The following is a 72089-nucleotide window of genomic DNA, read 5'->3' as shown; positions in this document are numbered from 1 at the left end:
TTTTCTTCTGTTAACCACAATACAATCTCTGCACATCTAAAAGGAAACTAGGAGATTTTAAACATTGAGAATGGCTGCAATGAAAACACAGGCATGCAAAGGAACCAGGTGGCAAGTAATATTTTATTTTCTTTGTTATTCAGTTTCTGGCCAGCTTCATTATACCATTGATGAAGAAATAAGAAAAGACTCTACATAGTAACATAGTTCATAAGGTTGAAAAAAGACCAAAGTCCATCAAGTTCAACCTATATACATATTGTGTCCCTACTGTGTTGATCCAGCGGAAGGCAAAAAACCCTTATGAAGCAGATGCCAATTGCCCCATACCAGGGGGAAAATTCCTTCCCGACTCCAAATATGGCAATCAGAATAAATCCCTGGATCAACGTTCTGTCCCTATTAATCTAATATCCATAACTTGTAATATTATTGCTTTCAAGAAACACGTCCAGGCTCCTTTTGAACTCTTTTATTGAGTTTACCATCACCACTTCCTCTGGCAGAGAGTTCCATAATCTCACCGCTCTTACTGTAAAGAACCCCCGTCTGTGCTGGTGTAGAAACCTTCTTTCCTCCAGCCGTAGAGGATGTCCCCTTGTTATAGATACAGTCCTGGGTATAAATAGATCCTGGGAGTGATCTCTGTACTGCCCCCTTATATATTTATACATAGTTATTAAGTCCCCCCTAAGCCGTCTTTTTTCCAAACTAAATAACCCCAATTCTGATAATCTTTCTGGGTACTGTAATCCTCCCATTCCCCTTATTACTCTGGTTGCCCGTCTTTGAACCCTCTCCAGCTCCACTATATCTTTCTTGTACACTGGTGCCCAGTACTGTACACAGTATTCCATGTGTGGTCTGACTAGTGACTTGTACAGTGGTAGAATTATTTCCTTGTCGTGGGCATCTATGCCCCTTTTGATGCACCCCATGATTTTATTTGCCTTAGCAGCAGCTGCCTGACACTGGTCGCTACAGGTAAATTTACTGTTAACTAAAACTCCTAAGTCCTTTTCCATGTCAGTCGTCCCCAGTGTTTTCCCGTTTAATACATATTCCCAGCCTGGATTTTTCTTCCCCATGTGCATAACCTTACATTTATCTGTGTTGAACCTCATCTGCCACATCCCAGCCCAAGCCTCCAACCTATGCAGATCCATTTGTAATCGTGCGCTGTCCTCTATTGTGTTAACCACGTTACAGAGCTTAGTATCGTCTGCAAAGATTGATACTTTACTATGCAATCCCTCTACAAGGTCATTAATAAATATATTAAAAAGAATAGGACCCAAAACTGACCCCTGTGGTACCCCACTAGCAACAGTCACCCACTCAGAGTATGTACCATTAATAACCACCCTCTGTTTCCTATCACTGAGCCAGTTACTTACCCACATACACACATTCTCCCCCAGCCCAAGCATTCTCATTTTATGTACCAGCCTTTTATGTGGCACCGTATCAAATGCTTTGGAAAAATCAAGATATACGACATCCAGCGATTCACCCCGATCCAGTCTTGAGCTCACCTCCTCATAAAAGCTGATCAGGTTAGTTTGACAGGACCGATCCCTTGTAAACCCATGCTGATATGGAGTCATACACTTATTTTCATTGAGATACTCCAAAATAGCATCTCTTAGGAAACCCTCAAACAGTTTACACACAACAGAAGTTAAACTAACAGGCCTATAATTCCCCGGGTCACTTTTTGTCCCCTTTTTGAATATTGGCACAACATTTGCTATGCGCCAGTCCTGGGGAACAGACCCTGTCACTATAGAGTCCTTGAATATTAGAAATAGGGGTCTGTCTATTACATTACTTAACTCCCTTAGAACACGGGGGTGAATGCCATCTGGACCTGGTGATTTGTCTATTTTGATTTTTTTTAGGCGGCACTGCACTTCTTCCTGCGTTAGACAGGCGACATGTACTGAGGCATTTATCTCATCCTGCTGTATATTACCTGGCATTTCATTTTCCTCTGTGAATACAGCAGAGAAGAATATATTTAATAGATTAGCTTTTTCCTGATCCCCATCTATAACTTCTCCCTCATTACTTTTTAAGGGGCCAACGCTTTCATTTTTAACCTTTTTACTATTTATATAGTTAAAGAACATTTTGGGGTTTGTTTTACTCTCTTTGGCAATGAGTCTTTCTGTCTCCAATTTTGCTGCTTTTATCTGATTTTTACATATTTTATTTTTTTCCCGATAGCTTTTTAGTGCTTCCTCACTGCCTTCCTGTTTTAGTAGCTTAAATGCCTTTTTTTTGCCATTTATTGCCCCCTTTACATTTTTATTTATCCACATTGGTTTTCTCTTGTTCCTGACTCTTTTATTCCCATACGGTATGTACCTTTCACAGTGAGAATTTAAGATATTCTTAAAAATCTCCCATTGAGTGTCTGTACTCTTGTTTTTGAGGACATTTTCCCAATTTACAGTGTTAAGGGCTTCTCTTAGTTGATCAAACTTTGCCCTCCTAAAGTTCATAGTTCTTGTGGCTCCTCTAAGAGTTCCCTTATTGAAGGACAAGTTATAATGTATCATATTGTGATCACTATTTCCTAGATGCCCCCTGACCTGCACATTAGTTACTCTGTCAGGTCTGTTGGTTAATATTAAGTCCAGTAGGGCGCCCCCTCTGGTCGGGTCCTGCACCATTTGGGACAGATAATTATCCTTACTTATAGTCAGAAACCGGTTTCCTTTATGAGATTCACAGGTCTCGCTTTCCCAGTTTATGTCGGGATAGTTAAAGTCCCCCATAATAACCACCTCATTGTGATTAGCTGCCTTGTTTATTTGCTTTAATAATTGATCTTCTGCTGCTTCCATTATATTTGGTGGCTTATAGCAAACCCCGATCAGTATTTTATTATTTTTCTTTCCATATATTTCTACCCATAATGACTCCACATTATCATTTCCCTCACATATATTCTCCCGCATTGTGGCCTTTAGGCTGGACTTTACATAAAGGCAAACTCCTCCCCCTTTTCGTTTTTTCCGATCCTTCCTGAATAGACTATACCCCTGTATGTTAACCGCCCAGTCATAGCTATCATCCAACCATGTCTCTGTTATACCCACTATGTCATAATTTTCTTCAGACATTATTAACTCCAGTTCGTCAGTTTTATTGGTCAGACTTCTGGCATTAGTGAGCATACTGTTGTAGCAAATATTGCAGAAGACCTTGGACTAGATATTAATCAGCTTGCAGATAGGAAATTTCACATTGTTTCACGTATATCAGAGAAATATTTATCTATAAATTTAAAAGATGGAAATTTGAATATTAAAGACAGAATAGATAGGGATACAATGTGTGGAAGATCAGCTACCTGTTTTCTAACCTTTGATTTAGTGGTTGCTAATCCTGTAAATATTTTCAGGGTCAGCATTGAAATACAAGATATTAATGATAATTCTCCCAGATTTTTTCATGACAGCATCAATCTAGAAATTATTGAATTTAGTTTACCAGGAACACGATTTGTTTTATCAAATGCAGAAGATACAGATATTGGCGTTAATTCTGTGCAAACATACAAGCTTAATGATAATCAGTATTTTTCACTGAGTGAAAAGACCACATCTGATGGTAGTAAATATCCAGAACTTGTTTTAGAGAAACCTTTAGACCGTGAGACACAACAGTACCATGATTTAGTTTTAACAGCCCTGGATGGGGGAAATCCTATTAGATCAGGTACTGCTTCAATTAGGATCACAATTATTGATGGAAATGATAATTTTCCTATATTTGGTCAAGAGGTATATAAAGTGACTCTAAGTGAAAATACACCAACCAATCAGACTGTGCTTCATTTAAGTGCAACTGACAAAGATGAAGGAACCAATGCAGAAATCATATATTCATTTAGCAAAACTTCAGGGGATATGCTTGATATAGGTGTGTTTAGTATCAATTCTACAACAGGGGAAATCAAGACTACAAGACAATTAGATTTTGAGATGACAAATAGTTATGAAATGACTGTACAAGCAAAGGATGGTGGTGGCCTAGTTGCCCATTCGAAGATATTAATTGAACTATTAGATGAAAATGACAACGTTCCTGAAATATCAATTACCTTGTTATCATCACCCATCTCTGAAGATTCTCTGCCAGGCACAGTGATAGCACTGATTGAAGTTCATGACCAGGACTCTGGAGAAAATGGGGACGTTGAGTGTCAAATCCAGGAAGAAGTACCCTTTGATCTATTATTATCTTCAGACAATTTTTACAGAATTGTGACAAAAAGTGCATTGGACAGGGAGAAAATATCTAATTATAATATTATAGTTCTAGCAACTGACAGAGGATCTCCTTCACTTTCCAGTAAGAAAGTTATTAGATTGGAAATATCAGATATCAATGATAATCCTCCAGTATTTATGAAATCTTCATATTTTGCATATTTGCCAGAAAATAATTTACCAGGCGCATCAATATTCAGTATTCAAGCTTCAGACCTAGATACTGGAGACAACGCAAAAGTTTTATATTTTATTTCCAATTCAAATACAGAAAATTTCCCGATATCCTCTTATTTTGCCATTAATATTGAGACTGGTGTTCTCTACGCTCAACGATCATTTGATTTTGAGCAACACAAAGAATTTGTTATTGAAGTTACAGCTACAGATAATGGGTCTCCAAATCTAAGTAACAATGTAACATTAATAATTCATATAGTGGATCAGAATGATAATGCACCAAAAATATTATACCCTTCTCCTGAAAGCAGTGGAGCAGCTTTGTTTGAAATGGTTTCTTTGGCCTCAGATCAAGGTTCTTTGATAACTAAGATTGTTGCAGTGGATGCTGACTCTGGACACAATTCTTGGCTTTCTTATCATTTCATAAGGGTATCAGAGTTATGCCCCTTTAGCATTAGTCAGCAGACAGGGGAGATCAGGACATCACGTGCCTTTCAAGAAAAAGATGTTTTGAATCATGGAGTAGTGGTTATGGTAAAAGACAATGGAGATCCCTGTCTTTCAGCAACCGTGACTTTAAGCTTCATTGTCACAGATAATTTTCAACAGGTTCTTCCAAATCTCAACAATCAATTCAACAGTGAAGAAACAAAAACTAATTTGCAAATGTATTTAGTAATAGCTTTGGTGATCATTTCACTATTTTTCGTATTAACTATTATGTTGGCAGTTTTATCGAAATGCAAAGAACTAAAACCTCCTTCATCATTTGGATCCCTCAGCACAAATTTATATTCTCAAGTTGATCCCAGGATGATTTCTCAATATACCAATGGAACTTTGCCTTTACCATATTCATACAATGTTTGTGTTGCTTTGGAATCAAGTGAAAGTGACTTTACATTCATTAAACCAACTCAAAATGTTCCCGTAACCAATCTTATAGATGCGGATAATACAGGAACTGAATGTCTTGAAGAACACTTAGCTACTAACGACCTTGTTCAGGTAAGTTACTCTAAACTAGAAAAAACTTGGTATCTCCTTAATCTATACTAACTTGCTAATGTATAATATTTAGTTCTAAATTATTTAGAATGTATATCCCAGGATTAAAAGGAAGTGGATTTGAGATTTGTATTTATCCATCCACAAAGGGATTTGCAGAGTTTGTGTCAAGATGGTAGCTTGCAGAGAGAGAAAGGAGAGAAAGATGACTTTTAAAATAAAAGATGAGATGCGTTATGGCTGTAGGAGTCCAGAGGGCAGGGTACTATGAAGGTAAGATTGTTCATTTAAAAGTTTGACAACAATGGGCGCAAAAGAAAAGAAAGACATATATATCTATATATGTATTGCAGGAGTTTCAGCCAATATAGTGGATTGCAGAAATATTCAATTGTTTAGGAAAGCTTTAGGCAAGATGGTGGCTTGCAGTGTTCTCTAGTTGTTGCTGGAAAGCTTTTTATATTGCGAGCTGTTGTAGAGATCTTGAGTTGTTACAGAAAAACATTTTATCCTGCAATACTTTGTGGCAAAAGAGTTTCTTGTAGAGATCTCAAGTTGTTACAGGAAAGCTTTAAATCTTGGATGATCTTGAGACAAGATGGTCCCTTGCAGTTATCTTGATTGTTTAACAATATAAGAGATTTATTATATGTTGTATTATTTGCATTAAATCACACATTTATTAGTAGCCTATTAGTAGCTATTACTATTATCAGATATCAACACAATTTGGAAAATATATTGTATTTTATTCTTACAATTTTGTAGCTGTTTTAGACTTATGTTTGAATGAATATATCTGAAATCCTCTGAAAGTCCATGACCTTAGCAGCCTCAGACATAGAAAGCTTCAGCAGCTTCAGACACATAGACAGTATTAGTCATTTGTTGTTAGTAGGCTTTTGTCTCCCTCTTTTTATTCTTCTCACCATCTAACATATATCTTGTTCTTGATTTCCTAAAACGATCAATCTCACCAATTTAGGTTAGTTACTTCCAAAATGTTGTGCCTTAGAGTTAGATTTACTCCAAATGCTTTCTAGAAATCGTCTATGTAACTAAGGTTGTTATTGGTAATTGAAAATGAGTTGCTATACTATAGCATAACAATTTATTTAAAAAAATGATCACACAACCTTTTAGTTCAAAAGGATTGTCACCGTAATAAAAAAATAATAGGATTATGTTATATATTATTAAAGATTAAACATTTTATCTTTCCATTTACAATAATCCACCAATAAACCAATCTGTTTCAAAAATAACTTGTTGGTTGCTACAATTGTACAAATCCCAATATAGTAGAGTTATAGTAAATGCAACACAATCATCATGGGATTAGTTAAAAGGGCCAGATTATCTGTCACATCAAACTGTAAAATGTAACTGTTATACATTTTTAGAGACATGTTGTGAAATACAACGCAAGCGAGTTCTAAAGAGTGGAGTTGCTTGCTTCAAATATTCAACTGTTGTGTTTTTAGATAAATGCAACCCTAAAGATGGAATGCATTGTTAATATCAGACCATTGTTGTCCTGTGGGGTTTAGCTGTGCGTGTGTATATGAGATAAATGTGTTTGCTGTGTTGTTACCTTATAGTAAATACCTTTGAATGTAGACGAACCTTTGTTATATTTGTATATTTGGTTTAACACCACATTTAGTATTTATGAAATCCACTTTTTTTGCATGCATGCCAGAAAATAATTTACCAGGAGCTTCAAAATCAGACTTGGGTGCTGGGAACAATGCTAAAGTTTCATATATACTTTCAAGTTCAAACACAGAAGATTTTCCTAGTGTCATCTTATCTTTCAAATAATATAGAGACTGGAGTGCTCTTTGCTCATCCATCTATGAACAGCAGTTATATATTAATTATTTACATCGTAGATCAGAATTATAATGTACCAAAAATTTTGCATCCATCAACAGAAACCTGTGGTTAAGGTTTATTTGATATTGTCGCTTTTGCTACAAAACAAGGTTTTCTACAAACTAAAGTGGTTGCAGTGGATGCTCACTCTGGGCACAGTGCCTGACTTTCCTATCATCTAATACAAGTTTATTAACAAACTAAATTTGTCATAAGTGAATACATATGTGAGATCAGGATATAGAGGGTCATTCAAGAAAAGGAAGTTATGAGGTATAAGGCTATGGTACTAGTGACAATGGAGACCCATCTCCACCGGTAGTGACTAAGTTTTGTTATTGAATAAGTTTTGTTATTGCAGATAATTTTCAACAGATGGTTCCAAAGCACAATATCCAGTCCATCAAAGAATCGAAATCCAACCTAAAAATATGCTTAGTAATTGCTAAATAATTGGCTATTACTTTTTTTTCATTTTCACCATTACACTAGTATTTATCTCATAATGTAAAGAACTGTACCTGTACAAATCTATATTCTCAAGTTGATCCCAGGATGCTTTCACAATAAAACAATGTAACTTTGCCTTTCTCATATTTATTCAATATTTATTTTTCTAAACTCTATTGAAAGTGACTCCACTTAAGTGAAAAGAAGTCAAACTATTTTATAAATCCTTCAAAGTATAACCACCTAGAGAAAATTGAAATTTTATTGAATTTATAGACTAAATTAAACAAAAGAAAAAGAAATATCCTTCACTATATGCGCTTGAAGGTTTTTAGTATCTCAATTCATTTTTAAAATATAAGTATACAACAGAAAACTCTGTTTTGTATATTTTATGCTATGAGAGAATTCCAGCCTTCACCGCTTGTAGGATAAAATACAAAAATAAATGAGAAAATGTACTCACAGATAAAACTTTACATTTAAAAAATTAAAGTTGGATATTCTATCCAAGTTATTTCCTATTAAGGGAAACAATGATGAAGGGACAGTGTATCACAGTCTATTATATTCAATAAGTAAAAAATGCAACTACTTCAAAAGAAGCAAAATTTGATCTGGATAGGAAATATAATTTTAATCAATTTATTAAAAGTTGTATTTTCTAGAGTATTTCCCATTTTTGAGTGCTCTATTGGAATCCTTTGTTGTCAGCTTTCAGCATATCTAAATTTGTTTACTAAAACTACCTATAGGTTCTGTTTACAAACAGTGTAATTATCAGGAAGATCCTTAATTTAAATAGGTATGATATCACTTTGACATCACTTTGATATTTGTTGCAAACATTACAAAAGTATAACCTAATTAATATCAGAAAGGTCTCACCTTTCTCCTAATATATTACTTATTTCATTGGAAACGCCATTACATAATTAACTGTTGTGAATTTCAAAAGAAAGGATTTGTGAAATGTGATAGGTCTGCTTTAAGTGTCATTAACATTACAAATTACATTACATTACAAAAGCTTTAAAGTGATTAATGTTATCATAGTATATATGTTAATTGGGGATTATCTTTTTTAGGAAACATACTACAGGTAATAACCACAAAATTGGATGCATAGCATATGACTTTAAGTCTGACTACACTAGGGTTGAAAATTGTTAAACTACGTATAACATACAATTACACAAAGCAAAGCAATGACATTACTTTTGTATATTTAATCCATAATAAATACTAAGATTGACTTTTATACATACATTTTAGAACTATTTTGTTAGGTTTGTATTTTGTTCCTGGGGTTTTCTAGTGTTAAGAGTTGTATATGATTCATGCTTTTATATTTTTTGTAAAATATATTTAAATGTAGAAAGTCTGAATAAAATATTCTCAGACGTGTAGTTCCACATATATGCCTCTGAGCGCCACTGTTCACCAATAAGGAGAAAAATATGGAGCTGGAGATCCACTGCTATTTCCATCTTCCATCAACACACTGCTGATCTGCAAGAAGAAGCACAGCCATTTTTGGATTTTCTGTCCATCTAAAGAAAAGGGATTTAGCACTGTATATTTTGATCTCACTTGGGTTATAATAAATCTACATCTAAAAGAAAATGTATTGCAAGAAATTGGATTGGATTACAATACAGGAATCACAGAAAAACAAAGGAATCAGATGGCAAGTAATATTTTCCTTCTTATTTCCATGGCTTTGTAGTTCAGTATCTGGGCAGCTTCATTATTCAATTGCTGAAGAAATGAGAAAAGACTCTGTTGTAGCAAATATTGCAAAAGACATTGATATAGATGTCAAGCAGCTCTCATTTAGAAGACTTCATATTGTTTCACGTGTTTCAGAGAAATATTTCTATGTCAATTCAGCAAATGGAAATTTGTGTGTTAGAGACAGGATTGATAGAGAGACTCTGTGTGGGGCAGCAGCTACTTGTTTCCTAACCTTTGATGCAGTGGTTGAAAACCCTTTAAATGTTTTCCGCGTAAACGTGGAAATTCAGGATATAAATGATAATTCTCCAAAATATTTCCATGACACCATCAATTTAGAAATGATTGAACTTAGCTTGCCAGGAACAAGATTTGTTTTACAAAATGCAGAAGATCCAGATATTGGCATTAATTCTGTACAAACCTACAAACTCAGTGAAAATCAGTATTTTGCATTGAGTGAAAAGATTAGCAGTGATGGCAGCAAATTTCCAGAACTTGTTTTAGAGAGACCTTTGGACCGTGAGAAACAACAGAGCCATGAATTAATTTTAATAGCCCTTGATGGTGGAACTCCCACTAGATCAGGAACAGCCTTAATTAGGGTCATAGTTACAGATGTTAATGACAATTTCCCTGTATTTTCCCAAGATGTTTATAAAGTGAGTGTAAGTGAAAACTCTCCAATAAATTCTACTTTACTTTTTATAAATGCAACTGATCAAGATGAAGGATCAAACGCACACATTATATATTCATTTAGCAAAACCTCAGGAAATAGGCTACATACAGACATGTTTGATATCCATCCTACAAATGGAGAAATTAAAATCAGTAGAAACTTGGATTTTGAAGTTACTAAAAGTTATGAAATATTTATACAAGCAAAGGATGGAGGAGGACTTGTGTCTCACTGTAAGTTATTAGTTGAAATATTAGATGAAAATGACAATGCCCCTGAAATAACAATTAAATCATTATCTACTCCTATCTCTGAGGACTCATCCCCTGGCACATTAATTGCACTTATTGAAGTGCATGATCAAGATTCGGGAACAAATGGAGATGTTGACTGTCAAATAATGGAGATACTACCCTTTGAATTATTATTATCATCTGATAATTTTTACAGGATAGTTACATCACGTGCAATAGACAGAGAGAAAATATCACATTATAACATCACAATATTAGCTACTGACCGAGGATCCCCACCACTCTTCAGCAGGAAAACCATCAGATTGGATATTTCAGATGTAAATGACAATCCACCAGTTTTTGTGAAATCTACATATATTGCATATGTGCCAGAAAACAATTTACCTGGAACCTCGCTTTGCAGTATACAAGCTTCAGATCCTGACACTGGGGATAACGCGAAAGTAATTTATTCAATATCAAGTGCAAAAAAAGAAAAGAATTCAGTGTCATCTTACCTTTCAATCAATATAGAGACTGGCGTTGTCTATGCTCAGCGGTCATTTGATTATGAGCAGCAAAAGGAGTTCAAAATCCATATAACAGCCAAAGACAGTGGATCCCCGTCTCTGAGCAGCAATGCAACATTAATCATACATGTAGTGGATCAGAATGATAATGCACCAAGAATATTGTACCCATCTCCAGGAAATGATGGTTTGGCATCCTTTGAAATGGTTCCTTTGGCTACAGAACAAGGATTACTAATAACAAAGGTAGTTGCTGTAGATGCAGATTCTGGACATAATTCCTGGCTCTCTTATCATTTATTACAAGTATCAGAACCATTTTACTTTAGTATTAGCCAGCACACCGGTGAGATAAGGACTTTACGTGTGTTTCAAGAGAAAGATGTTTTAAAACATAAAATAGTGGTTATGGTGAAGGACAATGGGGTCCCTTCTTTGTCTGCTACGGTTACATTAAGCTTTATTGTTGCAGACAATTTTCAACAGATGCTTCCCAAACTCAACGATCCATTTAACAAAGAAGAGCCGACATCTAATTTGCAGATGTATTTGGTTATTGCTCTGGTGCTTATTTCTTTATTTTTTATTCTAACTATTATGATAGCAGTTATCACAAAATGCAAAGAACTAAAAACTTCTCCCCCATTTGGGCCTAATCTGTATACTCCAGTAGATCCTAGGATTTTTTCCCAATGCAACAACGGGACTTTGGCTCTTCCATACTCATATGATGTTTGTGTTGCTTTGGATTCAAGTGAAAGTGAATTTACTTTTCTAAAAACAAATCAAAATGTACCCGTGGACAATCTAATTGATGCCGATGAATCAGGACTTGATAATGAAAGTCTGAAAGACAGTTTGGCAAAAAACAATCAGGTAGGTAGTTCTAAAAGATACAGTTTGGTAAGAAATAAAACTTATAGCTGAATGCACAATTTACATTTACTACATTGTACAAATGAAACCTTGCACACACACACTGATGTTAGAGTATACAACCATCCTAATGATAAAACCTTAATTTTATCTTGAACATTCTCGATGTGTATATGAACGCTAATGAATTGAATACAGTATGTATATAACTGCATGAATGTTGGATCTTTGTTACTGTTATATGTGATAAACTATGACTGGAAGTGTATGGTGTTTAATAATTAGAGTGATTTATTACTTGACACACCACACACACACAAATCTCAGGTATAATATGCACAATTAACCCCCTTTTCAAGGATTGAAATATGGTGCCATTGTTCCCATTATTAATCCTACCTTTGGGACTACTGGTGATCGCATCCAAGCTGCCATTGACAAGAACTAAATCGCTTGTTAACAGAAATAGCTAATCAGCCAATCACATGGCAGCAATCAATTTAGGCGTGTAGACATGGTCAAGACAACTTGCTGAAGTTCAAACCAAGCATCAGAATGGGGAAGAAAGGGGATTTAAGTGACTTTGAACTTGGCATGGTTGTTGGTGCCAGATAGGCTGGGATTTTTACGCACAACCATCTCTAGGGTTTACAGAGTATGGTCCGAAATAGAGAAAATATCCAGTGAGCGACGGAAATGCCTTGTTGATGACCAACAGTAACTCAATGTCATGGTATTTACACTAGGAATGCAATTAAATGTAATTTATCAGTGATTATAAAAAAAGAAACATTGGATATAAAACAAATATCATAAGCACCATAAGCTATAAACATGTATGGTTATATATGGTATATGTACCTATATGGTTTTTAGCCTTATATGTAAGTTTTGTTGTTTAACATAATTTATTAGCTGAAAAATAATTTGTGAAGATGTGCTGTGTAAATTAAGCAAACTTTGAGAAATATTTTTATTATAGTTTTTATTTAACTTACCAGGCCTCTATATCCTGAGGAACTAGGATTAGTTTTCTTTCTCAGTTGCACTGCTTGACCCTGGTTGGTTTCTATTATTTTATGTTATTACTGGGAGGTTTTCTTTGGCTTAGATAACTGTAAAATTAAGCATTAGTGGAACACTTAGGGTGAATACATATACAAAAATAGTAGATGATAAATTGTAAAGAAAGTAGAAAAACTAAAAGTACATACAGGCATAGACATGTGTTGATTTCATAGTAATCCATTTCTGTAAATGCTAAAGGAAAGCATGCCTTAAGTGCATTCAGATTTCAGATTTACATTTACAACCATTCATAATGCCATGTTAACTTAAAGTGTGTAAGAGATATTTGGACTAATACATTGATATTGCTATAATGTATTCTTTTTTTTTGTAAAGCACATTTTTATTTTCTTACTTCAGACAGAATGATTTAGTTTTAAAAGTACTTTTCACTAAGAATACAGTTTAATTATTCTAAATACTGGATACTCTAAAAAGATGTTCTGAATAGTGCAGTTCCACATTTTTACCTCTGGGTGCCGCTGTTTACCATAAGGAGAAAACATGGAGCTAGTGATCCACTGATATTTCAATTACTAACACACACTACCGACCTGTAAGAAAAAAATACAGCCATTTTTGCTTCATCCACAAACAGAGGACAATGTATTTCAACATTTTCATCTAAAAAAGTGATTTAACAGTCCACCACAAACTGCCCTGAACATTGTAAGATCATGAGAATGGCTGATATCAAGACAAGGGATTGTATGAAATACAAAGGATTACACTGGCAAGTAATATTTCTCTTGTTTTTTTATTGGTTTTGTCAATCAGTCTCTGGTCAGCTTCATTATTCTATTGCTGAAGAAATAAGAAAAGATACTGCTATATCAAATATTGCAAAAGACCTTGGATTAGATATTAAGCAGCTTGTTTTTCGAAGATTCCATATTGTTTCACGAGTATCAGAAAAATATTTTTATGTTAATGTAGAGAATGGAAACTTGTATATTAAGGACAGGATAGATAGAGAGATACTGTGTGCAACATCAGCTACCTGTTTTTTAAATTTTGATGCTGTGGTTGCAAATCCCTTAAATGTATTTAAGGTCAACATTGAAATTCAGGATATAAATGATAATTCTCCCAGATTTTTTCATGAAACCATTCAATTAGAAATGATTGAACTCAGTTTAACTGGAACAAAGTTTGCCTTAGAAAATGCAATGGATCTAGATATTGGCATTAATTCTGTACAGGCATACAAGCTGAGTGATAATCAGCATTTTATATTAAATGAAAAGACCAGAACTGATGGCATTAAATTTCCAGAGCTTGTCCTAGAGAAACCTTTAGATCGTGAGACACAAAGTAGTCATGAATTAATCTTAACAGCAATAGATGGAGGAAACCCTGCTAGATCTGGAACTGTTGTAATAAGAATTATTGTATCTGATGTCAATGATAATTTCCCTATATTTACACAAGAAGTCTATAAAGTAAGCATAATTGAAAATACTCCAAGAAATTCTACTGTGCTTTATGTGAATGCTACAGACCAAGATGAAGGCATCAACTCACAGATTACATATTCCTTTAGAATGAATTACGGAAAAAGCATTATAGATATGTTTACTATTGATCCAACAAAAGGGGAAATTAAAACTAATGTAGCTTTGGACTTTGAGACAACAAGGCATTATGAAATGTCTATACAAGCAAAGGATGGGGGTGGCCTTGTTGCCCATTGCCAGGTATTAATTGAAATATTAGATGAAAATGACAATGCGCCTGAGATTTCTATTACAATGCTATCTAGCCCAATTCCTGAGGATTCATCACTTGGCACAGTGATAGCATTGATTGAAGTTCATGACCATGACTCTGAAGCAAATGGAGAAGTTGACTGTCAGATTTTGGGAGAAGTACCCTTTAAACTTTTGTTATCATCAGAAAGCTATTACAGAATTGTTACCACAGGGAACATGGATAGAGAAAATGTATCAAGTTATAACATCACAATTTTAGCCACTGACCGAGGATCTCTACCACTCTCCAGTAAAAATACAATCAGATTGGATATATCAGATGTCAATGACAATCCTCCAGTATTTATAAAATCTACTTATTCAGCCTATGTGCCAGAAAATAATTTACCTGGAATCTCAATATACAGAATACAAGCTGTTGATCGGGACATTGGAGACAATGCTAAAGTAATTTATTCAATGTCCAGCAAAAATACAGAAGACTTATCAGTATCCTCCTATCTTTCCATTAACATAGAGACAGGTGTCCTCTACGCACAGCGATCATTTGATTATGAGCAGGACAAGAAGTTTGTAATACAAATAACTGCTAAGGATAGTGGATCCCCATGTCTAACAAACAATGCAACATTAATAATTCATATTGTGGATCTAAATGATAATCCACCTAAGATCTTGTACCCGTCACCAGACAGCGGTAGCTCATCTTTGTTTGAGATGGTTCCTTTGCATTCTGAACAAGATTCTTTAGTAACAAAGGTTGTTGCAGTAGATGCTGACTCCGGACACAATGCTTGGCTTTCTTATAATTTCATACAAGTATCAGAACCATCTCACTTCAGGATTAGTCAACACACAGGTGAAATTAGGATATCAAGTACCTTTCAGGAGGATGATATAATGAAGCATAAGGTAGTGGTTCTGGTGAAGGACAATGGATTTCCATCATTATCATCTACAGTTACTTTAACCTTCATCGTGGCAGATAATTTTCAACAGATGCTTCCAAAACTCAATGACCAATTAAGCAATATAGATTCTAAACCTGATTTGCAAATATACTTAATAATCGCTTTAGTATTGATTTCATTATTTTTTATTCTTACTATTATGTTAGCATTTATCTCAAAATGCAAAGAACTGAAGTCTTCTCAGAACTTTGGGACAAATTTATATACACAAGTCGATCCAAGTATGCTCTCTCAGTATAGTAATGGGACACTGTCAATGCCATACTCTTACAATGTTTGTGTGGCTTTAGACTCAAGTGAAAGTGAATTTACCTTCCTAAAGACAAATCAGAATATCCCTGTGGACAATCTTATTGATGCTGATAATTCAGGACTTGGAAATGAAAGTCTCAATGAAAATGAGGTTACTAGCAGCAAGGTGAGTAATTTTAATACTTGAGTTATTGTTATTGAGTTAGATATTATACCAATAGCTATACAACTGGTAACACATACTATTGAATACAGCCCTATTAAATGCAATATAAGTGCATTAAATACCAAACAAGTAATCAATAATTATAATAGAATTTATATAAAAGCTTTTGTCAGTGGGGAGTTGTTCAACAGCTTTCCACAAACAAAAACTAATGCAATCTCATTAGTGTGGCATTCTCGGACACACTAGAATAATTGAAATACACAGTAATTTATTTGTGGAAGCATATATTTGTCCATACCTGGGAACTCTCTGGCTTCAGTTACCCAGAGACCCCCTTGTGGGTTGTGAGCAGGAGGTCCCGTTGACGTCAGTGGGTGGTGACACGAAGGTGAGGCCTGGAAAAGGCACCTTTAGTCTCCAGGTGAAACCAGAGAGTTCCCAGATATGATATTGTCAAGTATATTAAACCAGCGCCTAAAATACTATTCTTATATATGAGGTTTTTGTGGTGATAGGGCTATGCATTTTGATATGCATAGCCCTATCATCAGTCAATTATGTATTTTCATTTTCTCTTGTTTGTATGGAGATATCTGAATGCAGCTAAGTAACCCCATTTTTCCCCACATTTAATTTGCATATAGGTATGGACGTACACTCAAACCCATCCAATCTCACTTAATTACAGTTTACCTTACCTTTCCTGAAGCCTGTCTTCTTTTCTGCAAGTTGTAGTGCTACCACTAAGGGGCCATATAACATTGTGTTGATATACATCACTGAGCTCTACCCCCCAGCCAAAGTGGGTAGAGCCAGTGTTAGGGGTCACATTGAGCGACGCTTGTTAAAATGCCGCTGTGATACGTGTGTTAAGGATCTTGCCATCATTCAAATATCAAGATTATCAACAAACTTAATTTTGTTTGTTATTTTATGATACAACCGGGGGGGGGGGGGGTGACATGTCATATACAGTATCTGATATTATCAAAATTTCACTGTTGTTTGCCTATATTCTATATTAATGCTCAGTGATTTGATTAGGTTTTTGTCTCGTTTGACATGAGCAGTACTAGAATGGAACTAACTAGATTCTTCTTGGACTTGGAGGTCCCAGAAAAAGTTAGACCCTAGGGAATAAAGTAATGCATGCATGTCACTCAATTTAGGTGGCAGATATGGAAATTTAAAGGTTGTGGACTAAAAATAATTATCACTTGAGTAAAAATGTCTTTAAAAGCAGTGGAATGTTTTGGAAGATACATCATACAAATATTAGTGCCAATTAAGAAAAATCAGATATGTAAAGTAATCATTTTCTAATAATTTTAGATACTTTAAACACAGATTACATTACAATTTGTCTTCATATTTAGTGCAACAAATCCATGCTTGGATTTAGGCTGGTTTGGGGCTTTCTTGTATTTATACAGAAAGATGTAAGTGTGATTCCGTTAAAAAAATAGGATTATAATTAAAATTATTATTAGGTTTATAGACCTTTAAATATGATTAATTTGATGAATTCATTTTTGATATTTTTAAAATGTTCATTGGATATTTGGTTTATTTACAGTAAATACTTGAAGTGGGTAAAAATCTTAATCAGTTCATGTAGTTCCACATTTACGCCTCTGAGCGCCGCTGTTCACCAACAAGGTGAAGAATGTAGAGCTTGAAATTCACTGGTATCACTAACACACACAAATTACAGATCTGGAAAAAGAAATGCGACCATCTTGGCTTCTCTATCAAAGAGAGCACAAGATATATATATCTGGGGGGGTTTTTTCCTTGCAAAAGTGCATTTAGAATTTCATATACTTTTCTCTGTTGGATTTGAAATACTTTAAAAGGAAGCAGTTCTGGGGAATCTGTTATATTGAGAATGACTGGGATAAGAAACATGGATTCAGGAAAATGCAAGGCAATCAGATGGCAAGTAGTATTTTTCTTCTTATATCATCTTTGTCATTCTGTCTATTGTCAGCTTCATTATTCCATAGCTGAAGAAATGAAGAAAGACTCTGTTATAGCAAATATTGCCAAAGATCTTGGGTTGGATATTAAGCAGCTCTCATTTAGAAGATTTCATATTACATCACGTGTTTCAGAAAAATATTTTTATGTCAATTTGGAAAATGGAAATTTGTATGTTAAGGATAGGATAGATAGAGAGATACTCTGTGGAACGGCAATTACCTGCTTCCTTACCTTTGATGCAGTGGTTGCAAATCCTTTGAATGTGTTTAAAATCAACATAGAGATCCAGGATATTAATGATAACTCTCCCAGATTTTTTCATGAAACCATTAAATTAGAAATAATTGAACTCAGTTTAACTGGAACAAAGTTTATTTTACAAAATGCAGAGGATCCAGATATTGGTATAAATTCTGTACAAACTTACAAGCTCGGTGATAATCAGCATTTTTCACTAAGTGAAACAATCAGATCTGATGGTAGTAAATTCCCAGAACTTATTTTAGAGAAACCCTTAGATCGCGAGACACAACATATTCATGAATTAATTTTAACCGCTCTAGATGGAGGAAACCCCATCCGATCTGGAACAGTTCTTATAAAAATTATTGTTTCTGATTCCAATGATAATTTTCCTATATTTTCTCAAGAAGTATACAGAGTGATTGTGAGTGAAAATACAATAGTCAACTCTACTGTGCTTTTTATAAATGCAACCGATGAAGATGAAGGTATCAATGCACAGATCACATATTCTTTTGGCAAAACATCTGGAAATGGTCTTCAGACACATGCATTTAATATGAATCCTACAACTGGGGAAATCAGAACTAATAGGAATTTAGACTTTGAGACATCAACACATTATGAATTATCTGTAGAAGCAAAGGATGGCGGTGGTCGTGTTGGCCATTCCAAGGTGTTAATTGAAGTACTAGATGAAAATGACAATGCACCTGAGATATCTATTGCCATGCTATCTACGCCTATTCCTGAGGATTCCGCACATGGCACTGTTGTAGCCCTAATTGAAGTCCATGATCATGACTCTGGAAAAAATGGAGAAGTTGACTGTCGAATTGTAGAAAGTGTACCATTTGAACTTTTGCTATCATCAGAAAGCTACTATAGTATTGTTATCTCGACTTCCTTGGATAGAGAGAAAATATCAAGTTACAACATCACAATGCTAGCCACTGATAGAGGATCACCTCCACTTACTAATAAGAAAATTATCAGACTGGATATATCAGATATTAATGACAACCCGCCAGTTTTTCTAAAAACAATTTATCATGCATATATCCTGGAAAACAACGTACCAGGAGCATCAATATATACTATACAGGCCCATGATCTGGATGCTGGAGACAATGCAAAACTAATTTATTCAATGTCCAATAACTATACTGAGGACTTTTCTGTATCCTCTTACCTTTCCATTAACATAGAGACTGGAGTTATCTATGCTCAGCGGTCATTTGATTATGAGCAGTACAAGGAGTTTCAAATCAAAATAAATGCTACAGACCGTGGCTTCCCACGTCTTAGTAGTAATGCAACATTAATAATTCATATTGTGGATCAGAATGATAACTCACCAAAAATTCTCTACCCATCACCAGAAAGTAGTGGGTCCACATTTTTTGAAGTTGTCCTTTTGGCCACAGAAGAAGGTTCTTTAATAACTAAGGTGGTTGCTATGGATGCTGACTCCGGACACAATGCTTGGCTCTCTTATCATTTCACACAAGTATCAGAACCATCCTTCTTTAGCATCAGTCAACACACTGGTGAAATCAGGACATCACGCTCTTTTCAGGAGAAAGATATGTTAAAACACAAACTAGTGGTTCTGGTGAAGGACAATGGAGTCCCCTCTCTCTCTGCAACAGCTACATTGAGCTTCATTGTTACAAATAATTTTCAGCAGATATCCCCTGCAATCAATAATCAACACAATAATGAGGATTCTAAGTCTTATTTGCATATGTTTCTGGTAATTGCTCTGGTGCTGATTTCCTTATTTTTTGTTTTAACTATCATGTTGACACTTATACCAAAATGCAAAGAGCTAAAACGTTCTCCTGAATTTGGGTCAAATATATATTCTCAAGTAGATCCCAGAGTACTTTCCCAATATAACAATGGAACTTTGCCTTTGCCATACACATACAATGTTTGTGTGGCTCTGGACTCAAGTGAAAGTGAATTTACTTTCCTAAAGCCAAATCAAAATGTCCCTGTAGAAAATCTTATTGATGCTGATGACTCTGGACTCGGAAATGAAAGTTTAAAAGAAAATTCAACTTTGAATAATCTTGAGCAGGTGAGCCATTCTAAACTATTTAAGTTTAATGTTTTATAATGCTAACATACAGTATACATATTATGCATATATACCGTATTGGTTCCAGATATAGGCCGCCCCCGTATATAGGCCGCACCCTAAAAGTTTGGTACTTTTTTAAAAAAGCACCCAAAAAACATGCTGCCACTCTGTCTCCCCCCCCGAGATATGCTGCCACTCTCCCCCCCGAGATATGCTGTCACTGTCCACCCCCCCGAGATATGCTGCCACTGTCTCCCCCCCCGAGATATGCTGCCACTGTCCTCCACCCCCCCGAGATATGCTGCCACTCTGCCCCCCCCGACTTACCAGAGCAGACTCCCGGGTGTCTTGCGGTGGCGGCGGGGGACATCTATGCAATACACGTATACAACTTCCGGTGCCGGCACATCCGCTGAGTGCCGGCACCGGAAGTTGTATACGCGTATTGCATAGATGTCCCCCGCCGCCCCCGCAAGACACCCGAGAGTCTGCTCTGGTAAGTCTTGGGGGCAGAGGTAAAAGGCATCGTGCGGACGGTCACCGGCTGTGGCTATGCGGGTAAACAACCTCCGCAGCCGGTGACCGTCCGCACGATGCGCTTAGACAACCTCCTGTGCCGGCACCCCCCCGTGGAAAGTGCTGGCAGGGGAGGCTGTCTGAGCGTATCGGAGAGTAGGATGCAGGTCCCCTGCACCGCTGTGGGGGATCTGTATCCTAACCCCGCTGCCTGCCCGGCGCCCGGGACTGCATGTCCCGGGCGTCGGGCGCTAGACCCCGAATATAGGCCGCTCCCCCACTTTAAAGACGTAAAGTGGGGGGAAAAAGTGCGGCCTATATTCAAGCCAATACGGTAATCCTTTCACATTGATTGTACTTTTAAAAACAAACATATAAGCTACAATGTAAATAGTACTACTACTACTAGTCATACTATGGATTTTTATGTAAGCCAGTTAATTCAGAACATTTTCCCTCGTCTGTGTTTTGAATGGTAGCCCAATACCAGTAGATTCCTCCATATAACACAACACAAAGGAACTTTTTATTATTATGTTTGATGTCAATGATGTGTGCACAATTGTTAGGCAAGTGAGTATTTTAACCATATCATTAATTATGCATGTTTTCCAACTCCAAGCTGTATAAACCTGCATTCTGGATTCAAGCATAAGGGAGGGAGTGGCCTAAGGAGATGAACACCCTAGGTCAAGGCATAATTATTAGGCAGCTTCATTTTCTCATGGGCAGAAAAAGAGATTTAGCTGACTCTGAAAAGTCAAAAATTGCTAAGATATTGTGGCGCGATCATAGAACCATCAAACGTTTTGTTGCAGATCAGGGTCGCAAGAAACGTGTTAAGAATAAAAGATGCAAATTAACTGCCAGAGAATTGAGATGACTCAAACATTTAGCTACCAGGAACCTATTATCCTCCATTGCTGTCATATTCCAGAACTGCAACCTTCGTGGAGCGTCCAGAAGTGTTGAGTGCTCAGGGACATGGCCACAGTATGGAAGGCGGAAACCTGAAAACCGCTGAACAAGACGCAAAAGTTGGAACATCAAGACTGGGCCAAGAAATATCTGATGACAGATTTTTCAAAGGTTTTATAGACTGGTGAGATGAGCCCGCAGCTGGGTCAGTAACGGGCACAGAGCTCCACTCCAGCAAGGTAGAGAAGGGGTAATGGTATGGGCTGGTATTATCAAAGATGAGCTAGTTGGACATTTTCAGGTTGAAGATGGACTCAAACTCAACTCCCAAACCTACTGCTAGTTATTAGAAGGCAGAGGTAGAAGAAAAAGTCTGCATCTTTCAAGAAGACCATTACTTTTGTGAACGACAATGCTCCATCTCATGCTTCGAAGTACTCCACTGCGTGGCTAGCCAGAAAGGGCCGTAAAGGTGAAAAAATAATGACATGGGCCCCCTTCCTTACCTGAGCTAAACCCTATTGAGAACTTGTGGGCCCCTGTCGGGGTATGTCGGGGTCGGAGCACAGCGCAGAGAGGCACCATGTACAATGCAGTAATAAAAGGGTTAATCAAAGTCCAGAAAGCCAGCCAAGGGTCAAAAGTCCATGTAATCCAAAATACCAATGTTCAGCAGTAAGGGTAGGGGATACGGCAAGGAACTTGAACAACCAAGTAATGAATGTACAGGGCTGCATGTTTAAATAGCCCGCAAAGCTGTAACTCCTCCCAAAACCCATCCTTCCCCCCTCCAGTACTAGTGATTGTCCGTCACCTCCTAACCCCGCCTCCCTGGCTGCCCACAGCAGTGTTGGACAACAGGACCCGGGGGGTCATCCCACTCGTCCCGGCGCTTGCGGCTGCAACAGAGGGATGTGGCCTGCAGGTCTGTGACATATGCAGCTGAAGATGCGGGTACCCGGTGGAGTCAGGTAGGATCCTGACAGCCCCTCTTAAATGATAGACACTGAAGAAAAACAGTACACCTCTCTGAATACTGTCTGGGAGACTGTGGTTGCTGCTGCACAAAATGTTGATCGTCAACAGATCAAGAACCTGACAGACTCTATGAATGGAAGGCTTATGACTGTATTGAAAATAAGAGTGGCTATATTGGTCACTGATTTATTTTTGGAAATTTCACAAATGTTAATTTGTAAATTTTGAGTTTGTTTAGTATTCTCACTTTTATAGATGAAAATAAACACGTTTTAAACAAGTTTTTTTGTTTAGTTGCATAATAATTCTGCATACTAATGTTTGCACAATAATTGTGCACACATATTTTCCTAATAAAGCCCAAGCCTCACTTTTACTTTCTTAAATATTCAGGTTTAAGGTTTCTTAACATTTTGGATTGATGGAGAGCACTGTAGTTTTTCAAAAATAAATCGAATCCTCAAAAATACAACTTGCCTAATATTTGTGCACGCAGTGTAAAGTAAGCATATGTGAAAGCAACTCTACAGTTGTTTGTGTAGATGCAACAGACCAAGATGATCGTATCAACTCTCAGATCATATATTCATATTGGGGCATTATCTTACAACAAAGGTAGTAACTGAAATATGAGATGGAAATGTTAATGCCTCATTACAATACTCTCTGCTCCTGTTCCCAAAGATTTAGCACCTGTGGTAGCACTGACCAAGGCTCTTACTCGTGTTTCAACAATATGGAGAAGTTGCTTATAGAATTTTGTTACCATTTATTATCATTAGAAAGCTATTACAGAATAATTACCAGAAATTACTTGCAGTGGCGACTCTAGAAACAATATATAGGGGGGGCACACAAGATACCACAGTCAAACTGGCGGGGCATTCATAATTTCCACCATTAAATCATACCACTGAAAAAACTATATATATATATATATATATATATATATATATATATATATATATATTGCCAAAAGTAATGTGCTATGGAATTATACTTTTGTTATTGGACTAAAATAATACTTGATCATTCATCATGGGAAGCCTGAATTGAGTGCGACTAATCCTTGAAATAAATATTATAGCGTAAATAACACAATACCTTAACTTTTCCACTAAATGATTTCAGGGCCTTGAACGTTCACTACAACTTCAGGAGGGCATTTTATCTCTGGATAAATATAAATTAAATAATTCCTACTGTAAGTTAAGTGCCAGGAAACAGATGACCAAACACACACACACCAACACAGGCTCTGTCACACCGACACCCAGACACACACCAGGACAGGCTCTGCCACACCGACACCCAAACACACACACACCAGGACAGGCTCTGCCACACAGACACCCACACACATCAGGACAGGCTCTGCCACAACCACATCCAAACACACACACACCAGGACAGGCTCTGACACACTGACACCCAAACACACACCCTAGGACAGGCTCTGCCACACTGACAACCGAACAAAGACACCAGGACAGGCTCTGCCACACCCACACCTATACACACATACCCCAGGACAGGCTCTGCTACACTGATAACCAAAAACACAGAAACAGCAGGACACAATTTACGTCTACATCAGGATGGATTTTTCACACTGCATTGTCATTTATACCCCCCTTAGTGTTTTTGCCCCTTGTGTATTGATGCCCCAGCTGCCCATATATATTAATATTAGCCCCAGTTGCCGATATATATTAATATTAGTCCCTGCTGCCGATAGCAGGTATAGATCAACACATTAACACACAAACCAAGCTGTGCATGTATAGATCAACTGAAATTCACTTGTGATCTCAGCACTGAATGTATATATCAAATAAACAGAATCAGGCATACAAATCCTGTATTTGCAGGTATACATAAATAATGTATGGAAATATATAGATATGGATCTACAGAATAATACAAAAACCCAGCTTTGCAGGTATAGATCAATTGGAATTCACATAAAAAAACACAGCATTAAAGGTATATTTAAAACCCTCTAAATTACAGGCACACATCACAGGTTGCACACCCCAAAGCCAGCCCTGGCGTCCACACCGCCCACATAGAACCTGACCAGCACCCAGATAACACGCATAAGATTTGCCATCTTTGTCCCCATATAGCACAGCACAAGTCAACTTTGTCCCCAAACAGCCCGGCCTGTGCCATCTTTGTTCCATATACACCCTGCCTGTGCCATCTTGCCCCCCTTGCCCCCCTTTAGCGACACCCCTGGTTACTTGGATAGGGAGGAAAAATCAAGTTATAACATCACAATTCTAGCCACTGATTATAGGATCACCTTCACTTACTAGTAAGAAGACAATCGGATTGGATATATTGGATAGAGAGCCAACTCTCTATCAGCTTCAGTTACCTCAACTTGTATTGTTGCAGATACTTTTCACCATATGTCCCAAACTTTATTTTTATTACCTCAAACCATACCAATCAAGAAACCTAAATTGCTTTGTGGAAAACCACATACCATTATTCTAATTGTATTTTTTACTTGCTTGCTTTACTTGTTGCTAATATGTCAAAAAAATTCATCTCAGATGCACAGTCATTTTTTTCAAATCCTGGAAGGAGCTTAGATGGTATGTGCTGAATGTTTTGCCATACATATTTACTATCTGTAGGAGAATTGATATCATGACTGGAAGTCATGTTTTTGCTTAGATAACTGTAAACTTAAGAGTTAGTGGAGAACATGGTGTGGACATATATCCAAAAATACAAATAAAAATAAAGAAGAAAGAAAAAATAAAAGTACAAACAGGCATAGGTATTTGTTGCTTTTATATTAATTTATTTATCTAAATGCTAAAGGAAAGAATTCTTTAAGTGCTGTGAGATTTCAGATTTGCATTTAAAACCATGCATAATGCCATGTAGAGCTGATCTTAACTTGTAGTGTGTAAGTAAGTTTGCATTTTAGTACAGCACATTTTTATTTTATTACTTCAGACAGGATGATTTAGTTTTAAATGTACTTTTCACTAAGAATACAGTTTAATTATTCTAAATACTGGATACTCTAAAATGATTTTCTCAATAGTGCAGTTCCACATTTTTACCTCTGGGCGCCGCTGTTTACCATAAGGAGAAAACGTGGAGCTAGTGATCCTCTGATATTTCAATTACTAACACACACTACCGACCTGTAAGAAAAAATACAGCCATTTTTGCTTCATCCACAAACAGAAGACAATGTATTTCAACATTTTCATCTAAAAGGGGATTTAACAGTCCACCACAAACTGCCCTGAACATTGTAAGATCATGAGAATGGCTGATATCAAGATAAGGGATTGTATGAAATACAAAGGATTACACTGGCAAGTAATATTTCTCATTGTTTTTTATTGGTTTTGTCAATCAGTCTCTGGTCAGCTTCATTATTCTATTGCTGAAGAAATAAGAAAAGATACTGCTATATCAAATATTGCAAAAGACCTTGGATTAGATATTAAGCAGCTTGTTTTTCGAAGATTTCATATTGTTTCACGAGTATCAGAAAAATATTTTTATGTAAATGTGGAAAATGGAAACTTGTATATTAAGGACAGGATAGATAGAGAGATACTGTGTGCAACATCAGCTACCTGTTTTTTAAATTTTGATGCTGTGGTTGCAAATCCCTTAAATGTATTTAAGGTCAACATTGAAATTCAGGATATAAATGATAACACTCCCAGATTTTTTCATGAAACCATTCAATTAGAAATGATTGAACTCAGTTTAACTGGAACAAAGTTTGCTTTAGAAAATGCAGTGGATCCAGATATTGGCATTAATTCTGTACAGGCATACAAGCTAAGTGATAATCAGCATTTTATATTAAATGAAAAGACCAGAACTGATGGCATTAAATTTCCAGAGCTTGTCTTAGAGAAACCTTTAGATCGTGAGACACAAAGTAGTCATGACTTAATTTTAACAGCAATAGATGGAGGAAACCCTGCAAGATCTGGCACTGTTGTAATAAGAATTATTGTATCTGATGCCAATGATAATTTCCCTATATTTACACAAGAAGTCTATAAAGTAAGCATAAGTGAAAATACTCCAAGAAATTCTACTGTGCTTTATGTGAATGCAACAGACCAAGATGAAGGCATCAACTCACAGATTACATATTCCTTTGGAATTAATTCTGGAAAAGGCATTATAGATATGTTTACTATCCATCCAACAAAAGGGGAAATTAAAACTAACTTAGTTTTGGACTTTGAGACAACAAGACATTATGAAATGTCTATACAAGCAAAGGATGGGGGTGGCCTTGTTGCCCATTGCCAGGTATTAATTGAAATATTAGATGAAAATGACAATGCGCCTGAGATATCTATTACAATGCTATCTAGCCCAATTCCTGAGGATTCATCACCTGGCACAGTGATAGCATTGATTGAAGTTCATGATCATGACTCTGAAGCAAATGGAGAAGTTGACTGTCAGATTTTGGGAGAAGTACCTTTTGAACTTTGGTTATCATCAGAAAGCTATTACAGAATTGTTACCACAGGGAACATGGATAGAGAACATGTATCAAGTTATAACATCACAATTTTAGCCACTGACCGAGGATCTCTACCACTCTCCAGTAAAAATACAATCAGATTGGATATATCAGATGTCAATGACAATCCTCCAGTATTTATAAAATCTACTTATTCAGCCTATGTGCCAGAAAATAATTTACCTGGAATCTCAATATACAGAATACAAGCTGTTGATCGGGACATTGGAGACAATGCTAAAGTAATTTATTCGATGTCCAGCAAAAATACAGAAGACTTATTAGTATCCTCCTATCTTTCCATTAACATAGAGACAGGTGTCCTCTACGCACAGCGATCATTTGATTATGAGCATCACAAGGAGTTTGTAATACAAATAACTGCTAAAGATAGTGGATCCCCATGTCTAACAAACAATGCAACATTAGTAATTCATATTGTGGATCTAAATGATAATCCACCTAAGATCTTGTACCCATCACCAGACAGTGGTAGCTCATCTTTGTTTGAGATGGTTCCTTTGTATTCTGAACAAAATTCTTTAGTAACAAAGGTTGTTGCAGTAGATGCTGACTCTGGACACAATGCTTGGCTTTCTTATAATTTCATACAAGTATCAGAACCATCTCACTTCAGGATTAGTCAACACACAGGGGAAATTAGGATATCAAGTACTTTTCAGAAGGATGATATAATGAAGCATAAGGTAGTGGTTCTGGTGAAGGACAATGGATTTCCATCATTATCATCTACAGTTACTTTAACCTTCATCGTGGCAGATAATTTTCAACAGATGCTTCCAAAACTCAATGACCAATTAAGCAATATAGATTCTAAACCTGATTTGCAAATATACTTAATAATCGCTTTAGTATTGATTTCATTATTTTTTATTCTTACTATTATGTTAGCATTTATCTCAAAATGCAAAGAACTGAAGTCTTCTGAGAACTTTGGGACACATTTATATACACAAGTCGATCCAAGTATGCTCTCTCAGTATAGTAAGGGGACATTGCCAATGCCATACTCTTACAATGTGTGTGTGGCTTTAGATTCAAGTGAAAGTGAATTTACCTTCCTAAAGGCAAATCAGAATATCCCTGTGGACAATCTTATTGATGCTGATAATTCAGGACTTGGAAATGAAAGTCTAAATGAAAATGAGGTTACTAGCAGCAAGGTGAGTAATTTTAATACATGAAATGTTATTTAGTTACATTTTATACCAATAGCTTTACAACTGGTATGGCATAATATATGAACTATAACCCTATTAAATGCAATATACACCAATAAGCAATAACATTATGACCACCTGCCTAATGTTGTTTAGGGCCCCCTTTTGCCTGACATCCCTGACACATTCAGTCATGGACTCCACTAGACCTGGGAAGGTTTGATGTGGTATCTGGCACCAACCAAGAGGTTAGCAGCAGATCCTTTAAATCCTCTATGTTGTGTGGTGGGGCCTGCATGGGTGCATCCTGGTGCCACGTAAGCGATGCACTTGGCCATCCACATCATGTAAAAGAAAACATGATTCATCTATTGTTCCGTGGGCCAGTTCTTATGCTCATGTGCCCATTGTAGGCACTTTCGGCAGTGGGCAGGGTTCAGTATTGGCACCCTGACTGGTCTGCTGCTACGCAACCCCATACATAACAAACTGTGATGCACTGTGTGTTCTGACACCTTTCTATTATAACCAGCATTAAGTTTTTCAGCAATTTGAGCTACAGTAGTTCGTCTGTTGGATTTTACCACATGGGCCAATCTTTGCCCCTACATGCATCAACGAACCTTGACCACCCATGACCCTGTCGCTGGTTCACCGCTTTTCCTTTCTTGGACCACTTTTGATACTGACCACTGCAGACCGGTTACACCCCACAAGTGCTGCGGTTTTGGAGATGCTCTGACCCAGTCGTCTAGCCATCACAATATGGCACTTGTGAAAGTGTAAAAGATTCTAACACATTTAACATCTCTTTTAACCCTAGTAATATGAAATGGACCATATATAATTATTGGTATAGGCAATAGTCTAAGATATGTAATCATTGTTCATAAATAAATGATTATTAAGATATATTAATATGTTTCAATGATAGGCTTCAAGGTTTCCTTGACCTTAAAATATGGAATGAAGGATTTGCTGAACAGGCATTCTATAGATAGGATAGAAGCTTGCTAATGCATGGTATAGTTTTAACTCTAAAAGGGCATTACAGTATGCGTACAGCCACCACCTAAAATAGGGTTTCGACGTGTAAAGATCTTAGTGAGCATGTTTACCCAATTAGGTGGAGACCAATAGACTGACAAGACTGACATCATTATTCAAACCGTGTATATAAGTTAAGGCCTTGGAGAAGCATAGAAGGAGAGGTAGAGGGGAGATGTACTTGCCATCCACGGACTCTTCTCGTCCCAACACTCCCTCCCTCCATCCTCAGGAATGCATAGGACAGATGTCATGAACTAAATTCCTCTCCAAGGTTTTGTAAGACTTGTTTTATATTATTTTTGTTATCTACTTTTTATATTCTTCGTCTATTTTTGTTCGTATTAAATGTTTTACCTTTGTTTGCATCTAAGTGACTCTGCCTATTTTTGACGCACATACATTTATATGTGATCCAATTATTTGAAGTTTGTATTGGCCCGTATACATTTTATTACAGAAAGTCACTCAGATTCTTACGCTTGCCCATTTTTCCTGCTTCTAACACATCAACTTTGAGGACTAAATGTTAACTTGTTGCCTAATATATCCCACCCACTAACAGGAGCCATGATAACAAGATTATCAGTGTTATTCACTTCACCTGTCAGTGGTCATAATGTTAGTGCATTAAATACCAAATAAGGCACCAAGAATGATAATAGAATTTGTATAAAACTCTTTCTTTAGTGGTGACCTATTCAACAACTTTCCACAAACAAAAACTAATGCAATCTCATTAGTGTGGCATTTGGCAAGAACAATATAGGGACAAATATATTAAAATAATACCTAAAATGCTGTTCTTCTATTTGCGGTTTTCATGGTGATACATTATAATTTTTAATCAGTGAATGAATGTGCTTTCATTTTTCTTTTGTATGCGTGAGATATCTGCATGCATGCATGCCTATATAGGACACCTTTGCCTGAATGTCTGAAAGGGTGTAACAGGATAAGAAGTGTAGAAAAAAATGTGTTTAGGTTTTTATTATGACTTTGATTGCTATACATTAATGTGAAACTGTAAATCTAGTAATTATAGCAGAAAACTGGGTGGCAAGGACAGCCATGTGGCCCCTTGCCCTCCAAATTTAATTTGCATATAGATATGGACCCACACTCTCCCCCACTCAAACTCACTCAATTACAGCTTACCTCACCTTTCCTGGAACCTGTCTTTTTTTCTGCAAGCTATAGTTCTACTACTATAGGGGTCACATAGGGTTTTGTTGATAGACCGCGCTGAGCTCTACCCATCTGCTAATCCGACCTAGTGTTTACCTTGTACATAGGATACAATGGCGTTCCGGTACCCCTGGTTTCTAGTGATGAAATAAAAAAAAAGATCTGTGATTCCATTGACACTGATCTTTTTACTTTTTTCTGGTCAATCCATATATTTTTTTCAACATTAGTGCGTTAAGGATCTTGTCATCATTCAAAAATATCAATATTATTCACAAACTTGATTTCATTTGTCATTTTATGATAAAAGCTGGGGTAAACATGTCATATACAGTATCGTACATTAACAAAAATGTGATAGAAAGCAGTAGTAATGAAAACATACTGCATCACAGAATCTGTTGTCTTTCACCTTTGGCCATATTCTATAATATTGCTCAGTAAGTCGACTCAAGTTTTGTCCTGTTTGACATTAGTTGAGAATCTATTGGAAACATTTATACTGAATTTACAAATGTCTTTAAAAACAGTAAAATCTTTTGAAAGTAGCAATTTTAAATACCAGATATGTAAAAAATTCATTTTCTAGTAATTTTGGATACTTTAAACAGAGTTTATACTATAATATAATACAAAAGAATCCAACCACACTTTTCACACATAACATAATGTTATAGGTATTGTGGCACGTATAAAGGATCTCATCCTCAAAATAGGGAAACTCCTGTAAATTTGTACACCTAACAAAAAGAAGGAGAGTTACACACAAGCCCTTATATAAAATATATTATTTATTATACAAATATTCAATTGATAAAAAAACATTTAATTATATAGACAACAGAGGTTATGATAAGAAAATAATCAGAGCATATGGAGGCAATATGGCTATGTATATATAAAGTGTCTTGAGTGCATGTAAACCATCATGAAAGTTATAAAGTGCTGAGTCATTCAAATACAATTGTATTTTACTCTATATAGAGTGCACCTATCTATTCAATAATCATAATAAATTTTGCATGGTTTAAAAACCTCACTATAGAGTTGGTAAATATATCAGGCACTTATAATAGAAATTTAAACAAATCTAAAAAAATCGGAATAATAATTGCGAGCAATGTGCTCCTTACCCATATTGCCAAACACTTCCCCAACGCCGTTTCGGTTCTCTTTTTTCAAGGGGTCGCTGCTATTTCCCTGTCCTATACTGATACTTATACCCCTCCCCTCAGAAGTTTCGCGCCGAAATCTTGATTGGCGCCGATGCTGCGCCGAAACGGCGTTGGGGAAGTGTTTGGCAATATGGCAATTATTATGGCAATTATTATTCCGATTTTTTTAGATTTGTTTAAATTTCTATTATAAGTGCCTGATATATTTACCAACTCTATAGTGAGGTTTTTAAACCATGCAAAATTTATTATGATTATTGAATAGATAGGTGCACTCTATATAGAGTAAAATACAATTGTATTTGAATGACTCAGCACTTTATAACTTTCATGATGGTTTACATGCACTCAAGACACTTTATATATACATAGCCATATTGCCTCCATATGCTCTGATTATTTTCTTATCATAACCTCTGTTGTCTATATAATTAAATGTTTTTTTATCAATTGAATATTTGTATAATAAATAATATATTTTATATAAGGGCTTGTGTGTAACTCCCCTTCTTTTTGTTAGGTGTACATTTATACTATAATATGTCTTGAGATATAAAGCAACAATACATGATTGGACTTGGCATTTTAACTTCTGTATATATATTTTGCATAAGTTTTGTATTTGGGATTCAGGAGAAAATTCAGGATTATAAATAAAATTATTATTATGTTTATAGGCCTTAAAATATGATTAATTTGATGTATTCCTTTTTTGATATTTTGAAAATGTTCATTGGAAATTACGTTTATTTAGATGCAATGGGCAAAAATCTTAATCAGTTCATGTAGTTCCACATTTACGCCTCTGAGCGCCGCTGTTCACCAACAAGGTGAAGAATGTAGAGCTGGAGATCCACTGGTATTTCCATCACTAACACACACAAATTACAGATCTGGAAAAAGAAATGCAGCCATTTTTGGCTTCTCTCTCATAAAGATATTTATCTGTTTTTTTCTGGCAAAAGTGCATTTAGAATTTCATATACTTTTCCCTGTTGGATTTGAAATAATCTACATTTAAAAGGAAACAGTTTTGGGAATCCGAGAATGGCTGAGATATGGATTCAGGAAAATTCAGGGGAATCAGATGGCAAGTAGTATTTTTCTTCTTATATCATCTTTGTCATTCTGTCTATTGTCAGCTTCATTATTCCATAGCTGAAGAAATGAAGAAAGACTCTGTTATAGCAAATATTGCCAAAGATCTTGGGTTGGATATTAAGCAGCTCTCATTTAGAAGATTTCATATTACATCACAAGTTTCAGAAAAATATTTTAATGTCAATTTAGAAAATGGAAATTTGTATGTTAAGGATAGGATAGATAGAGAGATACTCTGTGGGGCAGCAATTACCTGCTTCCTTACCTTTGATGCAGTGGTTGCAAATCCTTTGAATGTGTTTAAAATCAACATAGAAATCCAGGATATTAATGATAACTCTCCCAGATTTTTTCATGAAACTATTAAATTAGAAATGATTGAACTCAGTTTTCCTGGAACAAGGTTTATTTTACAAAATGCAGAGGATCCAGATATTGGCATTAATTCTGTACAAACTTACAAGCTTAGTGATAATCAGCATTTTTCACTAAGTGAAACAATCAGATCTGATGGTAGTAAATTCCCAGAACTTATTTTAGAGAAACCCTTAAATCGCGAGACACAACATATCCATGAATTAATTTTAACCGCTCTAGATGGAGGAAACCCCATCCGATCTGGAACAGTTCTTCTAAGGATTATTGTTTCTGATGTCAATGATAATTTTCCTATATTTACGCAAGAAGTATACAGAGTGATTGTGAGTGAAAATACAATAGTCAACTCTACTGTGCTTTTTATAAATGCAACCGATGAAGATGAAGGTATCAATGCAGAGATCACATATTCTTTTGGCAAAACATCTGGAAATGGTCTTCAGACACATGCATTTAATATGAATCCTACAACTGGGGAAATCAGAACTAATAGGAATTTAGACTTTGAGACATCAAAAAATTATGAATTATCTGTAGAAGCAACGGATGGAGGTGGTCTTGTTGGCCATTCCAAGGTCCTAATTGAAGTACTAGATGAAAATGACAATGCACCTGAGATATCCATTGCCATGCTATCTACCCCTATTCCTGAGGATTCAGCACATGGCACTGTTGTAGCCCTAATTAAAGTCCATGATCATGACTCTGGAAAAAATGGAGAAGTTGACTGTCGAATTGTAGAAAGTATACCATTTGAACTTTTGCTATCATCAGAAAGCTACTATAGTATTGTTATCTCGACTTCCCTGGATAGAGAGAAAATATCAAGTTACAACATCACAATTTTGGCCACTGATAAAGGATCACCTCTACTTACTAATAAGAAAATCATCAGACTGGATATATCGGATATTAATGACAACCCGCCAGTTTTTCTAAAAACAATTTATCATGCATATATCCTGGAAAACAACGTACCAGGAGCATCAATATATACTATACAGGCCTATGATCTGGATGCTGGAGACAATGCAAAACTAATTTATTCAATGTCCAATAATTATACTGAGGACTTTTCTGTATCCTCTTACCTTTCTATTAACATAGAGACTGGAGTTATCTATGCTCAGCGGTCATTTGATTATGAGCAGCACAAGGAGTTTCCGATCAAAATAAATGCTACAGACTGTGGGTTTCCACATCTTAGTAGTAATGCAACATTAATAATTCATATTGTGGATCAGAATGATAACGCACCAAAGATTCTCTACCCATCACCAGAAAGTAGTGGCTCTGCATTTTTTGAAGTTGTCCCTTTGGCCACAGAAGAAGGTTCTTTAATAACTAAGGTGGTTGCTATGGATGCTGACTCCGGACACAATTCTTGGCTCTCTTATCATTTCACACAAGTATCAGAACCATCTTTCTTTAGCATCAGTCAACACACTGGTGAAATCAGGACATCACGCTCTTTTCAGGAGAAAGATATGTTTAAACACAAACTAGTGGTTCTGGTAAAGGACAATGGAAACCCCTCTCTCTCTGCAACAGCTACCTTGAGCTTCATTGTTACAAATAATTTTCAACAGATATTCCCTGCAATCAATCATCCAAACAATAATGAGGATTCTAAGTCTTATTTGCATATGTTTCTGGTAATTGCTCTAGTGCTGATTTCCTTATTTTTTGTTTTAACTATCATGTTGACACTTATACCAAAATGCAAAGAGTTAAAACGTTCTCCTGAATTTGGGTCAAATATATATTCTCAAGTAGATCCCAGAGTACTTTCCCAATATAGCAATGGAACTTTGCCTTTGCCATACACATACAATGTTTGTGTGGCTCTGGACTCAAGTGAAAGTGAATTTACTTTCCTAAAGCCAAATCAAAATGTCCCTGTAGAAAATCTTATCGATGCTGATGACTCTGGACTCGGAAACGAAGGTTTAAAAGAAAATTCAGCTTTTAATGATCTTGTACAGGTGAGCTACTCTAACCTATTTAAGTCATTTTTTATAATTTTGTACAAATATACCTTTACATTTTGCATTACGATATATAGTACTTTCGCATTTTATACTTTTAAAAAGAAACATAGAAGCTACAATGTAAATAGTCCATTTGCCATACTATGGATTTTTATATAAACCAATTAATTTAGAAAGTTTTCCAATGTCAGTTGATAATGACAACACAACAACACAACAAACAGGAACTAAAACTTAACCTTCATTTCATCTAATAAATAATAAAAACATATCCTCTAGTGAGAGAAACTACCATGTTTCCCCGACACTAAGACACTGTCTTATATTTATTTTTCCTCAAGAAGACACACTATGGTTTATTTTCAGGGGATGTCTTATTTTTATTAAGTATGGTACAACAATCAACATTCATTCAAATATACTCATCTTGTCTGGGGGTACAGATACTCAGGAAAAGCAGAGATAGCCCAGCAAAGCTGATGTGTAAGGGCTGGCTTACTTATCAGGGATCCAGTAAGAACCGCACAGTGGAGCTGGGATGATCTCTCTGGGCTCAGTAGCAGACTGCTTGCTGAAGCTTTTCCCCTATCCCCTGGTGTTTGTGTGGGGTGAGAGAGACCCACAGACTGTTGCTGGTCAGTGCTGGGGAGCAGCAGCTTTACTGGTGTTTGTGGGGGTGAGAGAGACCCACAGACTGTTGCTGGTTGGTGCTGGGGGATAGAAACCCACAGTACTGAGTGAAATGGCAGCCACAGCTTTACTTCTTCCCCCTGCTCCTCACTTCACTGAGGAGACTTTTACTTTCACTTTCTATGTCTCCTCCCTCTATGCCTCACTGCATAGCCACGCCTATCACTATGTCTTATTTTCGGGGTAAACTAGGGACCTTGTATCCTTTCTCCTGTGCATTAGTGGTCACTATAGATTCAATATAAGTATTGCCTCACAGCAAACTAAATCTCTTCCCCTAGCGATCCGTTACCCTAATTAAAATCTCACTCTCCCCTCCACACTTTGTTACCTAAAATATAAACAGGCAAGATCCCTAGCAAAAGAAAAATAGAATATGTATTAAAGTTGTAACTGAATTCGATTCTGTTTCCAATACATGTTAAGACAAGCAGGTGAGGACATGAGGTTTCTAATCAGATGGATGCAGTAGAAATTTTGTGGCGAACATTTCACCTAAAAAGAATTTCCCTTTTACAGACACATTGGCTACACCTTTTACAAAGCCTGCAACATTTGGAAGCAATGGTCTAGTTGTAGTTCTAGTTAAATAAAACATGGATTGCTCTCTCTAATATGCCAAGCAACTAATCATTGGCAGATTTTTCAGTTTCCTCTGATAATTTCCCATGTAAAAAAGAACAATGCAGAAACTTTTGAGACATTTTTTTATGTTAAGTGAAGTGTTCTTGAAATTATTATTAATTGTTTTATATAGCACCATCATATTCCGTAGCGCTGTATGAGGCAGTATTTTACATGATTAAGTAGTTACTTTTGGAAAAGGTATGGGCATTCAAAATACTAAGGATGACATTTTCAATGCTACATTTACTTTCAAAAGTACTTAATATAGGTCATGACTAGTAGTCTTTTTTCTGTTTAGTATTTGGAAACTAAGCATTGGAGCATACAAGTTTGGATTTGTTATAGAATAATATTTATGGCCTACAATGAACTATAATATATTGGCTTGTTTTAAACCTGTAAGAATACTGCTTTTAGAATTCTGCTGCATATATGTCACTAGTATAGCAGGGATACATTGGAACATATAGAAGTTTGTGTAAAAGAAATGGCCATTTGTTCATGAAGAAGGGTCATTACTTTTATTAAACATAGATTTTAGTTCTTCAATAGAAATACATTTACCTATTTAAAATCATTGCAACTGTGAAAATATTTGTATTAAATATATAGTGGAGATCCACTGTTTTTTTCCATTACTAGCACACACAAGACGAAATCAAGTCTTTTCTGGATTCTCTCACAATCAGAAAACAATATATGTGATTTTATAACTTCTATTCACCTTTCTGGATTACAAAAAACATAAAAAGGAAAGTGCACTAGGAAATTTTGTATAGCAAGTAGTGTTTTTATTATTATTTTCTTGGCATAGTCATTCCATTTCTGGTCAACTTCATTATATCATACTTGAGAAAATGAGAACGCATTCTGTTATTGCCAATTATGCAAATGATCTTGGATTAGACACCAATTAGCTTGTATTCAGATGATTGTAAATTAAAAAAATGAAAAATGCAAAGACAGGATTGATAGAGCAACATTTTTTGGATCAGTAGCTACCTGTTTTTTAATCTTTGATACTGTGGTTGTGCTACGGCATCATAATTATTCCCCATACATCCAGTCGAAGAAAAGGACATCACTAGGCGCACCTCCATACTGCCCTCAGTTCACTTTAGAGCAAAATGACGGGAACTTCTAGTGACTGAAGTTCATGATCATGATTCAGAAAGAAAATGGTGAAGTGGATTGTAGAATTTTAGAAGAAGTTCCATTTAAACTTATTGCCAGAAGTTACATCTTCAGTCATTTCAATTTATATTGTTGCAGATAATTTTCATCAGATGCTTCCTAAACTCAATGATGATTCTAAATCTGATTTACAAATGTACTTAGTAATTGCTATTGTGCTGATATACCATATTGTTTTTAGACTATTAGACTTGTGCATTCGTCTTCGGGTGAACATGAAAACATACACGAAGAGTGCGTTTTTCGTGTTCGTTCCGAGGACATGAAGAAGAGAAGACAGCGGCGGTAAAACGTAGACGAAGACACACAACACGAAGAATCTTCGTGATCGTCTTCGTCTACTAATCTCCCTGGTCCCTTCCCCATCTAGCCTACCTTATCTTTGCGGCATCGCGGGAGTTGACGGAAGCGGAAATCCGTAGGTTCGTTGTCAGGGGCTACAGGACAGTGCGAGTGAGCCTATTGGTCGCCTACAGGGACCTCCTGAGAGGAGATGAAGACCCTGCAGGTGACCAATAGGCTCGCTCGCATGGCCTTTTTAACTCCTGACAGCGAACCTACGGATTTCCACTCCCATTTACCCCTGCGATGCTGCGTTAGACAACGGGAGCGGAAATCCGTAGGTCAAAGGGCCGTGCAAGCGACCAATAGGCTCACTCGCACGGCCCCTTAATTCCTTAAGGTGCAACCTGACCACTGGTCTCCCTGCCGCAACAGTTAAGTCCATACGAATGACCAATAAAGTCGCTTGTACAGACATTTAACTGATAGAGCAGGGACACCACTGGTCTCTGCCGGACAAGTTGCTGCATTAGGATTTTAAAAGTCTGTATAGAGTCAGTAAAATGTCCGTACAAGCGACTTTATTGGTCGTTCGTACGGACATTTAACTGATAGAGCAGGGAGACCAGCGGTCTCTCCCGGCCAAGTTACGGTACCAGGAGTTTAAAGTTCGTACGAGTGACTTTATTGGTCGCCAGCAGGGGCCTCATCTGCCATCAACCATTGGTTGATGGCAGATGAGCCCCCTGCTGGCGACCAATAGAGTTGCTCATATGAACATTTTAACTCCTGGCGCCAGAGCTGCTGCGGTACGCGTTAACCCCGTATTAACCCCTTAAACAAAACGGAAAAAACGAAGAAAAAACAAACACGAAGAATGTCTACGAATATTCGCCCGAAGAGAAGACAGGAACGGGCGAATATGAAGACGAACACAAAGAGCAACCTGGTGCCCAAGTCTAGTAACTATCACGTGTTATTAACCAGTTTACTGTATTTTAGGTGTTCCTAATGGGGAAATATCATCTGGATTGTTTCAGTCTCATCTGAATTGTTTCAGTCCTTTGTTTCAGTCCAGATTGCTGGATGACACCCTCCCTGTTATGGTCTTTTTATACAATGTGCAGTATAAACAGCCCATTGCCACCTTGTGGGGTGAGTCCCTTTACCACTTATATATAAATACGTGGTCTGATACTGGAACCTCTTCCTTTTTGGTTTTATTTCATTTCTTTGCTTGAGGTTAGCACATCATCCCTGTCTTCAACAAGGGTAAGGAACAGGGTTTAGCCTATCTGGGGCCAAATAAGTAAAATAACATGTTAAATATAGAAGGGTAGAGTAAAAAAGTGACTTGGGAGGGAAAGGAGAGTGGTAATAAAAATAAAAAAATATGTGTCATATAGTCTCTTAAAATACTAAGCCATTTATCTGCTTTTGTAGCTAAATACATTAATGTTTTTATAATGTATTATAACATTGTGATTTATTTGCTGACTATTTATCCATACGTACATATATAAAAATGTATAGATTTGTAAGTGTATTTTCTTAATACTTAATAGCAATAGCAATTTTAAATACTTTATTTCGTGCAGTTCCACATTTGCACCTCTGAGCGCCGCTGTTTACCAATAAGGAGAATAATATGGAGCTAAAGATCCACTGACATATTCATCTCTAAGACATAGCAGATCTGCAAGAAAAACACAGCCATTTTTTTTATTCTCTCACAAGCAGAACACTGTACATCTCAAAATACTGCCAATAAGAAGTGGATTTAGCACTTTTAAACCATTGGGAAATTACATCCATTAAACTGGAATATTATTCCAATAAATTTAAAAGGAAACATCAGAGAAATTTTTGAGTATTGGGAATGGCTGAGATAATCACCCAGAAATACACTGGATTCACATGGCAAGTAATATTTACCTTCTTACTGTTATGGCTTTGTTATTCTGTCTCTGGTCAGCTTCAATACTCCATTGTTGAAGAAATGAAAAAAGACTCCCTTGTAGCAAATATTGCAAAAGACCTGGGATTAGATATTGAACAGCTTGTATTCAGAAAATTTCATATTGTTTCACGTATTTCAGAGAAATATTTTTATGTCAATTTAAGAAATGGAAATTTATATGTTAAAGACAGAATTGATAGAGAGTTACTATGTGGTTCAGCAGTTACATGCTCTCTAACTTTTGATGCAGTGGTTGCAAATCCCTTAAATGTTTTTAGGGTTACCATTGAAATTCAAGACATAAATGATAATTCTCCCAGATTTTTTCAGGGCACCATCAATTTAGAAACTATTGAAACTACTTCACAAGGAACGCGTTTTAGTCTACAAAATGCACAGGATCCAGATATCGGTATAAATTCTTTACAGAAATATAAGCTCAGTGACAATCAGCATTTTACACTAAGTGAAAAGACTAGCAGTCATGGGAGTAATTTTCCAGAACTTGTCTTGGAAAAGCCATTAGACCATGAGACAAAAAATATTCATGAGTTAATCTTAACAGCATTCGATGGAGGAAACCCCATTCGATCTGGCACTGCTTTGATTAGAATTATTGTCGTTGATGTCAATGATAATTTTCCTATATTTGCTCAAGAGATATATAAAGTCAGCATAAGTGAAAACATTCCTGTCAATTCTACTGTGATTTGTGTTAATGCAACTGATCAAGATGAAGGAATCAATGCACATATCACTTATTCACAAATTGTGGAAAATGACCTTCAAGCAGTGATGTTTAACATCCATCCTACCAAGGGGGAAATAAAATCTAATAGGGTTTTGGACTTTGAGACAACAAAAAATTATGAAATGTCTATACAAGCAAAGGATGGAGGTGGCCTGGTTGCCCATACAAAGGTTTTAATTGAAATATTAGATGTAAATGACAATGTCCCTGAGATATCTATTACAATGCTATCTAGCCCTATTCCTGAGGATTCAGCTCAAGGCACAGTGATAGCACTAATTGAAGTTCATGATCATGACTCGGCAAGCAATGGAGATGTTGATTGTCAAATTTTGGAAGAGGTGCCTTTCAAGCTTTTGTTATCATCAGAAAGGTATTACAGAATTGTTACTGCAAGTGCATTAGATAGAGAAAAGAAATCAGGTTATAACATCACAATTTTGGCAACTGACAGAGGATCTCCTCCACTCTCAAGTAAGACATTCATCACATTGGATATAGCAGATGTTAATGACAACCCACCAATATTCTTGAAATCAACATATCATGCTTACGTGCCAGAGAACAATCAACCAGGAGCATCTATATACAGTATACTCGCTTCTGACCCTGATTCTGGAGACAATGCTAAAGTTATTTATTCCTTGTCCAGTACAAATACAGATGATTTTCCAGTATCATCTTATCTCTCTTTAAATATAGAAACTGGAGTTCTCTATGCTCAGCGATCATTTGATTATGAGCATCACAAAGAGTTTTTAGTCCATGTAACCGCTAAAGACAGTGGGTCCCCAGCTCTTGCTACCAATGCAACATTAATTATTCATATCGTGGATCAGAATGATAATGCACCACAAATTCTGTACCCATCACCCGAAAATAGTGTCTCAACTTCTTTTGAGATGGTCCCTTTGGATTCAGAAAAGGGTTCTATAATAACTAAGGTGGTTGCAGTAGATGCTGACTCTGGACACAACGCTTGGCTCTCTTATCATTTCTTGCAAGTATCAGAACCATCCCACTTCAACATTGGTCAGCACACTGGTGAGATCAGGACATCACTGGCATTTCAAGAAAAAGATTTATTGAGGCACACAGTAGTAGTTATGGTGAAAGATAATGGATACCCCTCTCTATCATCAACAGCTACAATAAGCTTCATTGTTGCAAATAACTTTGAACAGATGCTTCCTAAGTTCAACAATGACATTACCAATGATGATTCTAAATCACATTTACAAATTTACTTGATAATTGCTCTGGTTTTGATTTCATTATTTTTCATTTTAACTGTCGTGTTAGCATTTATCACAAAATGCAAGGAACTGAAACCTCTCCCAGCATTTGGTTCCCTCAGTACAAACCTATATTCTCAAGTGGATCCAAGGATGTTTCCCGATTTCAGTGCCCGAACTTTGCCTCTTCCATACAATGTGTGTGTAGCTTTGGATTCAAGCGAACACGATTTCACATTCCTAAAAACGAGTCAGAATGTCCCCATAGACAATATTATTGATGCTGAAGATTCAGGAGTTGGAAATGAAAATGTAGAGGAATCTTTGGCTTCTAACAATGCATTACAGGTAAATTCCTTAAAGAGGTTAAACTATAGTGTTTAACGCTTGTTGGCTTTTGAATGCTATGACGTTTTCATACCAGTGGGGTGCTGTGTCTGTCTTTTTGCTGGCAATTGACTTTCACGGTTATATATTCATTTCAAGCATTGTCCAGTAGCGCATATACTTGAGTCTGGGTCTTGGTGACATTGCAGAAACACTGTAATTACCCTCTCATATGTGTGGAGGGAGGGCATGTGGGGAGTTTTTATTTCAGTAGGGGGATGTATATTACAATGATAAGCTAATGGCTTATCACCATTAATGTAGAAATCCTACTTCCTAATTTTTTTTTTACTAGAAATCATTAGATTGTGGTGGTAACCTCTCAGATTTTCAATAGGGTTTGAGAAGTTATCAATTTGCAGTGATCAGTTATGGTTCTCCCCTTGCAGCTGGTTTTGTGTATTCAAGGAATTAATGGAACGTTTTAATTTGGTGATAGCATACCTTTGGGAGTTTTTGTCTTTTTCTTTTTGAGTTACTTCATTCATGATTTTCAACCCTGACTTCAACTATATTTATTAGGAGTATCTTTTAGCGTTTTATGATATTTTCATATATACTTTTATCAGATTTCTGTAATGGCAATTGATAAGTATTTATATTATGACTTTATATATATATACACACACCAATTAGCCATAACATTAGTGTTCGCTGATGTTATTGTTATCATGTCATTAAGTGGGATATATTAGGCAGCAATGAACATTTTGTCCTCAAAGTTGATGTGTTAGAAGCAGGAAAAATTGGCATAAGGATCTGAGTGACTTGGATAAGGGCCAAATTGTTATGGCTAGCTGACTGGGTCAGAGCATCTCCAAAACTGCAGCTCTTGTGGGGTCTGCAGTGGTCAGTACTTTGTGTAAAGTGGTGCAAGGAAGGAGAAGCGATGAACCGGCGACAGGGCCATGGGTGGCCAAGGCTCATCGATGCCATGGGGGCGAAGGCTGGCCCATGTGGTCAAATCCAACAGACCAGCTAGTGTAGCTCAAATTGCTGAAAAAGTTAATGCTGGTTCTAATAGAACAGTGAAAAGAAAAAATGTCAGTGCGCTAAGCTAGTCACAGGTTCAAATAATACAAATGTATAATACGAGGCCTACCAAACAGGTGTAAGCATGCTGCAAAAACAGTGTATTGGCTGTACAATGTATACAAAAAACAAAAACTGTCTGCGCTTCTTACCCTAATAAAGTTGGCAACAAATATATAAACATAATATAAATGAGAGGTTATGCTTTGGCAAATTCATATAACCAAAACCTCTCATTTATATTATGTTTATATATTTGTTGCCAACTTTATTAGGGTAAATATTCTTATAACTGTGTACAGTCTTATCACTTTTTTAATGAATATGAGTATAATAGATTACATTGCTATACATATATACGATATACAGAATATTTCTTAAAAGGAAAATGTATAAAATATAATACGCTATACAAAAATGATTATTAACATAATGAATACGATATGACAAATATAAATCAATTAGCAACCCCATGCTATCAGTACATATGACAATACAATAAACGTAGAGATTGTAACAATGCTAAATGTATTTAGAGCACAGAGAGACTTATGAATACATGCTGGCAATGCAAACGTAGGTTCCTGGAGTGGCACGCCCTGGGTCCACTCGCTAAGCCGTGGGTCGGTGAGTTGCGGGGCTGTGTGTATCATGCCTTGTGGGGCCCGAGTGGCAGCCACGGCGGCATTTCGCACCCTTTCATTCTGGCGACTCTGGCGGTTTGGAGGGCGGTGGGCCAACGGGCCCGCCTCTCTACCGCTCCGTCACCCTTGCTGCCCCTTTGCGGGAACCCGGACTTTGCGCCGGGGCGTGGGGAGGGTCGACTGGATTTCCTTGGGGTTCCTGCCCCTGTTCGGGCTCGGGCGCTCCTGGGGGCGGGCGGGCTGCTGTCCTTGGGTTCGTTGATAACGGGTCGCGACCCTACGTGGTTGGAGCGCTTCACGTACCACCAAATTAGGCACTACCTTTCTACCTTACCACATGGGGACCATCTTCACCGGCCCTTAACGGGCTTTGAGACCTTGTGCACGAGGGCTCACCCACCGGAGAGGGCCATCTCCCTGCTCTACTCCTTACTCTTGACAGCGACTTACACGACATGACCGCTCTTCTGCGCGACCTGGGAGGCCACCTGTGACACTCAACTCTCCGGCAAAGACTGGGACAAGATATTCGTCTTCACCCATAAGAGTTCTAAAGCGACTAAGACGCAGGAGACTAACTATGAACTGTTGACGAACTGGTACAGGACGCCGCAGAGGCTCCATAGAATGTTCCCGGGTACCTCTGATAGGTGTTGGAGGTGCGGTGGGGACGTGGGCTCGATGTTGCACATATGGTGGTCATGCCCCTTGTTACAACCCTACTGGAAGGAGATCCAACCGCTGCCCATGCTCCTGCACCACACTTCCCATTCGATCTCACATTACAAGCGGTTGGTGGTCCGACATCTCCTCGACGCTGCTAAAAGCCTTATACCACTACACTGGAAACAACCTCGCCCTCCCTCTCCCCGAGACTGGGTGGCGAGGGTGGAGGAGATCAGGAGGGTTGAGGATCTCTCCACCTCGACTCCGAAACTTAGGGAGGCCTATCCAGCCACATGGTTTTACTGGTTGTCCTCTTTTGTGGGGCACGATGCGTAGTTGCCCTGTTTTTGCCCTGTATTGCCAGGTTGCTCTGTTTACGGGCTGTCTGGTCTTTTCGATCTGCGTACTCCATTTTTGCCACTGGTTTTGTTCTTTGTTTTTGTTCCGCTAATTGCTACCTCATGTTGGCCGGCTTATGTACTTGTATTTTGTACCTGGATTTGTGATCTTGTACACCATTGTCTCATGCCGGGGTAACCTGATTCCCCCACATTCCTACCCGCCCTCTTTTTCCTTTCTGTATCCCTACCCCCTCCCTACTATATGTTTGGAAACTTGAATAAAAATTGATTTTGAAAAAAAAAAAAGTAGGTTCCTGGGGTGATAATCTAAATACCAATTATCTTGATCATAAATTCATAGTTTCTATGTGTTTACATAAAGCTAAAGTATATATTTTATATTAATAGTTTCAATATCTAAAGTTTATAAAATATGGATATGGTATGTATGTATTCAGTGCGGTATTCAGTGCGGTTGTCGACTACGTGTTTTTTCTTAAAACTTTACTTGGACTAAACAGTTATTTTTTCTGTTAAAATCACATTTCTGTCTACTGAGTTTGAATAGACTTTGATTTTACTTTACTTAATATACATTTTGTATAACAATTTATATCTAACATTTTCTTAAGAAATATTTTCTCAGTAGTGCAGTTCCATATTTATACCTCTGAGCGCCGCTGTTTACCAATAAGGTGAAACATTTAGAACTGGAAAGCCAGTAGCATTTCCATCAACATACTCTTCAGATCTGCAAGAAGAAATACAGCCATTTTTAGATTCTCTTACAAACAGAGAGCCATGGATTATTATAGATTATAAAGAAGTTGATATTTGCTACCTATACTGGAGTGGAGGAATTAAAGAGGAAAATATCATTGGGAGATATGGAAATGGCTGACATGAAAACACGGGATTTAAAGAAATACAATGGAATTCGATGGCAAGTAATGTTTTCCTTCTTATTGTCTTGGCTTTCCCATTCAGTTGCTGGACAGCTTCATTATTCCATTCCTGAAGAAATGAGAAAAGACTCAATTATTGCTAATATTGCAAATGACCTCGGATTAGATGTTCAGCAGTTGACAGTTCGAAAATTTCGTATGGTTTCACGTTTTTCAGATAAATATTTTGCTATAAATTTGGAAAATGGAAATTTATATGTTAAAGACAGGATAGATAGAGAGACACTGTGTGGGGCTGAAGTTACTTGTTTCCTAGCCTTTGATGCAGTGGTTGAAAATCCTTTGAATATTGTTAAAGTAAACATTGAAATTCAGGATATAAATGATAATGCCCCTATATTTTTTCATAGCACCATTGCATTAGAAATTGTGGAAACAACATCAACAGGAACACATTTTATTTTACAGAATGCTGAAGATCCAGATATTGGAGTTAATTGTGTGCAGACATACAAACTTAGTAAAAATAATCATTTTGAACTGAGTGAAAAGACCAAAGCTTATGGCAGTAAATATCCAGAACTTGTCTTAGAGAAAGCTTTAGATCGAGAGACTCAAAATATTCATGAATTAACCTTAACTGCTTTTGATGGGGGAAATCCGGTAAAATCTGGCACTGCTTTAATTAAGATTACTATTGCAGATGCAAATGATAATTCCCCTGTATTTATGCAGGAAATATATAAAGTAAGTATAAGTGAAAATATTCCAATCAATTCTACTGTGCTTTTTGTAACTGCAACTGATCAAGATGAGGGGATTAATGCACAGGTTATGTATTCCTTCATCCAAACTTCAGGGAACACCTTTGACACTGATTTTTTTAAAATTGATGCCACAAGTGGAGAAATCAAAACAAATAAAATGTTGGATTTTGAGAAAAGAAATAATTATGAAATATCTGTACAAGCAAAGGACAGGGGTGGCCTAGTACACCAGACCAAGGTATTAGTTGAAATAACAGATGAAAATGATAATGTACCTGAGATATTTATCACCTCATTATCTAATCCCATTCCTGAGGATTCAGCACCTGGCACATTGATTGCACTAATTGAGGTCCATGATCAAGACTCAGGGGAAAATGCAGAGATTGACTGTGTAATCATTGAGAAAGTATCCTTTCAGTTAATAATGTCCTCTAGTAGATATTATAGAATTGTTACAGCAAGTGTTTTGGATAGAGAGAATGTTTCAAGACATAACATCACAATTTGGGCAACTGATATGGGGTCTCCTCCACTTTCAAGTTCAAAAATCATCAGCTTAGATATATTGGATGTTAATGACAATCCACCAGTATTTGCAGAATCCACATATCTAGCATATGTGCCAGAAAACAATCTACCAGGAGCCTCAATCCACAAAATACATGCTACAGACATAGATTTTGGAGACAATGCCAAAGTAATATATTCAATTACCAGCTCAAATTCAGAAGATTTCCCGGTTTCCTCTTATCTTTCCATAAATAAAGAAACTGGAGTTCTCTATGCTCAACGATCATTTGACTATGAGCATCACAAGGCATATCAAATCCAAATCTCAGCTGAAGACAATGGATCCCCACCACTAAGTAGTAATGCAACATTAAATATCTATATCGTCGATCAGAATGACAATGCACCAAGAATACTGTATCCATCAACAGAAAGTGGTTCAGTTTTATTTGAGATAGTCCCCATGGCCTCAGAACAAGGTTCTTTAGTTACCAAGGTAATTGCTGTGGATGCTGACTCAGGACATAATGCTTGGCTGTCTTATTATTTTTTGCATATGTCAGAGCCACTTCCATTCAGCATTAGTAAGCACTCTGGTGAAATTAGAACATTACATGCCTTTGAAGAGAAGGATGCCTTGAAGCATAAGGTTGTGGTTATGGTAAAGGACAATGGGGAACCTTCACTCTCTGCAACAGTAACTTTAAGCTTAATTGTTGCAGATAATTATCAACAGGTAGTTCCCAATCTTAGTAATGAATTTGCCTATGAAGATTCAACTTCAGATTTGCCTATGTATTTGGTGATTGCCTTAGCCTTGATTTCATTCTTGTTTATTTTAAGTGTAATGTTGGTCATCGTATCAAAATGTAAAGAATCAAGGTCATTAAGTTCTGGCTCTCTCAGCACAAATCTGTATTCTCAAGTGGATCCTCGAATTTTTTCTCAATATAACAATGGGACTTTGACTCTCCCATACTCATATAATGTTTGTGTGGCTTTGGATTCAAGTGAAAATGACTTTACTTTTAGAAAGCCAAACCAAGATGTCCCCATAGACAATCTTATTGACGCTGATGATCCTGGACTTAGAAATGAAAATGCAAAAGAAACATTGTCTTCTTGTAACCTCGTGGAGGTGAGTACAAAATCTGAAAACAAAGGAAATAATGAAGTAAAAGCTTGACTATATTTGTACTCGTACATAGTATGTTAAAAGGTTTGGCAAACTCGTGTACCATGTTTTGGATAGAAGTAATATAACAATGATGCAATTTAAAAAGTTTAGTATTGTGTACAAGTTTTATCCACCCATTTATCTGTATCTAATAACCTGACTGAACATTTTTTCCTATTTTCTTGTTGTCCAATCTATTTTAGGACCTGCATAGTTTCACCATAATTGCATCAGTATAACATCAGCAAGCAAACTTTAGTTTAGCACTGTGTGTGCTAGTGTATGATGTACGATTTCCTGCTATATTCATTTTGACCCTTTAACTTGTGTCACAACGAGATCACTTCATTGTATTATTTCTTAAGTATTAAAGGTGGCAGCTTTCTGAAAAGTACACATCCAGAGAAAGTACCTACTCAATATGACTACAATTTATCTCTGATTATTGAGGATAAAGAAAGCAAACATAGAGATATAATGTCAAGGTAACAGAAGGGTTCATTGACAAGTGGTTCAGATACTTTCAGCACTCGTCTGGCACACATATGTAAATACACTTAAACAAATTACACACATTTACTCATACTCACTAACACACACGTACACATTAATTCTAACACACACATTCCTTCTCACACCACTCATCTCCGCTGAAATCAATGAGATCACTTTCTGCAAGATGCAAGTTTGCTGCTTTCATCCAAATGCTTCCCCTGCAATGAAAATAGATGGAGATGGGAAAAGAGTACATTGTACCAGGCAAATAAATATAATTTAAATGTGACACTAAGGTATACCTAAGATGGCTGGAATGTCCCTGCAAAATACTTTCATCGGCCAATTGTATTCCTATTTAATACACACAGTAGTCATTGGAGATTATTCACTAGAGTGCTTATATGAGCAAATTTACATAAGTTAATTTAGGGACAGAGCTGTTTACTATATAAAGAATGATAAAGTATGGTGAAAAATGGAAAGTTTTCTAAATGTTATTTGAAAAATATTTTAGTAATCTACAAAAGCAAACGAAAAACCTGCTAAATAGATTTTAGAAATACCCAATGTTTTTATGGTTTTTTTTTTTGCAAGTTGGCAATAAGTACAAGTTGCATTTTGCTATTTCAAATGCTTTTTTTAAAAAATCTCGTCATTCAGCCCCCATGTCCTATTTGGGAAATCTTTGAAGCCAGTCAATTTAATTTACCCCATCAAACCATGTATTTTTAAAAACTAGACACCGCATGGACATTTCAGATGCTAGCATTTTAACATTTTCTAAGCCAGAATTTTTGTGTAGATACAGTGTTAATTTTAGGACTTGCTCATAAACTTTTTCCTTTTTTTATAATTTTGGACTTTTTTAACATTTTGTTTGAACTGGATGGTCCCCCTGATGGTGACATCACTGAATAATAATTTTTACATTTTACTTCAGTTTTATTTCTTTTTAACTCTTTTTTTATTTTACCAATCACATTGTGATTAGCAAGCTGGGCTCCATGATTGAATGCAGTTCCTGTTTGTGCCGGCATCTTGCGAGAGGAGACATCTCTCTCTATGGCGCTTGTGGCTGCTCTTTGGAACAGTCACAGTGTGTCCTGGGTGGGTTTTCAGTGTCGCTGAATGCATTGATTGTTGACCACCTCCTAAGCACTTTTAAAGCAGATGGTCATCACCATATTCAGTTTGGTGCATGTTGTCGCTCCGGGAAGCGAGCAAATGGGCCAACGGCAACAGTTTTATTTGATTGCTTTCTATATCCATTTAACCTCAAAAGAAACTTGGCTCATCAGTTGTCAGTAATGGGATACATTTCTGCTTGGCACGTCAATTGTTGTCAACGGGTAAAAGTCCCCATAGCCATTGTATATATTCAAGTGACTTTTCATCCCCAGGAAGTTGCAAGGTGTCTTGTGAATCCACCATCTCCTTGCACACACTTTGTGAAAAATTAATAACTAATGGGTGGGAAGCAATGATTCCCCCCTCCTATTGCTTCACCTGGGCACACTGTAACAGATGGTAATTAATTCTACCTGGGGGGCATAGTGCCCAAATATATCTGGGTTTGGTTAAAAAGTATAACATTACCCCATGGAAGACACAGATCCAATGCCTATCCACCCCCTTATACACCCATCACACTCTCTATTTTAACAATTTAGGCACACAATGCTCTAAGCAAGGATGAGTTAGGTTATAGATGGAATTTTTTAACACCTGCCCAACCTACCACAGTTAAGGGAAGACATGGGGAGGTTATTATCAAATAGTATTGCAAGGATAGGGACATGTTTATAACACATTTTTAGGGCATACTAATTTCAAGAATGAAAATGTGCATGTCCTTGTCTGAAGCTTGCAAAATTTTAAGTCACATGCCCTCTCAAAACCATTAAGAGAAAAAAATTAAGAGAATATGAGAGTTGTTTTCCAAGTGTTAGTATGTGAGTCAAATTAGTATGCAATATCAGTGAAGTTTGTTCAGTTGAATTAACCCCTTAACAGTTAACCCTTGACTGTTTTAAATTTTCAAATGATATCCTGGATGTTTTTGAGATATTGTTTTATTTGGCATTTGGTTATACATGCATCCAGAACTAAAAGTTGCCAGCCTTCCTGGCCATACTATCTCCCTCATTTTATGTAAGAAATTGAAATGTATGCAGTGTATCAAATTAGAATAATGAAGAAAAAACACATCTAAAAGGGGTTTAAAATATTTTCCTTATGGAACCACATTTCTGTGGCTTGGGGGTGTCAGATAATGTACTTTTTTAACATTACTTTTTAAATAACTTGCCTATCATGCTGCTAGTACAACATAAATATTTGCCATAGTTGCTCAATGCATTATAAAAAAAGAATCATGAGAATCTGTTCATTTATTAAGACCGTATTGCCAGAACAGTACATTTTAAGTCATTCTAATAATATATATATAATATTTAGCTATAAATATATTTAGCTTTTTTAACATATTTGTGAATAATGCAATTCCACATTTTCACCTCTGAGCGCCGCTGTTCACCAACATGGTGAAGCATATAAAGCTAGAGATCCACTATTATTTCCGTCATTAGTAACGCAGGTCTGTAAGAAGAAATACAGACATTTTTGGAATCTGTCAGGAACAGAAGACACTCTATGATGCATTTGCTTGTATTCTCCTAAATAATTGAAACCAACACTGTTAACTCTTTTATATATTGGATTACAAAAACCCAGAAAGGATTTTGGAGATTTTAGACACTGGAATGGCTGAGATGAAAATCAAGAATTTCCTGAAATACAAAGGAATCAGATGGCAAGTAACATTTTCCTTATTGTCTTGGCTTTGCCATTCAGTATTTGGTCAGCTTCAATACTCCATTGCTGAAGAAATGAGAAAAGACTCTGTTATAGCAAATATTGCAGAAGATCTTGAATTGGATATTAAACAGCTCTCATACAGAAAATTCCGTATTGCGTCACGTGTTTCAGAAAAATATTTTTATATCAGATTAGAAAATGGAAATTTATATGTTAAGGACAGGATAGATAGAGAGACATTGTGTGGGGCTGAAACTACCTGCTCCTTAACATTTGATGCAGTAGTTGAAAATCCCTTAAATATTTTTACAGTAAACATAGAAATTAAGGATATAAACGATAATCCCCCAATATTTGTCCATGATACCTTGTTTTTGGAAATTATAGAAACTTTTTTACCAGGAGCACGGTTTGTTTTACAGACTGCAGAAGATATAGACATTGGCATGAATTCTGTACAAACCTACAAGCTCAGTGACAATCAGTATTTCACATTGAGTGTAACGACAAGCTCTGATGGTAGTAAATTTCCAGAACTTGTTCTAGAGAAACCTTTAGACCGGGAGGCACAAAATATTCATGAGTTAATTTTAACAGCTATAGATGGAGGACAACCAGCTCAATCTGGTACTGCACTAATAAAGATTATTGTTGCTGATGCAAACGATCATTTTCCAATATTTACCCAAAAAGTCTATAAACTGAGCATAAGTGAAAATACTCCAATTAACTTTACAGTCGCTTGTGTAACAGCAACAGATCAAGATGAAGGATCTAATGCCCAAATTACATACTCTTTTACAAAGACATTAGGAAATGCCCTTTATACCAATATGTTTAGCATTGATGCTACAAGTGGAGAAATTAAAACAAACAGAAAGTTGGATTTTGAAGTTGCCAGACATTATGAAATATCAGTACAAGCAAAAGATGGAGGCGGTCTTGTGGCCCAGGCAAAGGTATTAATTGAAATATCAGATGAAAATGACAATGCTCCAGAGATATTTGTTACCTCATTAACTACTCCTATTCCTGAGGATTCACCCCCGGGCACATTGATCGCACTCATTGAGATCCATGACCAAGATTCAGGGGAAAACGGAGAAGCAGACTGCGAAGTCACTGAGAAAACACCTTTCCAATTAATCTCGTCATCCAGCAGATATTACAGACTTGTTACAACAAGCGCTTTGGACAAAGAAAAAGTATCAAGTTATAATATTACAATTCTAGCTATGGACAGAGGATCGCCTCAACGTTCTAGTGCAAAAATGATCAACTTAGAGATATTGGATGTTAATGACAATCCTCCGGAATTTTTGAAATCAACTTACCTTGCCTTTATACCAGAAAACAATCGACCAGGAGCTTCAGTTTATAGTATGCATGCATCAGATATTGACTGTGGAGATAATGCTAAAATTATTTATACTATCACCAGCACAAATCTAGAAGATTTTCCGGTATCCTCTTATCTTTCCATTAATATAGAAACTGGTGTTCTTTATGCTCAGAGATCATTCGATTATGAGCAACTCAAAGAGTTCGTAATTCAAGTAACAGCCAAAGATAGTGGATCTCCATCTCTGAGTAGTAATGCAACATTAATAATTCATATAGTGGATCAGAATGATAATGCACCAATGATACTGTACCCATCAACAGAAAGTGGTGGCCCAACATTATTTGAGATGGTCCCTTTGGTCTCAGAACAAGGTTCTTTAATCACCAAAGTGGTTGCGGTGGATACTGATTCAGGACATAATTCCTGGCTATCCTATCATTTTTTGCATGTATCAGAACCATCTCCGTTTAGCATTAATCAGCATACTGGGGAAATTAGGACATCCCGCGTCTTTGAAGAGAAAGATGCTTTGAAACATAAGGTAGTAATTGTGGTAAAGGACAATGGAGATCCCTCACTTTCTGCAACAGCTACATTGAACTTAATTGTTGCAGATCATTTTCAACAGGTCACCCCCAATCTCAGTAATCAACTCAATGATGAAGTATCATCCAATTTGCAAATGTATTTAGTGATTGCTCTAGCATTGATTTCCTTTTTATTTATTATAAGTGTTATGTTGGTCATCATAACAAAATATAAAGAATTGAAATCACCTCCTACATTTGGATCTCTTAGTACACATCTGTATTCTCAAGTTGATCCGAGGATGCATTCTCTATATACAAATGGTACTTTGCCTCTGCCGTACTCATACAATGTTTGTGTGGCTTTGGATTCTACAGAAAGTGACTTTACTTTTATAAAACCAAGCCAAGATATCCCTATAGACAATCTTATTGATGCAGATGACTCTGTAATTAGAAACAAAAGTCTAAAAGAAGAATTGCATTCTACCAGTCTTGTGCAGGTGAGTACCACAAGAAGGCAATTATAATCAAAAGTTAATATCTTGAATGTGAAGTGTTTTAAAACTAATGTTTTGTATGTCATAAGTGATAGAAAATACTATGCTATGGAGATATGGTCACTCACTCGGCAGTCCCCTGTCTGGGATGGCCTTCTGCCAGTGCCAATTCTTCTGGTCAGTTGTTGGGTTCAGCATCCTTGATCCACACATCCAACAGGGCAACTCTTCTGCCACTTCCTCGGTTCCCTCTAGCAGTTGTGGTCTGGTGCGGCCTTGTGTGCAGCCTCTTCACACTAGAGCTGGCTGCTGGCAGGCTCACGTTTTAATTAACCTTTTTATTTTATTTAAATAGTTGTGACAAATAGTTATTTAAATAGTGTGACAAAAAAATATCAAATATTTGCTGATCATTTAAATAACTGGAAACTTCCCCAACTGCAGTATTTCAATAAGCACAAATCCGTGTTTATGAAATTCCGTATGTATGTAAAACATGGTTAATTTAATGTAAATACCAGGCACTAAAAGCTCAGCATTTTATAGAAATTCCCCTTCATGTGTCAACTTCCCCTGAATGATTTTTGCTGTGGATTTTTCTATCTATCCAATAATATTTATATATAAATATTTTTATTCCAGTATTATATTTCATTGCCACCCTTAAGCATTTATCGTAACATAGGGAACCTATAACACACATTTAACAATAAAATGAGTTACGATATTTGATTGTAAAGGACTTTCACTAATAAACTCTAAGAACTTACCTTTGGCGCCGTCCCGGTCTTGCCGTCTCCTGGCTGCTTCCACAGCAGGACCTCCTCCAATGGCTACCCGGGCTGGTTCCAGACCTCCTCGGGTAGCAGGTACCCATGCCGAACCCACTACCCTTCTGCAGACTAAACCGCGTGATCAATCGCATACTGAGCACAATGCCACTGCGCGGTCCTGTGAATATCCCTACAGAAAATGCCTCGTTCTCAGTCAACTATTGACTGAGACTTTCATGACTGGGATATCCTTAGTTGGTGTATCATATTGTATATGCTCCTGTGCTGTTTTGTGGTGAATTTCTATTTTGACCTGGCTTGCTGATCCTTTTTGTTTGCTGATTCGGCTCTTGGTTTGGACTTCTGCCATTGACACGGATTGCTGACTATGCTCCTGGTTCTGATTGTGGCTTTGAATTGCTCTCCTGGTATGACCCGGAAGTTTGACTTTGCTACTGCTCCTTTTGTCCATTCCTGGGTTTCCTGGTCCACTCTGCCCCTTTCAGAATCTAACTCCTTCCAACATTACAGTACCAAGGGTCATTGATGAGTCCCGCAGAGATTGGCCAGAAGATGTCTGCCTTTGAGGTCTAGATTGAAAACTTGGATCATAATATGGACTAGTTCATCCAGACCCTGCAAACTCTTCTTGCACTGACTGATCCTACTCAAGGTCCAATTGCTGCTGCAGCTCACCCTCCACCACTTCCCAATTAGGGCCTCCCACCTGTGCAATGTCTTCCTCCTCCTCCCAGATATGGGGAGAAATCTGGCCAGCTGTCAGGGCTTTCTGAACCAGTGCTTCATCCACTTTGAGATGTCTCCTCATTCACCCCAACATTTCTCAACCCTTTGTTTAAAGAAGTAGACACGTTTCAAATTGTAGCTGGGGTGGTTTTGTCCCAACATAAGACATATGATGGACCACTACATCCATGTGGTTTCTTCTCGAAAATATGTTCTCCTGCTCAGAGGAATTACAACATCATCAACCCGCGAACTGCTTCTGATCATCCTAGCCCTTTCTAAGTGGCGTCATCTACTAGACGGTTCCCGCCTACCAGTTACCATCCTCATACACCACAAAAACCTCCAGTATATCAGCGATGCTAAGAGACTAGCACAGTAGGCTCAAGCACAGTAGGCTCTCTTCTTATCCCGCTTCAACTGTTATCTCCTATCACCCTGGTTCTAAAACACAAAAGCGGATGCATTATCTCATATCTACTGTATTGCTACGGAACAGAAACCAGAGCCATAACCCACTGTACCCGCCAACCATATTACCCTCATTTTTCCAGCGCATATCTCCACTCCAGACAATACCCCACCCGGAAAGCTGTTTGTGCCTCCAGAGCACCGTGAGAAAATACTTCAGGTACATAATTAACCCAATAACTTATGAACTAGATCTTCAACGCAACCTACATATTCCACACTCATTTTACCTTTCCCTTCTGAAACCTGTGATTTTTCATCATTTTTCCCATTCTCTGGCCAGGGCTGGTCCTGTCACTGTTCCATGGCTGAATATAACATTTGCTCCATCCTTGATTTTTAAGGGGACTTTGCAGTATCTTGTACACCGGAAGGGATACGGACCGGAGAAAAGGTCCTTGGTGCCAGCCTTGGATGTCCATGCTTCCCATCTGGTTCGTCGTTTTCACGCCAAGTATCCTCATAAACCCAGTGGAGCCCCTTGTGGCGCTCTAGGGGGCTCTTGAGTGGAGGATACTATAAGAACTTACCTTCGGCGCTGTCCTGCAACATTCCAGTTCTCCCTCCTCCCGGCTGCTCCCATGGCAGGACCTCCTCCAATGGCTCCCTGGGCTCCAGACCTCCTCGGGAAGTGGGTACCTGTGCCGAACCCACTACCCTTCGGCAGACTAAACCGCATGGTCTCAAGAACACGCATCTCATCGATGAGGCGCATTTATGGCCTCGGGTGACCCCTACCTACAGGAAATGCCTTGTCCTCAGTTCCTATCAACTATTTAGCCTGGGACTTTCAATACTGGGATGCCCTTGGTTGGTGTATCATATTGTATATGCTCCTCTGCTGTTTTAGAGTGAATTTCCATTTTGATCTGGCTTGCTGACCCTGCTTTTTAGTTGCTGGTTCGGCTCTTGGTTTGGACTTCTGGCATTGACACGGCTTGCTGACTTCGCTCCTGGTTCTGATTTTGGCTTTGAATTGCTCTCCTGCTAAGACCCGGCTTATTGACTACGCTACTGCTCCTCTTCTCCGTTCCTGGGTTTCCTGGTCCACTCTGCCCTTTTGGATCCAACTCCTTCCGACATTACAGTAACCCCATTTTAATTTTAGAAAAATATCTTTATATGGTCTCCTGTTTTAACTCTTAAGAGTTCCAGCTGCATATAGTACATATTATTTAACTAGTCCAAAAGGACCACAGTTCTAATAATACACCATCGCTACTATCTCGTGTAACTTTTCTGTAGGCTGCTAGTTGTCTCCGGAGCTTATTGGTAGCCACCTGTACCCCTCCTTGGGACTATTATTAAAGAGGAAATCAGCATGCTTACTTTCACTCTGGCTTCCTCTAAAAAAGTAAGCTTTGGATTAATCGATATCTCTAGCAAAAGAAATAAAAAATAAAAAAAAAGATATATATATATATCATGGATTTCCATTCGCTGCCTTTAGTTAGTGATCAGCCCATGGAGTATGAAGCCAAATATGGCCACTTGCATGCATGTGGTAAAAAAAACCTAATATCTGCTACCATGCTGGCATTAGGGATAGTGAGGTAACAAATGCCCCATCCCCAAGACCCATTCACTCACCACTGCAATAAAAAAATATGTTTCTTTTGCCTACCCTGTGCTATATTGTGTATTCCTAACCTTCATGGGCAGTATGTGCAATTTACATGTATGTACATCTATTGGATATCTTTACTAAGGGGGGGTGATGGCATGTATGAAAGTTACTTGGTTTGGAGTTTATGGGGTAATAAGGTGGAGAAAATCTATTAATTAATTTAACTTGCAAAAACATTTCATAAGTTTCCATAGTGTAAACAGTGTTTCGGGTTGTCATCTAAATGTAACTAAGCAAAACTGGCCTGACCCCTGGAGGGAAAAATCTTAAAGGATAAATTAAAAAAAGACATACACATAATTGCAAATTTAAGAAAATTAGTCCTTTCATATAATGCTAATAGTTACATTTATATTTTTTCATACTTAATGTATTATAAAAACAGGATGTGCTACTTTTATTATGAAAGACCATATTACATATAAAAAGGTTTGGCTTTTTAAAAATATTTCTGAATACTGCAGTTCTACATTTACACCTCTGAGCGCCGCTGTTTACCAGCATGGTAAAGAATAAGGAACTAGAAATCCACTATCATTTCCATTATTCGCACACACTGAAGGTCTGTAGCAAGAAAAACAGCCATTTTTTAATCTCTCACAAAAAGAAACAATACATGTGATATGTTCATCTGTATTCTTGTAAATAAGAAAACCTGTACTATATATTTTCTTACCAACTGGATTACAAAATATCAAGAAGTTGAACATTTTCAGTGCTGGGAATGGCTAAAATGAAAACCCAGGATTTACTGAACTATCAAGGAATCTGGTGGCAAGTAGTATTATTCTTATTTTTGTGGCATTGTCATTTAGTATCTGGTCAGCTTCTTTATTCCATTGATGAAGAAATGAAAAAAGACTCTGTCATATCAAATATTGCAAATGATCTTGGATTGGATATTAAACAGCTTTTATTCAGAAAATTCCGTATTGTTTCACATGTTTCAGAGAAATATTTTTACATCAATTTAGAAAATGGAAATGTATATGTTAAAGACAGGATAGATAGAGAGACATTGTGTGGGGCTGAAACTACCTGCTTCTTAACATTTGATGCAGTAGTCGAAAATCCCTTACATATTTTTACAGTAAACATAGAAATTAAGGATATAAATGACAACACCCCAGTATTTGTCCATGATACCTTGTCTTTGGAAATTATAGAAACTATTTTACCAGGAGCACGGTTTGTTTTACAAACTGCAGAAGATCCAGATATTGGTATTAATTCTGTACAAACCTATAAGCTCAGTGATAATCAGCATTTTACAATGAATGTAAAGACAAACATGGATGGCAGTAAATTACCAGAACTTGTTTTAGAGAAACCTTTAGACCGGGAGACACAAAATATTCATGAATTAACTCTAACAGCAGTAGATGGAGGACAACCTATTAGATCTAGCACTGTACTGATTAAAATTATTGTTTCTGATGTCAATGATAATTTACCTATATTTACACAAGAAGTATATAAAGTGAGCATAAGTGAAAACACTCCAATCAACTTTAAAGTCATTCATGTAACAGCAACAGATCAAGATGAAGGATCCAATGCACAAATTACATATTATTTTACAAAAAAAACTGGAAATGTTCCTTATACCAGTATTTTTACCATAAATGCCACAAATGGAGAAATTAAAACAAAAAAAAAATTGGATTTTGAAGTAGCAAGATATTATGAAATGTCTATACAAGCAAAAGATGGAGGAGGTCTTGTGGCTCAGTCTAAGGTGTTAGTAGAAATAACAGATGAGAATGATAATGCACCTGAGATATCCATTACCCCCTTATCAACTCCAGTTCCTGAGGATTCGGTATCAGGCACATTGATCGCACTGATTAAGCTCCACGATCAAGATTCAGGGGAAAATGGAGATGTGGACTGCCAAATACTTGAGGAAACACCATTTCAGTTAATATTGTCATCTAGTAGATATTACAGAATTGTTACAACAAGTGCTTTGGACAGGGAGAAAATATCAAGTTATAACATCACAATCCTAGCTACTGACAGAGGATCTCCTCAGCTTTCAAGTGCAAAAATGATCAGCTTAGAGATATTGGATGTTAATGACAATCCACCAGTATTTGAGAAATCAACTTACCATGCTTATATATTGGAAAACAACCGACCAGGAGCCTCAGTTTTCGGTATACATGCTTCAGATAATGATAGTGGAGAAAATGCTAACATTATTTATTCTATTACAAGTTCCAATACAGAAGATTTCCCAGTGTCCTCTTATCTTTCCATTAATATAGAAACTGGAGTTCTGTATGCTCAGCGATCATTTGATTATGAGCAAAACAAGAAGTTTGTAATTCAAGTAACAGCCAAAGATAGTGGATCCCCATCTCTGAGTAGTAATGCAACATTAATAATTCATATAGTGGATCAGAATGATAACGCACCAATGATACTGTACCCATCAACAGAAAGTGGTGGATCGACTTTGTTTGAGATGATCCCTTTGGCCTCAGAAAAAGGTTCTTTAATCACCAAGGTGATTGCGGTGGATACTGATTCAGGACATAATTCCTGGCTATCCTTTTATTTTTTGCATATATCAGAACCATCTCTATTTAGCCTTAATCAGCATACTGGGGAAATTAGGACAACACGTATGCTTGAAGAGAAAGATGCTTTGACGTATAAGGTAGTGATTGTGGTAAAGGACAATGGAGATCCCTCACTTTCTGCAACAGCTACCTTAAATTTAATTGTTGCAGATCATTTTCAGCAGGTGGACCCCAATCTCAGTAATAAACTCCATAACGAAGAGTTGTCTTCCGATTTACAAATGTATTTAGTGATTGCTCTGGCATTGATTTCCTTCTTGTTTATTATAAGTGTTATGTTGGTTATCATATCAAAGTGTAGAGAATTGAGATCACCTCCTTCATTTGGATCTCTTAGTACAAATTTGTATTCTCAAGTTAATCCCAGGATGCATTCTCTATATAACAATGGGACTTTGCCTTTGCCATACTCATATAATGTTTGTGTGGCTTTGGATTCAACAGAAAGTGACTTTAGTTTCATAAAACCAAGCCAAGATATCCCTATAGACAATCTTATTGATGCTGATGATTCAGGACTTGGAAATGAAAATTTAAAAGACGCATTACCTCCTAGCAGTCTTGTGGAGGTGAGTACAAGAAAGCAAGACTATCAAGTCTAACACTAACATTTTGCATATAAAGTGTTTTAAAACAAATCTTTTATTTTTATGTTACTTTTGTAAGTAAAATGTTTAACTATATAGAGTACAAAAAATGAAATTACTGTAGACAGAGTATACATTGATGGATTTATATCATTAGCAAGATACAACAAGTTAATTTGTCCAACAGTGTGATTTCTTGAATCTTGAGAGAAGAAGAACGTAATGTTTAGCTGATGAGATGTGAGATTTGGCTGATCTGTTTTTTAATTAGGTCTCTATGATAATCACTGTGCCACTAAAATACTCTTCAATTCGTAATATAAATCATTTTTGGTAAGTCTTCTCCACATCTCCACAGATGTAACCCTGCAGAACGTTCCCTTAAATGCCGGCACTTCCGGTGATGTCCTCTCCCAGATCTTGCAATCAGGGTTGAGGACATAACCCAAAGAGATGTCATTTTGCCCTAAGGTTAACTCAAGGTGTTTTAAAACAAATGGGCCAAAAGCAAACCAAAAAATTGTTTTTGGACCATTAGCATCATTTACTTTTTGAATATTTTAGGGTTTTACATTCAAATTGTGATGACTATGATAGCCATTTGTGTCTTTTGCCATAAAATACACAATAAATGATATCACTTAAACATAATTTTATTTATAATCATACTTTGGATGAGACCTCTGGAAGTTGTTTTTCATTTTCATCTATGCTTTTAGAGTTAATGACTTCACTGCTATTCTTTTTGGTATGGATATTGGAGGCACAGTTCCTCACTAAGCAGAGATATTTGATGAATGGGAATGTTGATCATAGCTTGTTTTTTAGGTTTGTATATCTTTATCATTTACTTGATAGTTGTGATTTCTATACACAGATCCCTTTGTTATTTTAATTATCTGTTTTTTTATATAGAGCACTGTGCAATGAGTAGACAGAACACATCAAGTAGTATATAATAGACTTGTTCAATCAGATTTGTATGAATTGCAAATTTACAGAATTTATGTAAATTCAGCCATTCATATGAATCCCTGAAAAAAAGGAAAGCAAAAGGCCCTTCATTTTCATTCAGCATTCATGGGACCACATTCACTCACATTCTCTCACACTCCCTCATACTCTTCTTCACTCTCTCTCATACTCTCTAAATGTTTCCTTACCTTCTCTGACCACTTCCTCTTCTGCTTCCGCTACCGCATCTTCTTCTACCTTCTCCCTTCTCTTCTCTATTCTATCTTCAATCTTCAATCCTTAATCTTCTTTCTTCGTCCTCATTTTCATGGACATAACCCGGCAACTTCCGCCAAAATGGTGGTGCTGTGGTGAAGTTCTCCAGATCCGATTGGAGGAATAGGGAATACAACACAGCAGTGCAGCTATTTTGGTGGAAGTTGCCACTGTGGGAAGGTTATGTCTGTGGAGATACGGACGAAGAAAGAAGATTAAATATTGAAGAGACAAGAGAATGGAAACGATACAAGAAGATGTGGAAGAGTAAGTGGTTGGCAGAAGTAGTCTGGAGAGAAGGTAGGGAAACATTTAGAGAGCGTGAGAGAGTGAATGAAAATGAGAGCGTGAGAGATAGTGTGAAAAGGTGAGTGAAAGTGAATTATTGCACTGGGCAACAAATTTCATTCCTGAATTAAAAACGTCCCCAAATTTTTGGCCAATTCAAATGGGCCACAAACAAATAAAAAAATTTATCCAAAATCGTTTTTGGCCCATTTGCACATGTCTAGTATATAACATAATAATTTTACTTATAGACACAACAAGTGAAGTGAGCCCCGCTCAAATGAGCTTACAACTTAGAGTTAACAATTAGTAGCTAATTAAAAAAAAATTATGAACTGCACAGACATCTATGTAATTAAAACAATAGTTTTAGTTTAGGGGTAGCAAACAATCAGCCCAACAATCATTCCACTACCTACTGGGTAGGCTGCATTTAGCAATATTGTGCTTTTTTACATACTCTCCCGCATCAGAGGCGTACTCCTCTTCACATGTGGATCAGACTGTGGGTCCTATGCGGCCAAGCCGTGTGAGTGCTCTTTTTAAATAGTTTAATTATGAACGTGGCTGCAGCCTGTCAGCCACTCAGCTTGGAACTTGACGAACCGAATTGACTAATGGTTTCTTGTTTCTGATTGCTCCTTTACCCTGTCATCTGACTAACGCTTTATAAACTTCCTTTGCGCCGCATTGTGTTGCCTGTTTAGGAGTTTAGTTGCTGTATTTAAAATAGGAGTTTTTGTATGTGAATACCCTACCGCCAGTGCTAGATACCGTGATTGTGGGTCCTTCTATGCACAAATACAGTTACAAGTCACAGTCATCTTCATATTGCAACTATGTTCTCAATATTGCAGTTTTCTTTGTGCTCAAAAGAGCTTGGACAAAACATCTAGAAACCCCTGTCTGCCTTGAAAGTGCCTTGGAGAAACCTTGCGAATGCAGTATAACTACCTTGTGTCTTGTTGCTTACTGTTGACATTAAACTGTAAACAGTTTGGTTGAAGTTAATGATTAGTGTTTTAACCTACATATTAAATTGATGATCATTATTACCTGTTTGGTATGAGAGGAAGTGATCAGGGAGTGGTGGTGGTTAAATGCTGCTTCCCTAAACCAGAGAAAGAGGAAGGTGACACAGAGACCCAGAAAAGTACATTGGAGACTCTGGGGCATACCCAAAGAGTTCCCAGGTATGCAAATATTTCATATTAAGCTAGTGTTCATTGTAAAATATAAACGTGCATATTTTTTTTATTCGAGGCTTGTTTAAACATATTTCTTGTTTATATTTTTATCATAATGCGAGACCATATTGGAACTTTGTATCTAAAATATTGATGAATATTGATGAATATTGATGAATACAATGACATAGCATTTTAACAAGTGATGGTACAGCTTTACAATGTTTTGTTAATTTCTATGAATTAGATTTGATAAAATAAATGATACACCACCATACTTGTATTGAATATGAAATATATCAAAAATCATGGCCAGGAGAAAATATTTCTGAATACTGTAGTTACTCATTTAAGCCTCTGAGCGCCGCTGTTTAACAATTTGGTGAAGAATATGGAACTAGAGATCCATTTCCATCACTAGTATAAGTACTGCATATCCACAAGAAACAGCCATTTTTGGATTTTCCTACAGAACAAACACAATGTTATTATTACATCCACCTAACAATATTGTCTTTTATTGGATTGCAAATTAAAACACAACTTAATCTACAATCAAAGAAGTTGTAATGAGAATGGCAGGTATGAATGTCCTGGATTTACAGAAATGCAATGGATTCAGATGGCAAGTAATTCTTTCCTTGTTATTTTCTTGGCTTTGTCATTCAGTCTCTGGTCAGCTTCATTATTCCATTCCTGAAGAAATGAGAAAAGACTTGGTCATAGCAAATATTGCAAAAGACCTTGAATTAGATATTAATCAGCTCCCATTTAGAAGATTTCGTATTGTTTCTCGTGTTTCAGAAAAATATTTTTTTATCAATTTAGAAAATGGAAATTTATATGTTAAACAAAGGATAGATAGAGAGATACTGTGTGGGAGAGCAGCTACCTGTGTATTAACATTTGATGCAGTGGCTGAAAATCCCTTAAATATTTTTACTGTAAACATTGAAATTCAAGATATAAATGATAATTCTCCAATATTTTTTCATGACACCATCACATTAGAAATTCTTGAGTTTACCCTACCTGGAACCCATTTTATTTTAGAAAATGCAGAAGATCCAGATATTGGCATTAATTCTGTACAGACCTATAGACTCAGTGATAATCAACATTTTACACTGAAAGAAAAAATCAGTAGTGATGGCAGTACATTGCCACAACTTATCTTACAGAAACCTTTAGACCGAGAAACACAAAGTAGTCATGAATTAATCTTAACTGCCTTGGATGGAGGAAATCCAGTGAAATCTGGAACTGCACTGATTAGGATTATTGTTGTTGATGTAAATGACAACTTTCCAATATTTACACAAGAAACATATACAGTCAGTATAAGTGAAAATATTCCAATCAATTCCACAATGCTTCGTGTAACTGCAACTGATCAGGATGAAGGATCCAATGCAAAGATTACCTATTCTTTTACAAAAACATCACGGTATAATGATATATTTAGAATCAATTCTACAAATGGAGAAATTAAGACAAGTAAAATGTTTGATTTTGAAAACATGCAAAATTATGAAATGTCCATACAAGCCAAAGATAGTGGTGGGCATTTGGCTCAGTCCAAGGTGTTAGTAGAAATAACAGATGAAAATGATAATGCACCTGAGATATTTGTCACCTCAATATCGACATTCATTAGTGAAGATTCCCCGCCTGGAACATTAGTAGCACTAATTGAAGTCCTTGATCAAGATTCAGATGAAAATGGAGAAGTTGACTGTCAAATCATTGACAAAACACCTTTTCAATTTATATCATCCTCTAGGAGATACTACAGAATTGTTACAACAAGTGATCTGGACAGAGAAAATGTATCAAGTTATAATATCACAATTCTGGCAACTGATAGGGGATCTCCTCCACTTTCAAGTTCAAAAGTCATCTGCTTAGATATACTGGATGTTAATGACAATCCACCAGTGTTTGTGAAATCCACTTATCAAGCCTATGTACCAGAAAATAATCTACCAGGAGCCTCAATTTACCAAATACATGCTACCGACATAGATTCTGGAGACAATGCTAAAATTATTTATTCAATTTCCAGCTCAAATGCAGACGATTTACCAGTATCAGCTTACCTTTCTATTAATATAGAAACTGGGGTTCTTTATGCTCAACGCTCATTTGACTATGAGCAGCACAAGGAGTTTATAATTTATGTCACTGCAAAAGACAATGGATCCCCATCTATCAGTAGCAATACAACATTAATAATCTATATAGTGGATCAGAATGATAATGCACCAAGAATATTGTATCCATCAGTTGAAAGTGGTGGTTCAACATTGTTTGAATTGGTTCCTTTTGCTACCGAACAAGGTTCTTTAATTACTAAAGTGGTGGCAGTGGATGCTGACTCTGGACATAATGCATGGTTATCATATCATTTCATACCAAATCAAGTATCAGAACTATCTCTTTTTACCATTAGTCAAAACACAGGTGAGATTAGGACATCACATGCCTTTCAAGACAAAGATGTTTTGAAGCATAAAGCTATAGTTATGGTAAAAGATAATGGGCACCCTACTCTGTCGGCAACAGTGACACTGAGTTTCATCGTTGCAGATAATTTTCAGCAGGTGGTTCCAAAACTCAGCAATCAACTTAGTGATGAAGATTTTCCATCGAATATGCAAATGTATCTAGTGATTGCTTTAGTACTGATTTCCTTTTTATATATATTAAGTGTTATGCTGGTTATTATATCAAAACTGAAGGAATCAAAATCTTCTACAACATTTGGTTCTCTTGCTACAAATCTATATTCTCAAACTATTCCCAGAATATTCTCACAATGTAACAATAGGACTTTGCCTCTGCCATACTCATACGATGTTTGTGTAGCTTTGGATGCAAGCGAAAGTTAATTTACATTTATCAAACCAAATCAAAATGCCCCAGTAGAGAATCTTATTGATGCCGACGATCCCAGACTTGGAATAGAAACGTCAGAAGCCACCAGTGACATTGTTGAGGTGAGTTATAGAAGAGCAAAGTATTGTGTTAGTTGTCAAAAGTTTGTTTGGAATTTATCAATGAAGACTTTATGTTTTAACTTATGGTTAGGTATATTCTTAATACGATGGCTTATAATAAATTCATTTATATGGTTGGCTTCAACTAAAGCTCCTTTTGCCCCTCAGAACATAACGAATGTGTAAAACTAGCAGTGATTGTTCATGTCATAAATTTGGATGAGCATTATTAACTAATTTAAGGACATATTTTTGGTGTACTTCTTTTGTAATTTAGCATCTACAAAATATACAATTGTGACAAAGTATGAGATAGCTTTTTAAGTCATGTTAACTGATGTATTGTAATCACAAGTGTTAAATTACCTTAAATATGTTCTGTGCCTTGTTTGATATTAAGTGTCAGGATTATATTCATGTATAATTACAGCAACATTTACTTATATGTCTATTTTTAGGCTTTGTCTTGTAACCCATTATAGTACTATGGTTTTATTGTTTTACAGTGTTTTGTTATTATTATAAATAGGTAAACAGCGAAAGTCAAGCATGGGTTGGTAAGACTAGCAGAGGTGTAATTCAATGGATAGATGTCAAGAATTTGTTACATCAGATTATACATGGTTTATTAAATTTAGCCACCATGTGCTATCACATGATTTACAGTCACATGTTTTCTTTGAATTTCTAAAGTGAAAGGGTCCTATTTGTGTTTTATCTGCTGGCTTTCTAGTAGGAATTGTTATTGAGGGCCAATTTCACAAGCCCAGACTAAAAATGGTTTTGTGCATTAAATTCATTGGAGGCTTTTCTGTCACAACTGTGTTATAGAAATTCTTACCAAAGAATTTTGTGGGTTGAAATCTGTGCCAAAAGTTACCAGGCTGCTATTGTTAGTATCTACTTTTTATTATATGAGGCTGAGGTCCATCTAAATATTAGCTGTTACGTTTTAATGGTTTGATGCCCTAGGCATGACCCAGGGCAGCGCCTCCTTAGGAGCCTCAGCCCGGGATATGAAGTCATACTGTATCCTGTGCTCCAACTTGCTCTCCGTGCTTTAAATGGGCTCCTTGTGGAGATCAGATATCTCCCATTTAACCTCCCAGAATATGCCACTGGTATGGTATAAGATTTTACTAAACTTCCAAAAGTGTAGCTGGAATGACATATATTTAATTTTAAGCTGTAATACAAATGTCAGCACTGTTTGAAATGCTTTCAACAAAAAATAGTTTTTCAAAAATTGTTATTGATATTTAATCTTTAGGTACTCCCTAAAGCTTCTTTAATAAGCTGATAATAAATCTTGTATATATTCTCAGTGATTTTGACAAAGATATCATTAAAAACTAGTACATATGAAAACCTCCAACATGATAAAATTAATAAATTGATAGACGATAAAGAAAATTTGTATAAATGAGTCCTAATTTGAAACTAATAACTTTACCTTTAATGTAGGTTTGCCTCCTTTTCCTCAAAAAAATATCATCAGTAGTTCTGGGTCGGTGCGGGCAGAGCTATAAAAGGGCAGGGTCACGAAGGGAAGAGCCATAATGCATTGCGTTAGACGTAGTGAAGGTTTACCTGAAAGAGTAGAGTACTGTTTATCGCCTGTGACACTGACACTGACACTTCTTGAGAGAGAGGGAGAGCCATTCTTCTTCTGACATTGGCGGAACACATACACACATTGCACCATCTGAATAAACATTTGCATATTCTGCCAGCCAGCATAGACAAGCTGTTTGGGTGGAAATATGGAAAAGACAAACTGTTTGGGGGCACAGGCATCATAGAGGCATCACGGGATACTAGAGACGCCTCTACCAGTGAGGGCTAGGGTGACCACATTTTATTTCTGTCATTCAGGGACACTGAATGGAGCAAATGAGTTTACACATACTCGTATATTGCATATTGGACTTGTGCAGGGGGCCCAAAGTCCTTTCAGATTAATTTTTTGTTCTTTTTTGGCTCATTCGGTTTCAGAGAACAAGTTCTGTTTCCTGAGATTTGGGAAAGAGGGGTGGGTATTCTGAAACAAAATTTGCCCCCAAAAATGCCTATCTTTTGCTCTCTCTCTCTCTGTCTCTCAGTCCTGTCTATTCCCCAGACACTCTCCCCTTGCCTTGTATTTGCCTCCACCAGCTCACTTACCTTAACCAGCCAATTTCTGGTCTCCTCTGATCTCTCTTTGCTGAAGCAGTAACCATGCTGACAGGAGAGGTGAGAGAGTGGAGTAAGGAAAATGGAGGAGGGGGTCCCTCTGCAGATAAAAAGGACAGAAAAAAATGAGAGGGGTGTAGTGTACTCAGTGCCTGTAATAGATGTTGTCCTGCATCATAATATGACACTTGGTTGTCTGTAGAAGGAAATTCTTACATGCACTAAAATTGTAAATTGCCTATTAATTGTGCCCACCTGGTATTTTTACATTCTACTTAATGTAAGGAAGGCTTACGTTACTAAGGGGTGGTGGGTATGTGAAACAGCCTCCCAGCAGAAGAAGCTTGAGGTACACAGAACCCTTGAAATTTATACTATGCTATTCACAGCATGTTTAAGCTTGACCCATCTTGGCAGCCATCACAGAAAATATGTTAGAATCCCCGCTGCACAACAAATACCGGTATTTTACTGAGGCACCGGCGTCAAAGCTTACCAGTAAAATATCTGCTGGGTGGCAATCTTATTTGCATTTGAGCCATGGACAGAGGGACAACTTCAACAAGAGCAACAAGAGATGAAGAAATTATTCTAAAATGTTATACCCAGCTCTTTTTCTTTTTGGTTGTTAGTTGAACCACAAATTATCCATAATTAGGAATATATTTGTATAAGGTTACAACATAAATGTAAAATGTATTAAAAATTCCAAAATAATTATTATAGAGAAAATTTTCATAGCTGATGGCAATATTGGGTATAGGTTAATACAGTAAGGAAATTTAAACATTCATGGCATAATTTAAAGTTGAATGAGACAGGCATACAGCTTTTCTGAATCTAAGACAAGATCAAGGACTAATTAAAACCTGAATCTGGGAAAGATCGGCAGATTATCTTGGTCGAATGTTTTTTATCTGCCGTTTAATTCAATGTTTCTGTTAAACATTGTGTCCACGGCTTTCAGAAAATAAATGATGTCCCACTGTACTTCTACCATACATAACTACATTATTTTTCTAAAGCACATTAAATTAGTTTGGATAGGAGGAAATACATCTAAATACTGCAGTTCCCTATTTACACCTCTGAGCGCCACTGTTCACCAATTTGGAGAAGAATATGGACCTACTTTGGTATTTCCATTGCTAACACAAATACAGCAGATCTCCAAGGAACACATGCATTTTTTATTTTTCTACTTAAATGATTACATCCACCTGGATTTAGCATTGCCTACTTTTCTGGATTACAAATTACTTTACATCATGAAGAAAGCTGTACTTTCAGAATATCTGATACTGGTAATGGCTGGGATGAAAACTCTGGACTCACAGAAACACAAAGGAATCAGATGGCAAGTAATTCTTTTATTGTTTTCCTGGCTTTGTCATTCAGTATCTGGACAGCTACGTTATTCCATTCCTGAAGAGATGAGAAAAGACTCACTTATAGCAAATATTGCAAAAGACCTTGAATTAGATATTAATCTGCTCTCATTACGAAGATTTCGTCTGGTTTCACGTGTTTCAGAATATTTTTCTATCAATTTAAAAAATGGAAATTTGTATGTTAAGGACAGGATAGATAGAGAGACACTTTGTGGTGTAGCATCTACCTGCTTCTTAACATTTGATGCAATGGTAGAAAATCCCTTAAATATTTTTACAGTAGACATTGAAATTCAAGACATAAATGACAATCCCCCCATATTTTTTCATGACATTATTAAATTAGAAATGATTGAACTTAGTCCACCAGGGACAAGATTTGCTTTGGAAAATGCAGAAGATTCAGATATTGGAAATAATACTGTACAGACATACAAGCTCAGTGACAATAAACATTTTACATTAAGTGAAAAGACCAGAAGTGATGGCAGTAAATATCCAGAGCTTGTCCTAGAGAAACCATTAGACCGAGAAACACAACAAAATATTGAATTAATATTAACTGCCTTGGATGGAGGAAATCCAATAAAATCTGGAACTGTACTGATTAGGATTATTGTTATTGATGTAAATGATAATTTCCCTATATTTACACAAGAAATATATAAAGTCAGTGTAAGTGAAAATATTCCAATCAATTCTACTGTTCTTCATGTAACTGCAACTGATCAAGATGAAGGAACCAATGCACACATTACATATTCCTTTACAAAAACATCAGGGGATGTCCTTTATAATGATATGTTTAGAATAAATGCTACAAATGGAATAATCAAGACAACTAAAATGTTTGATTTTGAAAACATACAAAATTATGAGATCTCCATACAAGCAAAGGACAGCGGTGGCCTTGTTGCCCAGTCCAAGGTATTAGTAGAAATCACAGATGAAAATGACAACGCACCTGAAATATCTGTCGCCTCATTATTGACTCCTGTTGCTGAGGATTCCCCACCTGGAACATTGGTAGCCTTAATTGAAATCCTCGATCAAGATTCAGATGAAAATGGTAAAGTTGACTGTGAAATCATAGATAAAGCACCTTTCCAGCTTATATCATCATCATCTAACAGATATTACAGAATTGTTACAACAAGTGCTTTGGACAGAGAGAAAGTATTAAGTTATAACATCACACTTATCGCAACTGATAGGGGATCCCCTCCACTTTCAAGTTCAAAAATCATCACCTTAGAAATATTGGATGGTAATGACAATCCACCAGTGTTTATGAAATCCGCTTATCTAGCCTATGTGCCAGAAAATAATCTACCAGGAGCCTCAATTTACAAAATACATGCTACCGATATTGATTCTGGACACAATGCTAAAGTAATGTATACAATTTCCAGCTCAAATTCAGACAATTTTCCAGTGTCCGCCTACTTTTCTATTAATACAGAAACTGGAGTTATCTATGCTCAACAATCATTTGATTATGAGCAGCACAAGCAGTTTATGATCAATATAACAGCCAAGGACAAAGGGACACCCTCTCTTAGTAACAATACAACATTAATACTCCGTATAGTGGATCAGAATGATAATGCACCAAAGATATTGTACCCATCATCAGATAATGGTGGTTCCGCTTTGTTTGAGATGGTCCCTTTTGCCTCTGAACAAGATTCTTTAATAACTAAGGTAGTTGCTGTGGATGATGACTCGGGACATAATGCTTGGCTCTCTTATAATTTTATACATGCAGCAGAACCATTTCCATTTAGTATTAGTCAAAACACAGGTGAGATCAGAAC

The 72089-nt window shown here is 36.7% G+C and overlaps 1 protein-coding gene across 1 annotated transcript; it reads left to right on the top strand.

The window, feature by feature from the left end:
• The first annotated feature begins 13614 nt into the window (after positions 1–13614).
• Positions 13615–44748, top strand: LOC149287363 (protocadherin Fat 4-like). Its single transcript, XM_089493044.1, has 7 exons — positions 13615–16032; positions 18026–20347; positions 23259–23325; positions 26154–28477; positions 33027–35348; positions 40123–42441; positions 44599–44748. The coding sequence occupies exons 1-7, from the start codon at positions 13615–13617 to the stop codon at positions 44746–44748; spliced, it is 11922 nt and encodes a 3973-aa protein (XP_089349170.1).
• Positions 44749–72089: the final 27341 nt, after the last annotated feature.

The sequence above is a fragment of the Sceloporus occidentalis genome, unplaced genomic scaffold (genome assembly GCF_023333645.1).
Source record: "Sceloporus occidentalis isolate IW3139 unplaced genomic scaffold, rSceOcc1.0.p SCAF_62, whole genome shotgun sequence".
Lineage (NCBI taxonomy): Eukaryota > Metazoa > Chordata > Lepidosauria > Squamata > Phrynosomatidae > Sceloporus > Sceloporus occidentalis.
This window is presented reverse-complemented; position numbering and strand designations above follow the sequence as displayed.

Coding starts and splice junctions, on each gene's coding strand:
- LOC149287363 (XM_089493044.1), top strand. CDS start 13,615: ATGGCTGATATCAAGACAAGGGATTGTATGAAATACAAAGGATTACAC. Junction 28,478..33,026: donor ATGAGGTTACTAGCAGCAAG/GTGAGTAATTTT, acceptor GTCTATTGTCAG/CTTCATTATTCCATAGCTGA. Junction 42,442..44,598: donor CTTCTAACAATGCATTACAG/GTAAATTCCTTA, acceptor TACTCTTGACAG/CGACTTACACGACATGACCG.